The sequence below is a fragment of the Camelus ferus genome, chromosome 35 (assembly GCF_009834535.1).
Source record: "Camelus ferus isolate YT-003-E chromosome 35, BCGSAC_Cfer_1.0, whole genome shotgun sequence".
NCBI lineage: Eukaryota > Metazoa > Chordata > Mammalia > Artiodactyla > Camelidae > Camelus > Camelus ferus.
The window spans coordinates 9,880,994-9,952,672 of record NC_045730.1 but is presented as its reverse complement, the minus strand read 5'-3'; the positions used below and the strand labels follow the sequence as shown (position 1 = coordinate 9,952,672).

The 71,679-nt window shown below is 40.2% G+C and overlaps 3 protein-coding genes and 3 pseudogenes across 4 annotated transcripts; 3 read left to right on the top strand and 3 right to left on the bottom strand.

Moving 5' to 3' along the window:
* Positions 1–1,158, top strand: part of LOC116661440 — a 2,592-nt pseudogene extending 1,434 nt beyond the window's left edge.
* A 16,991-nt stretch (positions 1,159–18,149) lies between these two features.
* Positions 18,150–18,550, bottom strand: LOC116661474 (annotated as a pseudogene).
* A 2,097-nt stretch (positions 18,551–20,647) lies between these two features.
* Positions 20,648–51,081, bottom strand: LOC102503562 (COP9 signalosome complex subunit 9). The gene is made up of 6 exons (XM_032473568.1): positions 51,018–51,081; positions 48,930–48,936; positions 41,983–41,992; positions 41,259–41,275; positions 21,311–21,319; positions 20,648–20,960 (listed from the first exon to the last, which is right to left on the bottom strand). Exons 1-6 carry the CDS (start codon positions 51,079–51,081, stop codon positions 20,798–20,800), a joined length of 270 nt encoding a protein of 89 aa, XP_032329459.1. The 3' UTR covers positions 20,648–20,797.
* LOC102503814 (polyadenylate-binding protein 1-like) lies at positions 29,143–33,973 on the bottom strand. Of its 2 annotated transcripts, XM_032473668.1 has the most exons (3): positions 33,970–33,973; positions 33,543–33,545; positions 29,143–30,276 (listed from the first exon to the last, which is right to left on the bottom strand). In XM_032473668.1, exon 3 carries the CDS (start codon positions 30,270–30,272, stop codon positions 29,292–29,294), a length of 981 nt encoding a protein of 326 aa, XP_032329559.1. In that variant the 5' UTR covers positions 30,273–30,276; positions 33,543–33,545; positions 33,970–33,973; the 3' UTR covers positions 29,143–29,291. The 2 variants fall into 2 exon arrangements, with proteins under 2 accessions (XP_032329559.1, XP_032329558.1); XM_032473667.1 differs by lacking the exons at positions 33,543–33,545; positions 33,970–33,973 and having other exon boundaries at positions 29,143–30,467.
* Positions 51,082–51,342: 261 nt separating the features above from the next.
* LOC102504064 lies at positions 51,343–52,382 on the top strand (annotated as a pseudogene).
* Positions 52,383–68,597: 16,215 nt separating this feature from the next.
* On the top strand, positions 68,598–69,207 carry LOC102522449 (PEST proteolytic signal-containing nuclear protein-like). The gene has a single exon (XM_032473569.1). The coding sequence runs from the start codon at positions 68,701–68,703 to the stop codon at positions 69,190–69,192; it is 492 nt and encodes a 163-aa protein (XP_032329460.1). The 5' UTR covers positions 68,598–68,700; the 3' UTR covers positions 69,193–69,207.
* Positions 69,208–71,679: the final 2,472 nt, after the last annotated feature.

The following is a 71,679-nucleotide window of genomic DNA, read 5'->3' as shown; positions in this document are numbered from 1 at the left end:
GGGAGGCAGGAAGGCAGGCGGTGGAGGTAGGGGAGGGCCCTCGCCTCCCCACGTTTCCTCTCACGGCAGAATGACGGAAGGCTCCCTCCAGCAAACGCCTCACTGAGGCCGCTTCAAAATCCGGGAGGGCTCGGGTTCCTTACCTAACGGCTGCACTCCTTCCTTTCCTCCCCCAGCGTCCCCACCCCCTCCGGGGACCGCGGCCCCGGAGCAGCGAGGTAGGCAACGCGCCGCGGCGCGGGCGGAACCGCGGGGCAGCAGCGCCTCCTGCAGGTGCAGGGCGCCTCCGCAGCCGCCACGCCGTTCTGACTCTTAAGGTGGAACTGGCCTTGTTCCCCACCCACGCGTCTGGCTCTCCCGAGAGCGTGCTTTTTACCCGAGGCAAGTCTCCCTGGAGAAGCGGGCCTAGCCGTCCAAATGGTCGGAGTCTGTGGGTTCCTGCTGCTATTTCTTTGATTCCTTGGCCCCACTACCTGCAGGTCCTCGTCTGCGGATGCCCCAGTATCGATTTCGACAATCACAGTTGATAATTTCCTGCTGGTATAAAAGGATGCGTTAAGTCACTCGTCAGAGCGGAAAAACGAAAACGGCGTTTCTTCAACCTGAAAGCAGACTTTTATTTTCGCTTATTAAAGGCAGAAGCCCAGCAGGAAAGGGTAGCCGAGGGTTGTTGACCTGTCCCATGGGTCTTTCTAAGCGTTCAGATGCTACTGGCCGGTCCGGGAATCTCATTCAACGCCCACACCTGGCAAACTCTCGGGCAGGTGCAGGTGCAAGAGGCCAGGGAGGAGCGGCGGGCCAGCAAGGAAACTCTCCTTCTGTATCTCCGGCGCTCCCGGCTTCAGCTCACTCTCCCGGATGATTTATTTGGTGAAAGCAAGGGGGAAAAATGCTGAGGATCGAAGAGTAGTTTTTCTTTCTTTCCGTTTTCCCTTTTAACTAAGTGTGCATGTGAATTCATCGTTTCTTGGGTGTAAGTGACTCAGCGAACTTGAGATTCTTGGGGAAAACCTACGGGCACTCACTCAGTAGGGCACGAACAAGCCAACTCTGGTTCCAGCGCCATGGGCAGTAAATTCCTTTCCTATGCTCTTCTCTCCTCCGCACCTTGGAGAGGGGGTCCCCTGGGAATTGCCCCAGGATCCAGAGCCTCAGAGAGCTCAGGTCCCGGCGTGGGGGAGGGGAGGGATTGCCTGCCCGGGGCGTGAAGTTTACCTGCAGGGTGGGAACCTGCCTTGCCCGGGGCGCGCAGCCTTGGGTCCGCCCTACCGGGCCCCGCCCCCGGGAAGCCCAGGCTGCCGATTCAGTCTCCGATGGGGAAGCTCGCCCGGGCAGGTGCTGCAGGGTCACGCCTGCCCCAAGGGGTTGCAAACCGCAAGCGAAAGTCGAGAAGGGCTGGCGCTTTCCCTCTAATCCGTTTTACACTGTGAAAACCGCAAAGCTGTCGCCTAGCCGGCCACTTTTTAATTGGGAGGCAAACAGACGAAAAACCAAAACATGCGCGCGTGCTGACTTTCCCTGTGTTTTTCCTTCTCCACAAAAGCCCGCTCCCTGGTGAAGAGGGAAACCGATCCGCGCTCACGTTTGCTCGCTTTAGGGTCTGGACTGGCGCTCCCAGCGCGTGGGGCAGCCTGGACCGTGCCCCCTCACCACCCAATACCCCCAACTCGTGGGTCTCCACTCGCCTCCCACGGGTCACACCGAGGCTGTACGTTCCATCCCGCGCTTTCTCGCTCGGGCTGAAGGGCAGCTGTGGGTGCTTGGGTGTCGGGGGGGCTCCAAGCACATTGAACTGTCCCCAGACCCAGGTTCCCCAGAAACTGGGGGCAGGAGGAGTAAGGATTTGGGCCGCCAGTCCGGGGGTTCGGAGATCCCCCAAGCCGACCACAAGAAACACTTGTAGGCGCACTTCGAGTCTGTTTTCCCTGGGGAAACGCAGAAGTTGGTAGACACACCGCGCGGCGGCAGAGCAAACTCTCAAATTGCTGCGCGCCCTGCAGGGGGTACTCAGTCCCTCGGGGAAGGGGTGCCCCAGAGAAGTAAGGAGAGATGAGGGCTTGGGGTGGGGGTAGACCTCCCGGGTCAGGTGGGCCGAATCCCAGGATAGTGGGTGTTCCCCTCCCCGGACAGGAAGAAGGGTCCTCGTGGAAAATCCTTTTTAGTAAAAGGTGTGGTCATAGAGGTAAAAGGAGGGAAGGAAGGCAAAAGAAAGGAGACAGATCTTATTAAAAAAAAAAATAATAACAGCTGGGGAAAAGAGTGATCACACTGTGGAGGGGGAGGGAGGGAAGGAAGGACGCAGAAGGCTTTCCTTCTTTGTTCTTTAAAAGCCTCAGCACTTTCTTTCAAAATCAACACAGAGAGGCAGTCCTTCCAGGAGCCTGGTTAGGTAATTGAGAAACACTGCTAGTTCACTTTTAAATCATTTATTGGATTGAGCAAAATTTTTAGAAGTTTCTTTCTCACCCAGCCCCTGTGTGACGCTCGACTTATTTTGATTTGAAGCAGATTTGAGATAAAAATTTCAGAAAAGAAAATGTGTGAATATATCTGTACCTAAATGCACAGGCAACAGTTTGTATTCCCTCTAGTCTATTTCTAAGACAAGCAATTCTATAGTAAATTATATATGATAGCTGATTTTTTGCTAGTATTGTATTGCTACCAGAGAGGAGTCCTGAGTTATCTTTCTCTCCCCTCCCCATTAATAAATCTAAGAGAAATAACGCTCATTATATCACTGTGGCTCTTTTCCTTACTCTTTCTGTCTTTCTTTCCCACACATGAACACACACAGAGATTATATATATTATGACTTTTCCCTAATCAGCCTGTAATGTATCATCTATAAATCCATGCCCGCGTCTTAAGCTTCCATTGAAATTTGGAACATGTTAGGGACCTACTTTTGTTCTCGCTGGTTTGTGCAGTTCATCAGGGATCTTCAGTAAACCAAAAAAACAATTATCTTTGCTTTGAATTTATTTCTTTGTGATTAAATGGAAACTAACATTAACAAATGGCTTAAACAGTATTTTTATATCAAATAATAATAAAAATATCAACAAATAATTTAAAAAATGAACTATAGTTTCCAAATATTCAGAATGACGGCTTCCCATTTGCCGTTATATTTTGGCAAAACTACTTCATATTAATTGAAAATGACTAAAACATGCTTTCTGTTGAGAGGCTTACTCACTGAGCTTTAACTCCAACAACTTATACTATCTGGTTCAAATTACTTAAGTAATTCCTACTGAAGGAGGGGTTGGAAAAATTAGGAACTGTGGAATAATTTGTGTTTTTGGCCTTTCCATAAAGCTTTAATTAAATCTGATTTTTGTGAAAACTAAAACTAAAACAATGCAATTATCCCCTAACTGCTCTTGTAGAATAATATGATTGTTATTGAAAAAAAGTGCCCAAAGTATATTTTAATGAAACTAGATGAATACAAAAATAGCTCTTAAGTTGTTTTTTCTCTCTCAAATGTAAGACATGTAGGACTCCAGAACATGCACTTTAATGTGTTCTGATAAGAAAATGACTGCTGCTTTTCTCAGAGGAGCACAGTTATCTAGGGGCAATGCTAAAATCATTAGATAAACATCATCTTTCCTATCACATTATTGTCTACGTGAAATTCCAAGTGAGGAAATATGTGAGAATATTACATTTGTTTCACAAGCTTGGAAATACAATAAAATTTGAAATATTGAATATATGCTTCCTAGTTGACAGTACTGTAGAAGTTGCAGAAGTATCTATCTCTTTTTGAGATAGCTTTAATAATGACTGACCTTAATAATGTTGGAAAGTAAGGAAAGATTTCAATAGCAGGCAAGATGTGATGGATGGACACAAGGAACAATGAAGCTATTGACAAAACATGCTAACTTTAAGAATTCTATCTAAATTATTATTTTTTTCCTCCCAAGGCAGAGGAAGACACCCAAATGTATCAATGTTCATCAGATGTAGCACAATAAAAATGTGGGTGGGTGACAGTCAATGGACTGTGACTGTAATACAGTTGTTACTGTAGGTAAGTGAGTGCACTGAAATACTTGTTCCTATTTTGATAAGTTCTGTAGTCCTCAATGGAAATAGGGGAAGTTTGTAGAAAATTGAGGCCATGAAGGAAAAGAGGGAAGGAAGCCTAAAAAAGTGAATAAAGTGAGGGGGCAGGGTATAGCTCAGGGCTAGAGAGTGTGCCTAGCATGCACAAGGTCCTGGGTTCAATCTCTAGTGCTTCCACTAAAAATAAATAAAACCTAATTACCCCCAACATCCCCCAAGGAAAAAAAAAACAACAAAAAAAGAATAAAGCAAATGCAGTGTTTAAAAAACTATTTGTTTTCTATTTTAGATTAGATTTTAGTCAATTGTTCCTGCTAGCTATTTAGATGAAATAAATGGAATGTCGCCTAATAGGCAGATGCTCTGATACATTTTCTTCTTAAAGGATCTGATTCCTGGCATACAAAGGAAACTAGGATTCAAGTTAGTATTAGAACTTGTTCTGCCAGAGTGAAAATTGGTTCCATTAGGCGTCAGTCACAGAACTCTTACAGAACTGGCTAGAGCTGTGGATATGATGTATCCAACTAGCTGAAATAATAAAGTCTGAGTAATGCTGGATGTGCTTTGGGAAGCCATCCAGGGGGTTTTAATTTTTTTTTTTAATGAAAGTTTCCTAATTTTACAGTTCTCATAAATCTGGAACAAATCTGATTAATGTCATCAAGGCAAATGGAAACTTAATGCCCGACCCTTTGGAGATAGATAACATAATAACTTAAAATGCAAACTATTCAGCTGTGTGCAGACTTTAGCACAGATTCATTCTTGGACATTCTTCTTAGTCTCTTGCCCATACTTCCTTCTCATGGCAGATTTACAGTGCTTTGGGGAAACCCTCGCAAGAAGTGATGTATCAGACAGATACAGCCAAAACCTTAAAAGTTAGTGTCCAACTATATAAATAAGAATCTAAACAATAGCTACTAAAAGGAAAATCAACTGTACCTTATACAAGCAATTATAACCAACATGTTAAGAGGAATGAGAAGAATGTGCATGTTATCTAAAAGTTCATAATTTATTAATTATAGGAGGATTTCAAATAGATTTCATAATATACAGTGGATTTATGTATATAAACATAATGATCATTCTTAAATAAAATTGATTGGAACCTTTGCATGTTCTTTATATGAAAATACTTGATAGCTTTCATTAAATAATTAATTGCACATTATAAAAATGTAAAAATTACTGATGAGAAATAGAATATTAGACTCAACAGAAAAATTAAAATAAATTTAAATTATCCTTAATTTATTATAGAAATCTGTTTTCTGTTACTTTTACTTTTGAGCAGAAAATCTATCAACTTATTATTTTGGCATCAATTTCTCCTTCTATATATTTAATTTACTTGTGAAAAAATGTTATTAACTAAGTTTTAATGCCAAACACCATAGTTATAAACTCTCAGGGGTCATGTTTTGATGTGTATATGAATTCAAATTTAGAAGTATTTTTGGATAACTCAGAGAGCTTACTTACTTTAGTTAACTGTTTTCCTATTCTGGACTCATCGCCACCAGATTTTTACCTCCTTTTGGCTTGAATGGCTGATTTTCAAGATATGTAAAAACAAATGCTATCTTCAACAACTTTTGTAATTTGGGACTTGAACTGAGCCTGCCCAAGTTTTTTAACAAATGGTTAAAAGTAGATGAAGGGAGTAGTTTGCATTTCTTTTGCCAATTAAAGAAAAAAAAATGTGGAATATTCCTCCAGATAAATTTAGTTTTTTGTTTTTTTTTTTGAGTTCTTACAAAATACCTGTTGGCTCCAAAAGTCATTGAGCAACTAAAAAGTTCCCATTGAAAGTTAATGCTCACCCAGCTATTAAAAAGCAGTTCTGAAGACTCTACCAGAAGCTGTATGTCAGTCTGCTCTTCCTGGTTTTTCCTCCCCCTTCTCGATTCAGAGGAGATTGCTTTGCCCATGGGGGAGCCTTGCTCTTCCCCCAAGTGTGGGAAAAAATGCGACAGGCAGTTCCAGGAGTGTTGCTTTTGACAACTTGTCTCAGGGGACTTAATATTCTATGTGGCAACTGGCCAAAAGAAGTAGGAAACTTAGGTAACCGCCAAGCTGCAACACTGATGAAAGTACTGCCACAGCTAGCTGGAAAGCAGAAAGTTTTATTTTATTTTTTTATTTAATTAAAAAAAATTTTTTTTGAGGGGGAGGTAATTAGGTTTACTTGTTTATTTATTTTTAGAGGAGGTACTGGGGATTGAACCCAGGACCTTATATATGCTAAGCATAAACTCTACTACTTGAACTATACCCTCCCCCTCAGAAAGAAAGTTTTCACACTAAAAGGAACTAGGAAGTAAATGGCCGTGGTGAGGGACAGCTGCTCCTTGTGTGTGTATGGGTAGGGGAAGGATAAACATTTGTGAATTTTTATAACAATCCTATTAGAAAAAAAGCTATTTGAGAATTAATTTAAAAAATACTATAACAGAGCTATTTGAGAATAGCTTTCATGGAACGTCGCTTCTATTCGTGCTTTAGAAGTCAGAGGCACATCACTAACAACACTTACCTTTGAGCTATGAAAATGAGACAATGTGGAATCACGAAATTGTTTTAATGGCTGCGAGTTTGTCCCATTCCAGAATGCACAGCCCTTTGCGGTGTGATTTTGCTGCTCCCATCCAGCAGTGGAATCTATCCTTCACCCCCCCAGGAATGTGGGCTAGCCTTGTGACTTACTTTGACTAATTGGACAAGGTGGAGGTAATGCTGTACAAGTTTTGGAATTCAGGCCTTGGAAAACTCTGCAACTTCCACCTTTGTCCTCTTGGAACGCTATGCTACAAAGAAGGCCCGGATCAAAGATTGTGAGGAGAGAGAGGGGCCCCGCTGTATCAGCTGCTCCCGCTGATCCCAGCTCCCAGCACACCCACCAGCTGAATGTCACTACATGAATGAACCCAGGTAAAATCAGCAGAAGAAACACAGCCAACAGAATCATGAAAAATAATAAAACGTGTTGTTTTAAGCCAGTAAGCTTTGAGGTGTTTGGTTACACAGCAATAGGTAATCATACTTGTCTTTTTTTTTTTTTTTTTCAAATTTTTTTGGGTAATCAGGTCTATTTTTATTTATTTATTTATTTATTTATTTATTAGAGAAAGTACTGGGGATTGAACCCAGGACCTCATGCATGCTAAGCATGTGCTCTGCCACTGAGTTATACCCTCCCCCCATCATACTTGTTAGCTGCAATTATTACAATCATATAAAGTTGAGAGGGAATTTGTTGATATAGCAAGGGTCTAAATCGTGAGCAAATTAAAGAGCTCTCAGGATTTTTAAGAGCCTGAGTATGTATATACGTATACGTAAAGCCATCACAGGCCCACAGTTACTATCTGCGTTTGTTATTGTGATAATTAATTTTCATCCCTGAGGCTGGTGAGACTTAAAGAAGTCACATTATTTTTATATCATCTGCACAACAACTGAGTGAAGCAGGCAGGGTGGTTATTATCCACATTTTAAAGATGAATAAACAGGCTCAGGAAGGCGACAGGAGTGTTGAGACCAACATGTGGCTTATAGAAGGGATATCCCTTGGGAAATGTCAATGAACCTTGTTTTTCTTAGTTGGAAAATTAAGGGATTGGATTAGAGGATTTCTGAAGTTCCTCTTCTCATGTCAGAGATCTCAAGCAGGGTCACATTAATCACAGTGGGTGGAGAGGAGTGGGTGTGTCCATCAGGAACAGAAGCTGAGAGACACCAGCCTGCATAAAGATTTAAAGGAAAGCCATTCATTCACTTCATTCATTCCACAATAACTTGCTGAGTGCTTTTTATGTGCCCAGCACTGCTCTAGGCATCAGAGGTATAGTGGTGAATAAATCCCACAAAACCTCTGCTTCTACGGGATTTACATTCTGGTGGGGGGTTTATGACAAGAAAACCGACACACTGATTTCAAATAGAGATAGGTGCTACGAAAAAAAGAATTAACCTAATAAAGAGTGATGGCAGTGGGTGGGGAGGGCACTTTGGAATAGGTGGTCAGGGAAGGCCTCTCTGAGATGACATCTGACCAACTTGGGTTCAAATCCTGGTGCTGCTACTCATTAGCTATGTGACATTAGACAACCAAGTTACCTCTCTGAGTCTCAGTTTTCTCATCTGTTAAGTGGGGTGAATCAGAGGGTTGTGTAGAATCAATGAATTAATGCACATAAAATATCTGGTACAGATAAGCCACTAAATAAATATTAACTTCCTTTAACTCTTCTCTCTTCCAGCCAGGGTGGCAAGCTCAGATGTGGTTGCAGTGTTCTTCAGTGGGGACACTGCTGGCAGTTGGGTGGGATAATCCTTCATTGTGCAGGACTACAGGTGTCCATTGCTGGACATTTAGCAGCCCTGGCCCCTACCAACTAAATGCTAATAGAATTCTCCCCACCCATTTTGACAACCCCAAACCATCCTTTATCTGTTAGCTTTTCTCAGTAACAAATCAGCCAAAGCTTAGTGGCTCAAAACACCCACAAAAATATTATTTCTCATGATACACTGGGTTGGGGTGTGGGTCTTCTACCCTGAGCCAAATTGACAGAGGGCGAATGGTCTAGAATGGCTTCCTTCCCATGTTGGAGCTGGGATGTCTGGGTCTCTCATCTAGGAGGCTAACCTGGGCTTCTTTACAAGGTGCTTGCCATGTTCCCAGCAGCAAGAGAAGGCAAGCCCCCCAATGTAAACATTTTTCAAGTCTCTGCTTACACTACCCATGCTGCTGGCCAAAGTCAGTCGATTTCAGATTCAAAGAGTAGACAGGTTGACTCTCGCTGGGCAGGGAGCTGCAAAGTCACCTAGCAAAGAAACACACATACACAATGAGAAAAATCTGTGGCCATTTTTATTCACAGTTTATCAAAGTCCATACTCTGGCTACAAATAATTCACATTCCTCCCATATGTGAAATATACTTATCCATGTCCCAAGACCCTCAAGACTCATACCAATTGTTGTTGCCTCAGACTTGAAGTAGTGACCTTGTGATCGTCATCAGATATGTGTGTGACTAAGGTTCTTTGGGTATGTGGCTAGTCTTTTTTTTTTTTTAAACTGTGATGAAATATACATTACATAAAATTTACCATTTAACCATTTTTAAAATTGAGGTGTAGTTGATTTATAGCATTATATAAGTTTCAGGTGTACAACATAGTGTTCACAATTTTTAAAGGTTATACTCCACTTACAGTTATTATAAAATATTGGCTATATTCCTTGTGCTATACATTAGATCCTTGTATCTTATTTATTTTATACATAGTAGTACTTCTTAATCCCCTGGCCCTATCTTGCCCCTCCTTTCTTCTTCCCGTTTAACCATTTCTAAGTGTACCACTTCAGTGGTATTAGGTACATTCATTCACATTGTTGTACAACTGTCACTACCATCCATCTCCAGAACTTTTTTCATCCTGCAAAACTAAAACTCTGTACATAATAAACAACAACTCCCTATTTTTCCCATCCCCACAGCCCCTGACAACGACCATTCTGCTTTCTGTCCATATATATTTGACTATTATATGTACCTCCTATGTATGGAATCATAGAGTATGTGTCTTGACTAGCTTATTTCACTTAGCTTAATGTCTTCAAATTTCATCCATGTTGAACCATGTGTTAGAATTTTCTTCCTTTTTGAGGCTGAATAATATTGCAAGATTGATGTACATACCATATTACATTTATCCAGCTGTGTACCTAGCAATCATTGGTTCATGGCAATCCAGAAATCCAGCTGGGCGAGGGTAGGCAGATTCCTCTACTGTGTGGACAGGGAATGTTCCGTGATTAGTTCCGCTCTGTGGAGTGGCTTCTTGGTCCACTGCTCTTTGAGGCCCTTAGTTCCACCCTTGGGGATCTTGACTTTACTTTCTGAGATATCTTATTTTCCATAAAAAAATGGCCTATGTTTGTAATTGATTAGTTTTCTCATCCTGCTTCCTGCCTGCAGAAACTTAGTGGCCAAGGGGTCTACTTGCAATTTGAATAATCTCATTGCTTTTTGGTCTAAGCAGATACAAGTCCCTTAAAAAACTTTGTGGGCTTTCTATGCATCAGATTTATAGTCTACTCCAGTAGATAAAATTGTACCCATAATTCTTTTTGAGACAGGCCCACCCTTTAGACTTTTTCATAGCTCTTTTGGGATTAGGCTTCTTTGGGACCACGTTCTTAAGATTCCTAGAAGCCCTTTTGTCTAACTGAGAGTGTCTGTTAGGCACCAACTTTAATGTTGCTGAAGTTTTAGCAAAGAGTCTTATAGCCAAATCCTTTATTTAACCTTTACCCTGAGGCTGATTCTTACTCAGAGAAAATTTTGCTGCCTGAATCAGTTGGAGATGTGACACAGATTGTTTTCCAAGTCCTGGATTTTTTACTTCTAGATTCTACTTGAAAACCAGAGTTCCTTCTTTTGCCTTCTGCCCCCTCCCCTGCTTGTGGAACTTTGTTACATGCTGCTAGGAGTAACCAACTGATACTTACAAACCTTCTGTTTGGCAATCACTGCAGCTAGATCCAAAAGATCATTTAGGTACATTTTCTATCTTCTAAGGAACCAAAAGTGACAGCATTGCCAATTGTTTTACTGGTATGTTACACAAATCACCCTTCCAATCTGCAAAAACAGTTTTTCACCACTTTTCCAATCTCTACTGATGATCCTTTCCCTTACTTTTTCCAGCCTTTGCTAACAGTTTCCTTGATGCTCTTCTGGCATCTACCCATTGCCCCATCTCCAAACCAAAGCTACATCCTGTAAGTTTTGTTCTGGTTGCACTTCATTCCCAGCACCAATAATTGTGTCAATGAGAATTCAATCAGAGAAGCAGAGCCATCAAGAGCTTTGTGGGGAGGAGGGATTAGGAATTACAGACATTAGACAAATGTAAGAGAAACTAAAGAAGTGGAAGTCTGGGAGGGAACTTGAAGGATCAAAAGAAGAGTCATTATCCAGCCTGCCTGTAGCAATGGAGTGGGTAGACAAGCTGGAGCTGCAGAAAAATTTGAGAGGCCAAGCACTGTCCAAGCCCTGAAGTGGGACCACAAAGAGGGAGCTCATGGGCTGGTCTTGGGGAGGCTCTTTCCTCCGTGGGTCTGCATCCACACATCTGGTGGTTTACCTGGGGTTGCAGTTGGTCTTAGGGCCAACTGTTGGGAAGATGACCTGGATATAGAGTGAAGGAGAATAATGCCCAGCTGGGGACTGCTTAACACCTCTGAGTCTGTCCTTCACTGTTTCTGATTAATGACCTCCTGAAGAGAATGACTGCTGATTCACTTCTGCCTCCAATTTCACTCAAGTTCCTCTTCTGGCCAGGTCTAACTTGGAACACAGAGGAAAGGGGATTGTTGGAATCACAGTTAATTGAGTTGACAATAGCACAATCCTGCACACACCCTATACATTTTCCCATGCCTCCTGGGGAAATGGTACCATTTCACTTCAGGCCCATTGTGAGAGGCATAGAAGTACAGAAATCTAGGCATTTCTGTGTTGGTGGGGAGTGGACTGGAAGGGAGCGAGGGATAGTGCCATTTTGGTTTTGAATGATGGGTCCAACTCTCTTTTCTGCTGGAAAATAGAATACAGCATCACTATTCTTGGTGTTCAAGAATTACCTACAGCTGTGGTTTCCAAAACTTGATTTCACGTTAACCTCCAGGCCCCCTGTCACCTGCCTCCATCCAAACTGATCTTACTAAAGATACTAATGACCTCCTTGATGCTAAATCCAATGGACACGTTTTAGTGTTTATTGTATTTGATTTTTTTGGGGAGGGTGAGTGTTGACCATTTCCTCCTTCACATTCTTTCTTTCTGTGGACCCAACTATGGTTTCTTCTTTTGAGATTTCTTTTGTTCTGCCCATCCCTTAAATATTCATGTTAGGGCTGTAGCCAGGTTCTTTTCTATTCAGTGGTGTGCTGCAGCCGGCTTGCAGGAAATCTCCAGAACCAACTGGGTGCGCTTCTCTGCAAGTCCATTTTCGGTGATGACAAGTTAGTAGTTTGAAATTGACTGCAGTGGGAGTATTTACACCACAGACATCAGCAAATGCTACAAACCAGGACTTCTTTTGCTGGAGAGCTGATTGTTAAACACTTAACAGCACATCAGTGCTTCTCTTCTGGCTCTTCACGCTCTCCCTGGATAAGCTGCAGTTATAGCTTCAAGCACCATCTCTATAATGATCACTATCACATCTTTCATCTCCAGTTAAGATCTGTCTCTAGGCCCAGCTTTTCAAATACCTTCTGGCTTCCCTTGGCTGTTCCACACGCATATCATATTTCCCCCTAAAATAGCTCTTTTTTTTTTAATTGTCTGTCTCAGTGAAAGGCACCATCCCTGCCCTCTTTCTCACGCCTCATCTCAGCACTCCTTATTCAAACAATCTTCAAATATGCTCAATTCCTACTCCAAGTCTGTCTCAAATCCATCTGCTCTTCCTCATACCCATTGCAACAACCCTGCATCAGAGTTTCTCTTCCAGAATACAGCAACAACGTCCTAACTGACTTTCTTGCTTTTGATTTTACCTTCTCCCAATTAGTTCCCTACACTGCAGCCAGAATGAGCTTTCAGAAGCACACATATGATCATGTCACTGCCTTGTTTCAAACACCTCAAAGGCTTTCTATCACTTTCAGGATAAAAGTCCACTTTAATTTACACGGTGCACAGATTCATTTCGATCAGGCCCTCTTACCTGTTCAGCTTTGTGGCTTATCACAACTTCCCCTGAAATTTTTCATTCTAGCCATTTCACACCAAGACCTTTCACTTCTGGGGTTTTTAATGTGCAGGGCCCCCTATCCGAAATGTTCTGCCTCTGCCTCTCCGGTCACCTCCCTCATCCTTTACCTTAGAAATCACTTCTAATGTGTGACAGAGACAATGCTATGTGGTCACCAAGTCATTTCATTTTCTTCCTGGAGCCTAGGAAACGGACATGACCCATCTCTTTTGCATCTAGTTGGAGCCAGGTGGCTAGTCCCGGCTAATGGAATGTAAATGAAAGTTATGTGTGCTACTTCAAGGCCCAGGTGCCTGAGAATCTGATGTGTCTTTCCCCCCACACCTCCATCCCTGCACCCCGACCTGTGCCCTATACGCCAGCTGGATGGTGCTGAGGTGGCCTTGAAGTTGGTGTGATCACAACGCGGAAGCTGCCAGGGTCCCTGAGACACCTTTGGAGGAGAACACCAAGAAATCTGCCTGAGCTGAACAAAACATAAATATTTATTGTGTTAAATCACTGGCATGTAGAGGTGGTTTGTTTTATCAGCTGGCAATAAATGTCCTGATTAATGCAGTTTGTGAATCTGTTCCTACATCCCCTTTGAGGCTTGGTTGAATACTCCTCTATCTGTTCCCATAGTATTCTGTACTTATTCCTAATATGGAACTTCTCTTTAGATAACCTGAATGCCTCTTTTCTTGTTTCTTTCTGGTGGCTGTAAGGGGCTGTATCTTGTTCATGGCTGCCTAGCACAGCACCAGCACAACTGTCACTAGTTTGCCAGCTTGCCACACTAACATTTTTATATATAAAGAAAACTAATATCTTACTATTTTATATTAACTAGACATATTTTCAATCATTTCTAATAGTCTATTGAAGCCTCACATTTGCATGATGTCCAGAGTCTCTCTTTCAAAGTTGTCCTCTCTTCCCAATCAACCAAGGACAGCAGGGGCTTATTTAGTCCATAGGGATAAGTTCTGCTTTCAGACATCAGGCAGAGAAAGAGCTGGAGGATTGTATCAGTTCATCAGTTGGCTCTGGGTTAAGGGTGCTGCTCCTTCGGTCATGGCTCTGTGATTTCACTGCACAAGAGTGGTTCTGCCCAGGTCTAGCCCCCATTGCTGGAAGGGTGCTCCTTCTTGTCCACATCTCTGCAGAGGCCCACATATGGGCTCCCAGTGAACAGCTCTTCTGGTTCACATTTATTTCCAGTCATTACTCCCAAGGCTGAACCACGGGGACAAGGTAGCTGGATCCATCCTCAGGTTCACACTCTATGGGTGCTCTTCCTCCTTGTGGCTTTCCAGGCCCTGCTATGGGGCCAGGGTCACCTGTGCAGAATTCTCCATCATGGTGATCTTCCCTCTGAAGCCTTTGATGATCTTTGTTCCCACCAGTTCTCAAGCCTTCAGAGTGGTTGCATGGACATTGACTCTTCCAGGGAAGGGATCAGGATTGGATCACTCTCCTCCCTGGGTATACCTTGGACCCCTGCAAATTCACAAACAGTGACCACCTCTGTATACCAAGCTTTGAGGGACAGCCTTTTTCAGGCCATAAAAGGTCCCCTTACATTTTCTCCCAGAGTAGCAGGTTCCTATTCATTATATATTTATATATTCAATAAAGGCCACTCGGATTTTTCCCGAACAAAAAGCAAATACAATCTAAAGTGACTTTCTTTGTTCAGTTAAGCCAGCAGTTCTCAAACTGGCCTCAGGATCCCTTTTTACTCTTAAAAATTACTGAAATTTTATTTTGGGGGTTCTGTTTATATTTATTATATTAGAAATTAAAATAGAGAAACTTAAAAAAAGCATATTCATTAGTTCATTTAAAAATAACAATAATAAACCCTATAAAATGTACATTACCCTATATAATGTAAATAAAATATATTTTATGAAAATAGCTATATCTTCCAAAATAAAAAGGATTTGGTGAGAAGAGTCATGTTGTTTAACATTTTTGTAAATCTCCTTACTATCTGGTCTAATAGAGGGCACTGGATTCTCATATTTGCTACTGCATTCAATCTGTTGCAATGTATTGTTTTGGTTGAAGTACTTGGAAAATGAATGAGTATTTTAGTAGCCTTTTTAGATAATCATAGATATTATTCTTTGATACCACATCAAAATGTGACAAATGGTAGTTTCTTAATATTTAGTTGCAGAGAAGAGTCTTAAATTACATCAAACCCATTGATCAGCAGCACTATATACAATAGACAAGACATGGAAACAACCCAAATATCCAGCAACAGATGGCTGGATAAAGAAGATATGGTACATATATATATATACAATGGAACACTACTCAGCCATAAATAAGAATAAAATAATGCCATTTGCAGCAATATGGATGGACCTGGAGATCGTCATTCTAAGTGAAGTAAGCCAGAAAGAGAAAGAAAAATGCCATATGGTATCACTTATATGTGGAATCTAAAAAATAAAAAGGACACAAATGGACTACTTATTATTTATAACTTAGATGATTGATTTCTTGAATGTTTAAGCACATTTGACTGTCTTTTATGATTGGATTACCACATTCTGTTGGTTCTTATTTTGTGGTTGGCTTTGATAACTATGTAAGTTTAAAAATCTAAGGCTCTAATCTGTTCTTAGAAACAATAATCAGGGGGTGGGGATAGCTCAGTGGTAAAGCACATGCTTAGCATGCACGAGGTCCTGAGTTCAATCCCCAGTACCTCCATTAAATAATTAAAAAAAATAAAAAATAAAATAAAAAGAAACAATGATCAGTACATATATGTAAACTAAAAAAAATACGTGCAGGAAAAAAAAGAGACAACAAGCATTTCAATAAAAACAACCAAAAAGCAATAAACAAACAAACAAACAAAAAAAATTGATCTATTTTGCATTTTGAATGGATCTTTGACCCGTACATAATTTTGTCACCTGTTGCATTGGTCCTAGGGGAAATACTGGTCCATTGAATTGTGCAGACCTTCCAGATGTTAACACACTTCTTTAAACAACATTAAAATAATCCTATTGTTATTATCATCCTTGGTCTCATCAGAAAACCCTTACATATTGGGAAACTGTTAAGCTTACAATGGCTGCTAGAAGTTTTCCAAAATTCTAATATTCACTTAAAAGCTCATATTTTATCACTGGCAACAAACACTGTCAGTTGTTTTCCTTCAAGTGACAGGCTCACTTCATTTATGTTTGAGAAAATGTGCCAAATACCCAAGTCAAAATAATCATAGTATGTCTGTCAAGTCTTTCGAGTAAAAACGGTGTTCTATGAAAAAGCTGCTGGTTCAGCTCAGGCCTCAAACAAATCACACAAGTGCTTTCCTCTGAGGAAACCATCCTACTCGGGTATGAAGCAGAAGTGTTTTATTTCCATTTAGTCACATAGAATATTTTAAAATATGTATAGTGAGGGTTGAGATTTAGTATAATGATTTTAAGTAAAAGTGGCTTTATTTTTATCCATTATCTATCTTTTAAAATTTTGTTTTTTGTTTTTACTGTGAGTGCATAATAATAAAGAATACAATGAATACCAGTACAGGTTGGTGCTAAGTGGCCAGCATTTTTATCTACCTTTGCTTTTGTAACATCAATGTAAATGGAAATAGTGGGAAAAAGGCAAATGACATTTTGGTAATATTATGAAAATAGCTTTGACCCTGCAGATCCTCGGGTAGTGAAGGACAAGGACAGGATGCTCACAGAGGTCATATGTAGTTTCAGAGCTTTGGATGACTTGGTGGCTGTGGCTGACTGCTGGTTCCACTGGGATGGAGGCAGCTGGGACTAATACATGAAAGTTTTTGATTGTGCACTAAGCAGTAGAAAAGACTTCTGCATTTATGTTACTAGTTTAAAAAAAGTTAAAAAAATTTGGGGGGGAGGTAATTAGGTTTACTTATTTACTTATTTTTGGAGGAGGTACTGGGGTTTGACCCCAGGACCTTGTGTACGCTAAGCATGTACTCTACCACTTGAGCTATACCCTTTCCCCACCATTTGTGTTACCATTAAAGAAGGTTTTGCAAAGAGCTCTAAGATCAGGACAGGGAACTTTAATGGAAAAAATAGACTGAGTTAGAGCCAGTGACTACTGCTACTGTTTACAGTGATGTGTAGCATATGTAGAAGCAAGACTCAGGGTTGAGCCTAAGAACCAAGCAAAATCATGATTGCAGAATAGGAGGTGACTAGGAGAGATGCTGATCCCTGCTTCCCCTCAAGAATCCTTGGGGATATTGCCAGGGACACTAGATTTCCCCCTGTACACAGGAGGGGACAGGGAGACATTTTAATAAAAATCTTTTTCCTTCATCTCCCTTGTAAATGTCTTCTTGCTTAAAAAAATCTTATGTGATTGCTTATTCTTTATTTTTTGAACCTATACTATGTACACATGGCATAAAATTCAAAAAGGAAAAAAAGGTATACAGTGAAAAATAAGCATTATTCTCTCCTCAATTTCCTAGCTATTCAGGCTTACACAGTTATCAGCTTCTTGTATATCCTTCAGGAGACATTGCAAGCATTTTTATGAACAGGTGAGTTTATACATTATGTTTCTCCTCAATCTTCTGCATAACTTTTTTTTCACATAATGATATGTCGTGTATTTCTTTTAATATCTCCACATAGAGAGGTTTTTTTTTTTCTTTTAAATTTTGGCTGCATAGTACTTTGTGGTCAGAAATAACATCACTTCTAATTATGACACCCTTCTTTTACTTCAGGTGTGTAGAACTTGCCTCAGTCCACAAGTTACTATATTAGTAAACCAGTTAGAAATGATAACCAGATATGATTGTAACTGATATTTCATACTTAAGATCTATTTAATAATAGCTTTTCTCAATAAAGAAGAAAAGAATAAGATCCAGCTATATGAATTATGATCCTTCTACCTTACAGGTTTTTTTTTTTAAATTGAGGTATAGTCGGTTTACAATGTTGTGTTAATTTCTGACTTACAGCATAGTGATTCAGTTATATTTATATTCATTTTCACATTCTTTTTCATTATAGGCTATTATAAGGTATTGGATATAGTTCCCTGTGCTATACAGCAGGACCTTGTTGTTTATCTATTTTATATATAGTAGTTTGTATCTGCTAATTCCAAACTCCTAAATTATCCCTCCCTCTTTTTTCCACTCTGGTAACCAAAAGTTTGTTTTCTTCCTCCTTCTTCCTCTTCTTCTTCCCCTTTGATTGTTGAGATTTACTGAAAATATTAAACCACAGCAGAAAGATTCAAACAACTCCACTTGGTGGTTTGAAATTCACTGTAACTGTAGGCTAAGTGATCTGCAGGTTGGACAGACTGCCAAAGTCCAAAAGCTTCAGCATTTCCTTAGTGTCAGGATCTACTTCAATTGATCTCCCGATCCAGGGCTGAGACCTCAGGAACATGATTATCCCTCTCTCTCTCTCCCTGCAGCTTGATGGGGTACCTCTCGCTGGGTCTCTCTGAATCAGCTTCACAGATGTGTGACACAGCCTGCTATCTTGTTGTGGAACTTCTTGCTGGGAATAACGGCGATCTCCTTGCACACACGTGTGCTGATGTGGAATTTGTTGCACAGGAATGTTTAGCACGTCTCAGTGATGGCCTGGGCCACCTTCCCTATGGTTTTGGTGTGAACATGGCCCATGTTGGCAGGTCCTTGGTAAAAGACGAAACATAAGTTTGTTTTCTATGTCTGTGAGTCTTTTTCTGTTTTGTAAAGAAGTTCATTTGTGCCATTTTTTTTTAAATTCCATATATAAGTGATATTGCATGGTATTTTTATTTCTCTTCCTGGCTTACTTCACTTAGTATGACAATCTCCAGGTCCATCCATGTTGCTGCAGATGGCATTATTTTGTTCTTTTTTCATGGCTGAGCAGTATTCCATTGTACATATCACAACGTCTTTATCCAATCACCTGTCAGTGGACATTTAGGTTACTCTCATGTGTTGGCTATTGTAAATAGTGCTGCTGTGAACATTGGGGTGCATGTATCTTTTCAAATTTAGAGTTTCCTCTTGATATATCACCAGAAGTGAGACTGCTGGATCATATAGTCTACTTTTAGTTTTTTTAAAAAAAATCTCCATACTGTTTTTCATAACGACTACACCAAACTACATTCTCATCAACAGGGTAGGAGGGTTCCCTTTTCTTCACATCCTCTCCAGCATTTATTGTTTATGGACTTTTTAATGATGGCCATTCTGACTGGTGTGAGATGACATCTCACTGTAGTTTTGATTCGCATCTCTCTGATAATTAGTGCTACTGAGCATTTTTTCATGTGCCTATTGGCCATTGTATGTCTTCATTGAAGAAATGCTTGTATCAGTCTTCTGCCCATTTTTTTGATTAGGTTATTTGTTTGTTTGTTTGTTTGTTATTGAGTTGTATGAGCTGTTTGTATATTCTGGAAATTAAGCCCTTGTCAGTTGCATCATTTGCAAATATTTTCTCCCATTCTGTAGGTTGTCTTTTCATTTTCTTTATAGTTTCCTTTGCTGTGCAAAAGCTTGTAAGTTTAATTAGGTCCCATTTATTCATTTTTGCTTTTATTTCTATTGCCTGGGTAGACTGCTCTAGGAGAACGTTGCTAAGATTTACGCCAGAGAATTTTTTGCCTGTGTTTTCTTCTAGGAGGTTTATAGTATCTTGTCTTATGTTTAGGCCTTTAAGTCATTTTGAGTTTATTTTTGTGTATGGTGTGAGGGAGTATTCTAACTACATTGATTTACATGAGGCTGTCCAGCTTTCCCAATACCACTTGGCAAAGAGGCTGTCTTTTCTCCATTGTATATTCTTGCCTCCTTTTTGAAGATTAATTAACGATAGGTGTGTGGGTTTATTTCTGGGCTCTCTATTCTGTTCCATTGATCCATATGTCTGTTTTTGTGCCAATATCATGCTATTTTGATTACTGTAGCTCTGTAGTAGTGTCTGAAGTCTGAAGTCTGAAGTCTGAAGTCTGTTATTCCTCCAGCTTCACTCTTTTTCTTCAGTATTGCTTTGGAAATTCTGGGTCTTTTGTGATTCTATATAAATTTTATGATTATTTGTTCTAGTTCTGTGAAAAATGTCCTGGATATTTTGATAGGAATTGTATTAAATCTGCAGATTGCTTAGGGTAGTATGGCCATACAGGCTACTTTGAAGGGACAAACTAGTAAGGCTAACTATGCATGGGAGCTGAGAGAGGGGGCTGGAGGGGAGGAGCACACACACTGTGACCCACTGTGCCATAGAGGTTATCTCTAGGCTCACACTGTTCTTTACTGCTGTTCTTAAAGAAAATGTTCATTCTGCTGCAGCTAACTAGCCTCCATCTTCTATACCAAATACTATTCCACGCCACGGAAGTGCTGTGCAGTAACTCCCCAGTAGCACCTTATACCACATAGAAGCCTTTAAATCTCTAATCTGAAGGTGTCACAGTAAAGAAATGTAAACACCTAGGAAAAGAAAAATGTAATTACCTGATGAAGTCATCTATGTCCATGGAATGGGCCTGCTTGTCACTAAAATCTGTGCTGGTTAGGATTTGCTGTGTTTTATCTGGTAGGCTGAAATCTTCTGGTATTATCTAGCAATATAAGATTCAAAATAAATAAACAATATGTCTTTTAAAAAAGAAGTACCATCATTTATTTAATCCTTTTTTTTGATGACATCACTTTTTTAAATTGAAGTTAAGGACAGAGGCCGGTCACATTCAGAGAGCAACAGGCCCCATCCAGATGTTAAAATCACCCTTCTCTTTCTTGATCAGCCATCTCCTAATTTCAGGTGATTTCCACAAGTTCTCTGGAACCATCTGAAACTGTCCTTTGAGGAGATCCACAACACCACCAGGTGACAAGAGCTTGACCAGATGCACAGCTGGACACATGTCACTCGATGTCATCATCATCAAACTCATTACAAAAGTCTGCATGAACTGCCTTTTCATTGGCTGTCAAGTCCATCAGGAACCTGGTGCTGCCTCCTGCCTCGTCCAGGTCCACATAGGGCCCGGTGCCCTCTGGGAACATCTCGTCCACTGCTGGCTTCAGCCTATTTAATTCTTTTTTAAAGGAAACTTATATTTTCTAATATTTTACTTATAAATAAAGCTATAATAAATATCCTTGTACTTGTATAATTTTGCAAATGTGCTGTTTTTTAATTAAAAATTATCAGTTTATTTTTTATTGAGATATAGTTAACTTACAATATTTTAAAATTAAAAAAACCTATTTTTGTGCTAATATGTTTATAGGATAAATCCCTAAGAGTTGAATTGCTAGGACAAATATAGGTGTGGTTAAAATTTCAGTCACTACTGTCAAGTTACCCTCTAGACAGGCTGTACCAGCCAATGTACACGTCTACAAGCTAATTTTAATCTTGAAGTACAGACTGACTCTGCATGACTGAAGGATTTAGGGGTAGCCAGGCAGCTGAATTTTGGGTTACATATAGGTAACCTGTCTGTTAGGTATATCTTTGGAAACTTTCACACCTATGGCTACTCTTATGAATCATACCAGGTGGGCGTCGGATATCTTGGAATGCTCTTCATTAATTTCTTTTGCTAGTTTCATGTACTCGGTCCACTCTTTAAGCTTCTTCCCTTCTTGGTTGTGTATTTCCCTGGGTGATTTGATTCTTTCTATGGCTTCACGCTTCACAGATGCCTTGGAGATCTATACATTCAGATGCAAACCCATGTACTCTTTGTTCCCCTATATCTACCTTTCTATACATGCTAGGAAAGTCCAAGATGAAGACAGGAGTGAATTTTGATGTATTTGAGGGAAAAAAAGAAATATTCTATCCTGTATGAGGATGGACTGGTGTATAAGCCTTAAGAGAAGCCAATGACTGATCAAGATTGAACAGCCACAATAAGTTGCCTCAGTTTGATATCTCAGCTTTACATAGAAGGGTAAAAAAATCATAACCTCAAGGACCTAGCTGGAAAGGAAAATAAAATTAGTGACTTGACCACTGCCAGAGCTTTGTGATGGGCCTCCTGGGCTCCAGTTTATTCCTTTATAATCCATCCTCCAGCCCACTGTGAGTGAGAGTTATCTTTCTAAAATACAACTCCTATCCCTGGCTTCAATGTCTTGCTTTTCTGGCTTCCAGAATAAAACCTACATGATTTAGGACAAAGTCATTAGACATCTGGAATCCTGCCTTCCCTCCGAGCTGCATTTTTTTTCTATCATTTCCTCCCACCCATCCCAGATGCCCTCATCCTGAGTGCAACAGCGACACTGAACTTTTGCTGTTTGATGCCTCCTTTTCCTTCCTGGTTCACCCAGTGAATGGAAATCTGGTTGAATGGTAACCTCTATGAATTCTCTTCTTCTCTTCTCATAAAGATTCCTGGAGACAGAGCTCATCACTCTCTGCATGGCCAGGGATGTGAGTGCACACTTGTATTACTGCACTCATCACACAGCTCAATGGTCATCCAACTAGGTCTGTTACCCTGCTTGACATGCACTCCCATGAGACCTGGGGCCACAGGCGCTAGTCATCCTCATAGTCCCAACAATGCACAACGCCTGGCACATATTAGGCACTAAATACACATTTACTGACTCAGTGACTGAGACCCCCCGGCTTAGAGTTACATATGTGATTCAGGGAAAATCCTTTATTCTCACCTGGGATCAGTATTCTTTATTTGTAAAAATGGTCCCTTCCTTTCTTAAAATTTGTTATCCTAGGGTAATAGATATGTCTCAACTCTTGAAATTAAAAATTAGCAAGTATTCCTTTTCCTCTTTCAGTGACTATATTACTATGAATTACACACTTCATTACTATGAAATCTGATGGGTGGCCTGCTTTCTTTTCTTATAGTCACTGGCCATTTCAGGTTTGCTGTTTTGCTGAGTGTGAGATATACAGATCTGCCACACCATAATCAAAGAGCTGGATGCAGCCGCATTAGTTATTCAAGGCAGTACCAGAACTCCTTTAATGTATGTGAACGTCTGTCTCATATTTTCCTGGTATTTCCCCTTTGAATTTCACCCCCCAGCTTTATTAAAGTATGGTTGACAAATAAAACACACACATACACATAGACATGTGTGTATGTCTCTCTCTCTCTCTATATATATATATATTTAAGTTGTATACCACAGTGTTTTTGTTGAACATTTTTACTGTGGTAAAATATACATAACATAAAATTGATCATTTTAGCCATTTTTAAGTGTTCCCCCTTAAATTTTACTGGCAAATAATTTCTTTTTTAAAAAAATTTTTATTTATTTATTATTGTAACATTTAAGTATTTTGGCAGGGGGTTGCATAATTAGGTTTATTTATTTTTATAGGAGGTACTGGGGATTGAACCTTGGACCTCATGCATGCTAACCATGCACTCTACCACTTGAGCTATATACCCTCCCCCTACTGGCAAATAATTTCAAGGACATCATTCCAATTCTCTCCCTCCACCATCATTAAATAATACATTGAATACCTATCTATATCAATATACAGATTTCTCTACAGCCAGTGAAAATCTGTATATTGTCTGAGAAGTCCATTACTTGGAATGAACAAGTATACGATGTTTCAGACCATTTTGTTTATGAGAATGCAACGACAACACACAGCTAAACGTTTATATAGACTTGAGCACTTTAAAAGGAGATTGCTACCCAAAGCCAAGATAAATGTTTTGATGAGGAATGAAAGATTAATCTTAAAATGTGTGAGAACAGTTTGAACTTTGATTGGGTTTTGAAAATAGTCTTTCAGCTTCTTTCTTTACATTTTACTCCTAGTTTCTGTAGATACATATAGGCTGGTCGGAAAAGTAAATGCAATAATTAAAACATGATGTTTTGAGTTTCTGTTTTCTCTCTTACCTGGTATACCCTAAATTTCAGAAAAAAATTATTTTCTTAAATCACTTTTACTTATCATGAGAAGTCACATTCTTCAGAGTGAAAACAACTTTAAAAGATAACCATCAATGATCAAATCTGAGAAGGCATTCCAATGGAAAAATGTTCCTGCTCTCTTTCTGAACTATTGTCATGCTGTTCAGGTTTAAGCAAGGCAGGTTTCTTCCCATTTCATAGCTGGGGGATGTTAGAGTAAACCAGTCCAGCTGTTTTTGTATAAAATGATTTTAAAAAATCCTGGTGACCTTTTTCTGCCCTCAAATAACTTTAAGAACAGTTGGACATAAAAACTTCAAACTTTACATATTCATGGCCCTCTGAGGAATACAATCATTGTTAGTTTGAGAAAAAGCTGAGTATTTTTTTGAGTTGGAAAGCTCTAATATTACATGTTTGCACATGCTTGGTACGTTACTCTTAGTCTGCTGATGAAAATTGATATGAGACTTTTATAGCATATGTGTAGATGCTGGTTTTTTACTTTATTTACCATGTCACAGAACTTACAAAGGCATATGGAATTTATGCTGTAACCTTTATATTGAAGTTAAAACTTTACATCTGTTCAGCAATATAAAAACAGAGATCCTACTAGGACACTGCAGAATTCATATAGAAAACCTTACAGTGGTGCCTCCAAGAACTGATCTCAGCTATGTTCATTCCCCATCAAAGGCGGCCTGAGTGTTCTGGCACTCCATGGGAAAGGGTTTTTTTTTTGGAAGGCTCCATAAAAGATTTTCACACACATTCCAGATAAAGCCTTAAGCAAAGACTATTGATTGCTAGTGTGGTCAGGCTTCTGACACCTGGGGTTTAAAAATAACTTTCATCAGTGTTCCATTTAGTACATGGAAGGTATTTAATTCTTCATTGCCTCATATATAACCCCCTGAATGTTTGGATACCACCCAAAATCCAAGCTCTTTGTATCATCCTCTCTTCTGGCTTGAGTTCCATGTTATTATACATTCTCTTTCCCCCATTCATCTTCCAGCTGTTGTACTCTGATCTCTGGAATCTCTTCCATCATAAGCAAAGCCTCCTATACCCTAAGCCTCTTTCCAGAAGTCTTCCCCCATTTACTCAAAGAGATGCTGCTCCTTCGTTCTACATCCCTTAGAGTTGCCAGCAGTGTTATTTTCCTGGTAATCTCCATCCCTCTAAAAAACATTGTAATACCAAAGTAATAAAAGAAAATAAAAATAAAAACTCTCCTTAACCCCCAAACAGTCGATAATGTATTTTTGAGTATATCCTTCAGAATATGGGTATGATTACACTATATGTATTTTTTCCCCTGATAACAATATACTGTAAGTTTCCTTTAAAAATTTTACTGTGAATTATTTCAAATATAGAGAAAAAACATAAGGAACTCTTTCATATCCACTAGCTGGTTTTATGAATTTGAATAGACAATCTACTGAATATCTTCTGCTTACCCCTGCAGGTTCATTCTTTACCTCTCTGCACCCTGCAGAGGGCCCTAGGAGGATGGCTAGTCTGCACTGGTCCACTGCCTCACTCTGGCTCCCAACTGGTTTAGTCCATGGGAGGAACCTGCAGGAGGGGATCAGATTGAAGGGTGGGAGGTCAGTGAGGTCACGGCATTTATTCCTTCTACCCTCCAGCTCCAGCCTGGCTTGTTGCTGTCTGTTGGCTGAATCCTTTTACTGAAAGCCCTGGTTCATATAGGATGGTTGTCTCCACCTAGTTCCTCTCTCTCTGGGTTCTCATATCCTTTCATGCCTATGGTTGAAACAGCTCTCTGCTGTGATCTGCTGCCCTTATCAGTTTCCTCAAATGCTGTCTACAGCTGTTATGGGTTCAGTGGTGTCCCTTCCAAATTCGTACGTTGAAGTCCTAACCCCCAGTACCTCAGAAAGTGATCTTATTTGGAGGTAGGATCTTTATAGCGAGAATCAAATTAAAGTGAGGTCATCAAGGCTGGGCCCTGATCCAAGATGACCGGTGTCCTTCTAGAAAGGAGAAATGTGCACCCAGAGACAGAGACACAGAGGGAAGATGGGAAGGCACAGGGACAAGAGGGCCATAGACAAGCCAAGGAGAGAGGCCTGGAACAGATCCTCCCCTCACAGTCCTCAGAAGAAATCAACCTTGCTGACACCTTGATTTTGGACTTCCAGCCTCCAAAACTGTATGACAATAAAATCCTGCTGTTTAAGCCACCCTGCCTGTGGTATTTTATAACAGCAGCACCAAGTACAACACATTTATAAATAGTCCCTTCACATGTCAACATTTAATTATCCAGCATGAGTGTGATGTCTGCTTCCTGTTAGAAGCCAACTGGTCTAGGCCCATAATCTATCAATCTATGCTTTATTTGCTTCAGATATTTTTTTTCTGTTAAGAAATTGAACACTGCGGATTCCTGAACCGCTTTCATGTCGGTACATATGTTTGCACAACACTCTGAACACACTTAAGCAGCTTGGTCTGGAGAACTCCTCTGCCCATGTCTAGACCGTTTCCACCCACATGGAGGTAGGACTCCTCTGGAGCTGTCTGTCCCTCCAGGGTGCTGCGATTCATCGGCTACTTTGACCAAAATCACCCATGGAATCATTTGGTAACAGTGCTGTATCTGTGCATATGCATGTTTTAAATACCCTCAAATTAGACCAGTAAGCAATTGCTGGCTTACTGACAACCATCACATCTGTTTTGTGGAAATCACTTTTATTGTAAAGAGGCAATATGTTTGTCTTAGCATTTCACCTCAGGCCTTCACTTTCTAAATTGCTATTTCCTTATTTGTTTCCAGTAATTCATTAAATCCAATTTTTTAAAATAAAAGAACATGACCAAAGAAGAGGAAACTTTTGGTGTTCCTGACTTTTATAGAGGAAACAAAACTGCAAAAAGCTTTCCACTGGAAATACTCTATAAAAACAAATAAAACTCTTCGCCAAATTAAATTTTAGCAATGTTGAAGGTAGTGAAATCAAGTTTCACGCTCACTTCCTTACTTTGGATAATTAGCAAAGCACGTCCTTTGAACAGAGTTAACTGAAGAAGAATGAGCAGTTTAGAAAAAAAGAAATTTAACAGCCTTGGGGAAAATATAGCTGGAAATTGCAAATTCAATCCATATTACATTTTGAGCTACTGAATGTGATCTGACTGCATGGAAGAGTGGCCTGGTAAATCCCTCCAACCATCGTCCATCTTTAAAACATGGCACTGAAAGCAATACTTGTCACTTAGGTTAGTATTTCACTGTGGCTTTCAAGATAATATGCTGTCCACTTTTTAATAACATTTAACATGTTCATCTCCCTTTGACTGAGCACTTATAGCAAAATTATTAGTGTTTATGGCTTACTGCAGACTGTATTTATGCTGTTTCCAGAAGCCATTTTATCTGTTGGGGAAAAAAAAAATCCCACCGTAGGATTTCTAACCTTTTAGGCTAACGTCTGACTCTATTAGCTCCTAAAGAGAAGAACCATAAATAATCTTCCCATTTTACATTCTATGCTTTTAGCTAAAGCATTAATCACAGAGGTTTTTTTTTTTCCTTTGCCTCATGAGAAAAACCAGTCTTACAGTTTGAAAATTTGGTTTACAAAGTATGATTTTTAGGGAAGGCAGAGTGGGGGTTGGACAGAGAAAGAAGGGGTCTTTGGTGGGCTTTATGAGTAAAAAAGAAATTTTGGGAACAAATGGATCTTTTTCTTTCCAGGACCAAATAGTATCTCAGAGAGCTCCCAATAAATTGGGGGGAGGGGAATAAGGGTAACTCTTTCGGGTCATAAGGGTGTTATTTATTCATCACAGTAACAATGAACTTGAGTCATCCTGTGGCCATGAGCCGCTAATGTGGGTCTGGAAGAGCTTAGTGTTTTAATCTGCTGCATAGGATAACGTTAGAACAAGATCAAGGCTGATTAACTGTGTTTCTCTGAAATTCATGCACATACGTGAATTTAGTTATTGTTATCATTGTTTTTCTTGTCATTGAAATGACAGGTGTTCTTGGATGTATTTTATTCAGTAAATAGGCATTTCCTTTTTCTTACAAGGTATCATGGGGGAGCAGTTTTTAACAATTCCTGATTTCTCTCTTTTTTCAAAAGGCACCTACATCTTCCTTAGGAGTTAGCCTGGCAGGGCTTGATGGCACTCGTTCTGGTTCAGCCATTAGTTCCCTACACAATTTGCTTCTTCAGCTAGGTTTATGCCAGGTCAGAAACTCCTTTCTGAGCCTTGAAAGTTGCTTGTTTGATTCGCTTTTACCTGCTGACAAAATTTACCTTTTGACTTTGTTAATGCTTTTATACCACTTCTGATATGACTTAGGTTAGCTCAGACTTTGAAGGAACAATTTCAGTTGACTTGGATTAATAGCAGTAATAATTTACTAAATGGCAGTGTTATTCATCCTTAAATATATATTTATTCTTAAAGCCTACAATTTCTGTAATAGCTGTAAGTTGGAATAAAATGACTAAACTACCACATACTAATTTTTTCCTATGCTTCTCAAAATTGCTTTAAAAAAACCCCAAACAACACATTATATTTTCTTTCTACTTTTCATGAATCTTGAAGAATTTTATCACACTGTTTTAACTTCAGTAACTCTTTAATCTCATTCTGTTCACCATTAAGCTGCTGGTCTCTCATCACTTAAATATTTTTGTCCCCAAGAGACTCAGCTTAATTGATAAGCGAAGTAAAGCATTCTTTCCATCAAGAAATAGTGCATTTTTTTCTTTTCTGTTAATGTGAACTACAGATTCCCAATTTTCCTCCTTGCCTTGGCTATTTGGGTGCTCAGAACAAAAGGCTGTTCTCAATTTTTTTTAATGAGTTCACTTGCTTCAAAAAAATTTTTTTTCTTTTTTAAATGGAGGTAGTGGGGATTGAACCCAGGACCTGGTGCATGCAAAGCATGTGCTCTACCACTGAGCTATTACCCTCCCTCCCCTTCTAATTTTTAAAAACACTTTTCCTCTTTATTCCCCCGTCTTGATTCTGATTTTCTTTCTTTTGTGTTTCAAAACGTTACTGTAATGTCTTTGTTACTCTATAATCATTTAAAAAAAATGTGGTGGGCTACATATGAACATCTTTCTTTTTTTTTCACTGTTTAAGGAATTTTTATTTAAGCAAGAATTTTATAATCCAAATTATGCTTCCTTGCTCAGTTATCAATTCTGTTATTTAAAACAGAAGTGACATTAGGAGCTATTCCACAGTAAAGAATTACAAAATTAAAGAAAGGAATGCTTTAAATTTTTGTACTTTGCTGAAAATTCTTTTTTCCAGGATCTATAAAACATTAATTTGTTTTTATATTTTACTATTTTTTTTGTAGTTTTTTTTTTGTTGTTGTTGTTTTTAAACCAATATGTAATCTAGGACTAGCATTATGTTTGCTAGATCTGGCATTTGCTCGGTACCTAAGGTTCAAAGTTCCCTTTCCTTTTTAAACTTATTTTACATTAGCTAAAGCTACATACAATGGGTTGGTGGCCACAATTCTACCATTCATTTCTGTAACTGCTTTAGTGGCTTCTTCTGGGGAGGAGAAACATACAAAACCAAAACCTTTGCTGCGACCGCCCTCCATAATAACCTTTGCACTAGTGATTGTACCAAACAGAGAAAACTCTTTCCGGAGACGTTCATCATCAATACCATCATCAAGATTTTTCACATAAAGGTTAACACCCTGGTATCTGGTGATCCTATCTTGCTTCATCTGTTCAAATTTGCGCTTAAGTTCCATCTGCCGTTCCACTTTTTTCTGGGCTTGACCAACGTAAATTTGTTTCCCATTGAGCTCCTTTCCATTCATCTCATCCACAGCTTTCTGTGCATCTTCATGCCTTTCAAAACTTACAAATCCAAAACCTTTGGATTTTCCACTCTCATCAGTCATTACTTTCACACTCAAGGCAGGTCCAAACTTGCCAAAGAGATCCTTAAGGTGCTCATCATCCATGTCTTCTCCAAAATTCTTGATGTAAACATTGGTGAACTCTTTTGCCCTAGCTCCAAGTTCTGCTTCTCGTTCTTTACGAGACTTAAATCGTCCAACAAACACTTTGCGATCATTCAGAAGCATCCCATTCATTTTTTCAATAGCTCTTTCAGCTGCTTCTTGTGTCTCAAAATGCACAAATCCATAACCCTTGGAACCATTTTCATCACAAGCCACCTTACATGAAAGGATGTTACCTAAAGCAGAAAATGTATCATACAGTGCTTTGTTATCAATAGATTTGTCCAAATTTTTAATGAATATGTTGCCCACTCCACTTTTGCGAAGTGATGGATCACGCTGAGACCACATGATGCGTACTGGCTTGCCCTTTATAACATGAAAATTCATGGTGTCCAAAGCACGCTCCGCGTCCACCGGCTGCTGGAAGTTCACATAGGCGTAGCCCAAGGAGCGGCGGGTGATCATGTCCCTGCAGACCCGGATGGAGAGGATGGGCCCGGCTGGGCTGAACTTCTCGTAGAGCATCGCCTCGGTCACGTCGGGGTGTAGGTCCCCCACGTAGAGCGAGGCCATGGGGTAGCTGTGGGCGCTGGGGTTCATGTCTGCACGGCTGCCCGCAGGGCCGCAGGCCGCGACCTTTCCGTGAGAGGAGGAGAGCGAGTGCTGGGGCCGGGGCCGGAGGCAGGGGAGCGGGGGCAAGCGCAGAGGGACAAAAATCACCCGGAATCGAAAACTACCCAACGGCCGCAGAACGGGGGCGATGCGCTGCCGCTGGTGTCGGCTGCCGGCTGGGGAGCGGGGGTTGCGATGTCGGGTCTGGGCAGCGGGAAGGCCTCGGTCTCTTGGTTCCTTCTGGGAGCTGCTGCGGGTGGGTCGGTCTTGGCAGCTTCACCGGGTTATTTTATAAAAGAGGAAGGAAAAAAATAAAAGTCTCCAGCGGGGGAGATGCGGATTTTTTGTAAATTTTTTTGTAATTTTTTTTGTAATTTTTTTTTGTTTTTTAAAAGATTTTTTAAGATTTTTTTTTGGATTTTTTAAAATAATAAATGTGTGTTCCGAGCCCAGAGCATACACTCCGCACTCTCAGCACTAACCGCCGGGGAGAAGGGCTGAACATCTTTTTTTATAAGTAATTATGTGTTTTTCCTAAATCAGTGGATCAACAAGTATTTATTGAGCAAATGGCATGTTATAAAGTCTATATCAAGTGATCTGAGGAATGACTTGCTTCTCTGCTTTGGCAGAAAGTTTCCTGCCATCTTGACATGACAGGGAAGGGAATGGGAAATTCTGAAAAGTCAATGTTGCTTGTCAAATTAATGGAATTGAGGACTCAGAATAAAAACTAAGGTGCAGAAGATAAAGTTATATTTATTAATTGCCTGAGACTGTTGATTAAGACTGGTGCCACTGTACACAGAATCTAACAGAGTTGGCTCTCCATACCCCCGAGGGGATAGGTTCCAGGGCCCTCTCAGATACCCAAATCTGTGAATTTGAAAGTTCCCTATACACAATGGCCTAGTACTGTTGGCCCTCTAAATCCCTGGATTCCACAACCCAGATTCAACCTTCCTTTGATTTTGTTCTATATTGATCTGGGGTTGATTGAATCCGCTGATGTGGAATCTGCAGATGGAAGGTGAGGTTGAGGGACTACAATATTGGTGCTTAAAGAGGAAACCAAAAAGGTCAAATAGTCCCATTTCCTCATTTTGTACTGATTCCCTGTGAGAAGGTTCAGGGCATGCTATCCCTCAAACATGGTCATCTTGGCATATGGAATATTTTAAGCTGAAGAAATCTGAGAAACAGAAGATGCAGGAAGACTTCTCTGACCTTGTCCATCTCCCCTGAAACACCCCGTGAGACCCTCAGGGGAGAGACTTCTTGTACCTAGAGGAAAGGAGCGTCCTTGTCTCTGAAGACCCAGCGACTCTAAGAGGAATTTGCCATTTCCACAGTTTTGTACCATTAACTCCCATCCTTTTGTGCTATCAATTTTTCTAGAGGTTTCCACTTTTCATCAAACTTAGTATAAAAAGTTTCAAGGTTTATCCACTTCTTTGGATCTTCATTTCCTTTTGAAGGCTCCCGTGTCATGTAAAACTTATATATTAAATAAATGTGTATGGTTTGCTCTTGTGAATCTGTCTTTTGTCCGTCCAACTTATGCAGCCCCAGCCGGAGAACCTATTATAGACAGAGGAAGAGATTTTTCTTCCCCTTCACTATCTCTCCAAACATTTTAAATGCACTTTTAAATTCTTTTTAAAGCAGTTTTACTGAAACCAGTTCTTGAGTATAAATGATCGCCTTTGTCCTATCTGCTGACTTTCTCTCAGTGGATGATTTCCTGGTGTGGTTTCTGGTTTTTACTGTAAGGTAAGGTATCGGTAGGGGTTGCTCTGTTCTCTGTGAAAGTCTCTTGCCTGTCAGGTTGTTGGAGGGTTTCTGCAGAATGGTTTCACTTTTCCCCTTGACTGGGGACCTGTGGGTTCCGTAGTGTCAAACCAGTTTATATGTTAATTTTTCAGCCTTGAGGTCCCTGTATCATGCACAGGGTGTGAATTCCAGCCTCAGTTCTGCACATGGCAAAGTCCTGGGTTTCGGATTTCTCTCCAGTTGACTGTTTTTGCATTCATGGGAGCAAGTTTCCTTGCTGCTTCCTCGGATGGGTGGGCCAAGTTTTTCTAGGCTCCATTTCACAAGGGCCAGCCCTGTGTGAGCCCTGGCTTGACCTGGAGTCCTACACTCCTGTCCTTACGTAGGTGTTAATGTCACAAACTCCAACTGTTAAGGCCTGTGTTCAACTCTGATTCCCCTGTGAGCGTTTTGACTTCAGCTCCCAATTACCATCCTAAATTTTGCTGCATTCCTAAGAGTTTCACTTCCTGATTTCAAGCTCATTTAGGCCTTAACATTAAAAAAAAAATTTTTTTAAGATACCGAATTCCTAAGAGGTTGAAGTGGAAGGATTTCTTACATTGGCTCAGTCCGCCAAGTTGACTGGAAAAGCAAATTTATTAATAAGGAAAACAACACCTAAAAAGACAGAAATGTCTTGGTGGTGAGGACTACAGTGTTATGAAGGTAACGTAAGCATCATGCCATCAATGCTCAGATTCTACTTTTATCAAAAGCTAGAATACCTAGATTTTTGCCTTGTATCCTTGGACTACATCTGTATCTATATCTATATATATCTTCCTTTTTATTGGTTTTACTTTCAAAATTTCATATGTCATTACTTTACTATTTTGTTTGAATTGAAGGCCAGAGGTGGTAGCAACACAGAGATGCCTTGGGAAATTACTTGCTGATACTGTTTAATTGGGATCCTGGATGAGTTGGAGGAGAATTTAGAACAGGTGCCATGATAAGGAATTTTAGCAATAAAACATTTCTCATAATAAGAAGAACAAATGCATGCAGCAGCATCAAAGTGACCCGGAGGTTTGAGAGGAAAGCCTGAAAGAGCAAAACAAGAGCTTGGTGAGATGATCACACAAGCTAGGCCACTAAGTGATAAGGATAAAACAAAATTTAAGTTCTGTGGGTGTGGATATGGAAGTCCCAGCTGCTTGGTGGGGGCAGGAAATCCTCATCAATATGGTAGGCAAGGACTGACAATATGCAGCCACCTGGCCTGATAAACTTGGCTCAAGTTAGGATCATCCAAAGCACCGTCAGGTCCCAAGATTTGGCCAGAGATTCGGGCTTCGGCTGCAGAACCAGCTGGTCTCAAATGGTGACTTTGCTCCACTACAAACTTAAATGGAAGTATAACCTGAGAACAAATTCAATCTCACTGTAAAGAAAAATCAAGGGCTCTCCATATTGAATATTCCTGGTCATGTGTTTTAGGAAGAATAGAGAAGAGCTGACTCTTGGAATTGGAACTGGAACTTATTTGCAACAGCTCTTTTTACTAGAATGAACACATAATTTGGAATTAATCAGGATTTGGTTCTGACTTCAGGTTTTCCACTTCTGGTTCTATATATTTGGGTTAATTGTTTGACCTTCTTGAACCTCACGTATTTCATAGGTGTTTCATTAGCAAAACGGGGATTATGCAGAATTGTTTCTGTGAGAATTAAATAAAGTACTTGGCATCAGTAGAGTCTCAATAAATGGTACTTATTATTGGGATAAATACATCGTAAGAGGAGAGTGTCAATATTGAGCAAAGTTAAGAATGTGATATTCTTAAAGACATCATCCTTGATTCTCAGTCTAAACTAGTTCCCCTCTTACATTCTCCCATAAAGCGTCTATTTTTCCCTTTATAACATTCACTGCTATTGGTAACTGTACGTTTATTATTTCTGTGACAGTTTAACATAGTAGTTGCAAACTCAGTGCTGAGTGAGGGAGGTTGCGTGAGGACTGGGAAGAACCAGGGCAGTTCTCACTTGGATCTGTTAGTTGTTCTTTTGAGGGAGCAACGTGCTCAATGTACTGGATTTTCCATTTTTCATATAACCCAGAATGACTTTTTTTACTGGAAATGTCCTGGTCTTAAAATGTAGGGAAGTAATTCAATTTAAAAAAGACATAGTGAGGGCCAAACAAAATTCACTTGTAGGACATGACAGATCTGAAAGCTGCCAGTTTACATCTCTGATTTATATCTGTCTCTATGACTAGAGCTATGACTGTATTATGTTCACTAGTATTTGTGTAGCTCCTGGTACAGAAGGGGCATATAGTGGGCATCAAATGTTTTTTAAAAGGAAGAGAAAGAAGGAAGGAAAAAAGGAAGGAAGGGAGAGGGAAGAAAGAGAAAGAAAGAAAGGGCAAGAAAGGAAGTAAGGAAGGAAAGAAAGGAAGAAAGAAAGAAAGGGATTGCAACTGGGTTTTTTTGTTTGTTTGTTTCTGTAAAGAATTATATTGAAAAAAATTGCTGTTATTGAGAATAGTAGACACTGGGCAAGTTGCTAGATTTCATATTTAGGAGTTCTAAGTTAGTTAATATAAACTATAAGAGATTTGCAGATACTGACTGGTATATATAAAATACACAAGTTTATACTGTATAGCACAGGGAAATATTTTCAATATCTTATAGTAGCTTATGGTGAAAAAGAATATGAAAATGAATATACGTATATTCATGTATGACTGAAGCATTGTGCTGTACACCAGAAATTGACACAATATTGTAAACTGACTATATCTCAATAAAAACAAAAAAGAAAAAAATTCACTGCTTCTTTGTATTATTGTTTTAAATTAATTTAATTAAAATTTTTTTGTGGGTGAGGAGGAGGTAATTAAGTTTACTTATTTATTTTTAGAAGAGGTACTGGGGATTGAATCCAGGACTTTGTGTATTCTAAGCATGCACTCTTCCACTTGAACTATACCCTTTCCCCCTTCTCTGTATTATTTTTAGGCAAAAAATAGAATTGTGATTTTTTTGCTTTATAGCCAAATATTAATAAAAATGAAAACGTTTTGGCTACCTCAGAAGCAAACTTTGCTATATGTAAGTACTGTATTGAACAAAATGTTGGTTGCATATTGTCAAACCAATTTTTGTCTGCTGGGAAATAGACTTTAATCTCTGACCTCAAGTTTTATTGTGTAATGAGCTCAACAAATACACTGAACTGTGGATTTCCATGGTAGTATGATTTGTGTACTGACTTGAACTCTGGAAGTCATTGCAGCTGTCATTTGATGAAAAAGAGGAAAAAAAGGGGCTTTGGGAAGCTTAGATTTCTAGAGCCAATGGAAGGGGGGAAAACCTCAAATGCTGGATTATTTAGAGACTGTCTAAATTGAAGTGGCTATCTTTGACATGTTTGTAAATTTAAGGATTCCTAGAGATTTGTCTATGGGGACAGAAAATATGCATCAGTAACTAGAGTGGTCTGCTGGCCAGATTACTGAATTGCAAAATTGAAGATCAACAAATGTTCCTAATAGATACTGTGAATCCTGCACTATGTTAGGCACTATATCTCAAAAAAGTAAGTATTAGGAGCGGTGGTGGAGGGGGCCATCTCTGTACCCAAGGAGTTTACAGTCTAGTTGGGGAGCCAAGACAAATAATTGAGGAAGGATAAAAGACTCTATGATTAAGGGCTAAGCCATGTGTTAGACTGTAAGTGTAACAGGAAATCACAGGGTAAAAATCACAGCAGGCTTCATAGATTAGGAAGACACCAGCTAGTGCTTCAAGAAAGTATCTTTTTGACTGAGAGAAGGAAAGAAAATATAGTGCTATCCTGATTTTCTGTGCTTTTGAAAGTACGTTAGTTCCTGTCTTGGGCTTTTCAAAAGAAAAAATTGTTTCTTTGTCTACTATCCATTTACATATCTAAAATATATTTTTCTGTTATGGGGAAGGTAGAGCTCAGTGTTCTAGGTTCAATCCCCTGTGCCTCCATTAAAAAAACAATTAACAATTGATTAAAAAAATCAATAAACTTAATCACCTCCCCCAAAGAAATAGGTAGAAAATAAATAAATGAATGAAATAAAATATTTTTTCTGTAACTCCCATATTTAACCACTCAATAAGTCTTATGGTTTCTTTATTCAAATTGTGTTTCTTACCAGTAAGACCCTGGTTGAGGACTTTTCAACATATGCATAGATTTTGATTTGTCTAAGTTCACCCAGCAAGTGGGAAGGTCAAGATTAGAGCCAGAGTCCTGTGCTTTGTCTCTGACCCCATCCTCAACAACCTTAAAATGGTCTCTACTGATTGGTTAAATAAACCATAGCACACCCTGATGATCAAGTACTATGCAGCCATCACAAATTATGATTTATACTTATATTTATTGTTGTGGAAGTCATTTACAGTGTATTGTTAAATAAAATATTAGTAAATATGATCTCTTCTTTACAAATACATACATCTACATGAGAAAGATCTGGAGGTTTTATTCTAAATCATTAAAAGTCCTTGTTCTCATGGGAAGGGATAAATTGGGAGTTCTAGATTTGCAGATACTAACTAGTATACATAAAATAGATAAACAAAAATTTATACCGTACAGCACAGGGAACTATATTCAATATCTTGTGGTAACCTATGGTGAAAAAGAATATGAAAACAAATATATGTATGTTCCTATATGACTGAAGCATTGTGCTGTACACCAGAGATTGACACAACATTGTAAACTGACTAAAGTTCAATAAAACAAAAAGTAGTTCTTAGTAGTGGGATTTTACATAATTTCTATTTTTCTTTGTGACTTATCATTTTTTGACACTGATTACTTATTATTTGTGTAACTAATAAATAATATGTTCACATGCCCTCCTCCAGAAACCGTGAAGGGCTCCTCTTGATTGCTTACATCAATAATTAGAAAGATTAAAAACCCTGGTTACATATTTTAATCATCTGGGTTATTTAAAAAAAAACAAACAAAAAAATAGTGCTCAGGTCCTACTTCAGACCAATTACATTAGAATCTCTGAGGGGTAGGGCCTTGGCTTTTTTTTTGATAGGGAGGTTTATTTATTTTACATACTTTAATAGAGTTAGTAGGTATTGAACCCAGGACCTCCTGAATGTTAAGCATGCATTCTACCACTGAGCTATACCCTCCTCTCTAGTTTTTGAAGAGCTTTTTAGGTGGTTTTAATGTGCATCCAGCATTACCTGAGAATTTATTAGAATTGCAACATCTCAGGTCCTACTCCAGATCTGCTGAGACAGAAACTCTGAGACTGGGGCCCAGCAAGCTGTGTAAATGTCTGCCAAAGTATGAGGACTACAGAGTGTAGGCTTGGCTTGACACTCACACTTCATCATCGAGCCATAATTGCCCCAAATTCGCTCTGTTTTCCAACCCGCAACTTGCACTCCAACCAAGTGAGTTTATCGCATGTCTCCTGAGCTTAGGTGGCGTCTCCTCCCACGTTATCTGCTCTTCCTGGCATGCCTGCTTGCCCTGTCTTGGAGCCACCCCAATTTTAGCCATCCTTGAAGGTCCAGCTCAGGTCTTATCACCTCCAGGAAGCTTTTCTGCACTCTCCAGTCCCCCCCCCCCACCTCATCTCCCTCTTCTCTAGTTTCTTCAATAAGTATTTATTTCATCCCCATTACTTGTGAAGCATTGAGTGAAATGCAAAAGAACCATGTCAGGGTCCCTTGAAAGGGCTTTAACTTGTTTACATATGGGATTAAAGGAGAAAAATCAGATGCTGAAGGAGATGAGATGAAAACTGATAGGATGTGAAGTTAGGAGATATGAGCAGGGTGGTTAGAAGAGCTGTGAGGCAGTGGGGTTGTTCACCAGAATGTGGAGTGTCTGCTTCAGGAGATGACAACTGAAGAGGGGAAAGGAATAAGCTCTCCCATGTACCGTATTTTTTAAAGGAAAGCTTTTTTATTCCTATTTATAAAATTAAAGGATTCATTGTAGAAAGTTTGGAAAATACAGGAAAACAAAAGCTAAAAACCACTTACGTTCCTACTACTTGAAGATAAACACTATTGTTGGTTCTTTGTTGTATATCCTTTGTCTTTAAAAAATGCCTAAATGTGCACCGTCACAGATAGTAATACAATAATAAAATCATATTAAACATAGTACCTTGTAACCTGAATTTTTTTATTACTTAAATTTTAAGTAAATACAATTTCATACATTTTCATGTCAATTTTTAAAAAATGGAGGTATGGGGGATTGAATCTAGGACCTTGTGCATTCTAAGCATGTGCCCTACCATTGAGCTATATCCACCCACCTCATGTCAATTTTTAATGATCATAATAATTTTCAGTGGTCATAGAGTACTTTACAATTTAACCAATCCTTCTATCCTTGGATTCCCCACCCCCTTCCATTTGTTCATTTTTCTATTTTGCGGTTTCATTTTGTTGTCTTAAAACTCTCAAGCCAATATTAATTTATCATAAAACATTTTCCTTAGCACACTGTAAGCTAACACTGGTAGAGTTGTTTGGGAATTGAACTCTTCTATTACCCTTCTACAGCTTTTGCTCATCTTTCTGGGAAATTTCCTGAATGTTAGTTATCAACTGTTCCATGGAGTTTTTAGTTTCTGATAATATATTTAAAACTTTTAAAATTTTCTTTTTCCTGACATTTCATCTTTTTTAGAATATTCTATTTCTTGTTTTGTGGTGCAATATCTTATCTCTCTGGGGGTTTTAATTTGTTTTCTTTTCTTTTTTTAAAAAAACTTTCTTCTCCCTACATATTTTCTTTTTCCTCCAAGTTGCTATTTTCTGTTTGTTGCTTTGGTGTCTGTGAAGTTAGAGGGACTAGTGCACAAGACTACCACTTCTGATACCAATTGCAAATTTGAGGGCTCCTAAGGCCACATTAAGTTTGATAATTCACTCAAAGAATTCACAGAATCCACTGAAAGCTATCGTTTGGTAAGAGGAAGGATGAGAGGGTGTGGAATGATGAAGCTTTGATCCCTGGATGACTACAGGGTCACCTATGGTGTCAGTTACTGGAGGTAAAAAGTTAACAATGAAATTTAGAAATGCTGACTCCGTCTCTGAGGAGCTGGCTCACTGGATGCATACGGAAATGCAAAAGGACAAGGAACAAGCTATGTGGAGGGCAGTGCCCTTGGTTCTTGTTATCTAAAATAAAAGTAAAGGAGGATGCTGGGGCAGATTGTGACATGGGGCCAAGCTTGAGTTCTGAGCTACAGCTGCCAGCCTCTGGGACATTACCAAAGGGAAAATTCATATTTAAACAACAGACAGTGAGGAAGATTAGAGTAATTCATAAGAGAATGGGGAAAGAGAGAAGAGAGAGCTGAAGAACTCTTCCCTGCAGGATAGAACTCTTTAAATGGTGATTAGGAAATGGGATGAATAAAGTAGACATTGATAGAGTCAAAACAAAGGTCTTAATGCAGCACTCTCGGAACTTGGGTGGGTTGATGAGCGTCCCTGCAGGTCCCCCAACCTAAACAAGTCTGCTCTGTATATCCTAGTTCTGAGAAATTTAAAAGCCTGAAGACACAGATGACAAACAGAAATCTGATCTCTGAACATGCAGGCCGACAATCAAGATAAGAATTGACAGGGGGCCCTGGGTGTCTTTGAGGACTCAAAGCAATGTGCACATGAGGGGGGAGAATGGTCAGAGGGTGGAGAAGAGACTTTTCTAGGATTCCTTGACATGGGAGCCCAATGCACCATGATTTCAAAATCTGTTGGTAAAGTCCTAACAAGGCTACCCTGAGATTGGGAGGATATGGGAAAGCATTGGTTGATCGGATCAAGGTGAAAATTTGGATAAAAATTGGAATGATAGAGTAGAGTTCATAAGGAATGTTTGTGTCTCCTTTACCTGCATATATTATGGGGATAGATACTGTGTACTGAGGAACACTTCTACCTAGTATTGTGAAGCAAAAGGCATGTAAATTTGCCCTTCAGACAATATTGATTTGACATGCTCAGTGGAGACCAACAAGATTGCCCAAGTCTACACAAGTTGTTAATTTGAAATAATATAGATGACCTGGTGAATGAAAGTTCTTACTTTAATTAATACCCTGTTAGCTCAAGTGCTGGCACAGACAGTTTCTGTACAATAGCCCTGTGCCAAGTGCAAACTGAGGATTATGGTAAAAGCCAGTGAGCGCCACCCCAGCAGTGATCACTGGGGTTTTGGACCATAAGACTCCCACTTGAGAGATTCCTAGCTTGCTATCAGACTTTAATTAAAACTGCCTCTACAACTGAAGGACATAATTTTATGTTCTTGAAATCTGAAATATCCCAAATGTTTTGGGTGATGTTGAAGAAACATTCTAACGGAGAGGGCAGTGTCCAGGAGTATTTCATAATAAAATGGAAAGGAATTGTGCAGGGATATGTTATGGGAATGCGAGGTACTCATTGTTTTGCTGTAAGAAAGCCTTAGCAAAAAACAAAACAAAACAAAACAAAACCAAGCACTGGTCTGTATAGTAAATAATTCAGTTTTGCCCTAAAAAATGTTCTGGCCTTTGCCTTAGGCTTCTGGGAGGTAATCCCTGAGCCCTTGGAATGTCATGCTGATAGAGGGTTTTTGTTTGCCTGGGGGCTCGGAGCCACACCAGCAACATGATTTAGAGTGGGTGCTTTGGGTCATGCCCAAACTCTGGACATCAGGGTGAACTTCCCTGGTTGGCAATACTCTGTGTACTGTCACACATCAGCCCTGGATGCCATGGGGAGAGGACAACTAGAAAACTCTATGTTTTAGACTCTGCTCTAAGCACTTTCTCTCCTGGCTGAGCAGGCATGGCGACGAACTCCAAGTTCAGGTCTCTGATCAGTTTTCTAGCAAGCCAGAGGAAGGGCTTTTCAAAGTTTCAGTAAGTTCTGTGAGTCCTTCAAGCAAATTTAAAAAAAACCTAACGGTTCAAACCCCAGGACCTCTATTATGAATAAATAAACTGAATTTACCCCTCCTCCTTAAAAATTAAAAAAAAGACTTGAAATAGCGTCGTGTCTCTTAAATACATTGTTATGTCTTAAGAAACACAATGTTTACATAGAATGTGTGGGCCACGTTTGGATCGTAGCTTGAGCAAACCAACTATAAAATGCCATTTTTGAGCCAATCAGGATATTTGATTTTGGTCTGGGGATTAGATGACATTAATTTTGTTAGCTGAACTGATAATATTGTGGATATACATACACAGAAATGCTGCAAGTTACATAGGTAGACAAAGACATGATGTATGAGATTTGCTTGAAAACATTAAAATATAAGTGCAACCATAATCAAGGAAAAGAATGCAAAAAGGAGTAGGTGAAACCAGTCAAAGGAATAGTCAAAATGACACTTCAAGGATAGCACTTGAATTTGGGGAGATCACTATATTACTCTGTGTGCAACCCTTCATGATAAAGAGTTTAAAATGATATTTAGAGTTCTGCAAGTTAACTATGGCTGCCACCTCTGAAAAGATTTGACTGTTCGTGTCATAAATGAAAACCCAAAAGCATAAAAAAAAAAAAGAAAGAAAATTTTTAGGCAAAACAGCAAAGGAGTTCATGGATATAGACTCCACTTGGGAAAGGAAGCTCTGGAACACATTGCTTGTATGTAGAAACAAAATGAGAATAATATTAACAATAAAAATCATAGCTAACACTCACCCTAAATAAGACTTAGCAATCTTGCCGCTATGATCAATAATATAGAATAACACTGCAAGAGCTTAATTCTCTTTAAAGACCTACTATAAAGTTTTTAAAAAGATGATTTTTAAAAAATTTATACTCACTGCTATATCTCAGTCACCATCTTTATCTCACTTACATGATCTCAGACATGTAAACATGTCTCGGTTGCTAAACAGTGTTAATAGCATCTTTTTATGTATGTGGAAACTGATGTACAGAACTCTTAAGTGACTTGCCCAAGGTCCCATGGCTGGGAAATGGCCAGCCAGGATTCCTTCCTGCCTGGAGACCACAGTCTTTATCTTTTTTTTTTTTTCCTCAAGATTTTTATTAGTGAAAAAAAAAAGATAAAATAGTGAAAGATAGCACTCCTGAGAATTGGGAGTGGGCCAGCCCAAGACAGGAAAAATGGCCCCATAGTCTTTACCTTTAAAAACCTGGCAAAGAGAAAAATAAATTTTGGGGGGGAGGGGGGAGAAATTAGGTTTATTTATTTATTTATTTATTTTCCTCAAATTTTTTTTGGAGGGGGGCAGTCATTAGGTTTATTTATCTTTAGAGGAGGTACTGGTACTGGGGATTGAACCCTGGACCTCTTGCATGCTAAGCATGCACTCTACCACTGAGCTATACCCTTCCTATCCTTTTATTCATTTATTTTTTAATGGAGGTACTGGGGACTGAATCCAGGACCTCATGCATGCTAGGCATGCACTCTACCACTGAGGTATACCACCCTCCCCCAACAGCAGAAATTATTTTTGAATGAACAAAACCATGGGTATTTTGATGAAGGAGCTTTTCCAATGTTTTATAGATAAATTTATGGTACATTTAAAAAAGTAAAAATGCACCTGCAGCCCCACTGCTGTGCACGAAGTTTCTGGAAATCTGTAGGATAAGTGTGTTCAGAGTCACCTCTAGCAGTTGTGATTTGATTTCTCCGAGGTGGAAAATATGTCCTTTCTCACCCAGTAGTGAGTGCCAGGTAAACTCAGTGTCCCTGTGCCACCCAAAGGGGACTCCTGGGAGAAGAGGAGGCACTGGCTGGAACTGGAGCATTTAACAACAGCTGGCTCCCCTAAACTTAGGGCTTCTGCTACATACAAACACCTTTTTTTTTTTTTTTTCACCCATGGCAACAGAACCATTACAGAAATTAGCTGCTACAGATTAAAGCAGCAGTGGGTGAGACAATTGGAAAGTGAAATCTATTTGGAGAAGTAGAAGCGACCTATAAATGAGCTTTTCTGTTCATCCTGAAGTGTTCTATCCACTGCACTTGTGTGGGCCCAAAGTTAACAAAGCTCATCTCACATAAAAAAGCAGCAAATGCTTTTTTGGAAAAAAAAAATTAGTGATTTTTAAAAATGCTTGAATCCTAGGTGTAGATGGCTTAAAAATGACTCAGGTACGAACCCCATGCCTGTGTTTTCAATTCTGTAACTTTTGCATGAGAAGAGGAAGAACGCATCTTGGTGATATAAGATAAAAGATGTCCTCACACATGGTTAATGTCATAGGCTTCACGAGGCGGCATCTGAATTGGGTATATTGCAGTCGTAGAAAGGGAAGAATGAAAATAAAAACAAGGAATGAGGAAGATGGAGGAAGATTATAGGTTGTGCTTATGCAGCTTATGGCAAAGGGAAGCAGTGGTGTCTAGTTCAGGACAGGGGTATGTGCAGGGTATAGCTGCAGGTAGTAATTGAAATTTATATAGACTTTGGCTAAACTGTGACCACCACCCACATTATCCCCATAGTCTCCCAAGTCAGACATGCCATTAAGTGTGATACAATCACTCTCACAACAGGGGCTACTAGTTAGAGAGAACTCCAAGATGGTTACTGAAACACTTGATAGAAACAAAGGACAAAAAGAACACCTCATAGCACAGAAAGGAGAAACAGAACTGGTTTGTGGAGGGCCTCTGGACGCGCCATGGGACAATGGAAGGGGCGTTTCCCCTCACAGGCCCTCCAGGTCGGGATCTCCGTGGTGCAGAATAGAGAGCATTGATGAGAATATGTGGTAATGACTATGTTTATCATGATATTACAGATTTTCTTTCTTTTGCAGACACAGGTATGTCCTGTACCACAACTAATGTAATAATAATCAGTAAAATTGATCCTTTACTGAGTGATTACTATGAGCTGACACGTAACTTGGTGAAGACATGAATCCCCAAAGGAATGGATGCTGCTCAGACTAAAATAACAGAGGCCCACTATAACATTACCATTCCCATTCAATAGGAAGAAAATCTGAGGCTCAGAGGGGTTAGGTAACTTACCCAAGGTCACACAGCTGGTATGTGAGGAAGCCCTGGTCTTGACACCTCATAGTTTGTGGACTAAGAGTGAACATACCCAGCAGGCACATTTCTGGGAACCATGTCCTCTGAACATATTTGTGTAGGATATTATAATTTTAATACATTTAAACATAAACATAAAGGCACTCTGAACTTTCATTTTCATTGCTCCTATCAGGGTGTTTCTGGTTCCCAGCCTCTGGTGCATTTTTAATTTCAGTTGTATTCCTCATCTCAGTTTGGTTTTCTTTGTAGTTTCTGACTCTTTGTTAAAAACTTCTAACTTCTCTCTCTCTGCATCCGTTCTCCTCCCAAGTTCTTTGATCATCTTTACAATCACTACCCTGAACTCCTTCTTGGGTAGATTGCCTAGCTCCACCTCACTTAATTCTTCTGGGGCTTTCTCTGGCTCCTTCATCTGGAACATGTCCCTCTGTCACTTCATTTTGCCTTAACTGCTGTTTGTATTTTTATGTATCTGGTAGGTTGGTTAGGTTTCTTCCCTTGGAGAAGTGGCCTTTTATAGATGTCCTATGTGTCCCAGCAGAGCACCCCCTTCTCGTCACCTGAGTCATATGCTCTAGTAGGGGTTCCCCCCAAGAGGACAGTGAGAGTCAATCTGTTGCGGGGGATGGGTGCTATTTACCATGTGAGTGGTCTAGTCGGCTTGGTTGCTAGGCCCTGCCTCGTGAGGAGGCCGCCCGGGCTGGTTGGTGGGACACAACCGAGGCCCCGGGACTAGTGCTGCCTCGCAGGAGGGGGGCAGAGTCAGGGTCCAGAAGACTCGGGGCTATTGTGGGAAGCAGGTCCTGAGGGTCCTGATGGCTTACTGACAGGCAGAGCCGGGCCCTGGAGTCTGGCTGCAAGGCCTAAGGGGTCCCAGAACTGGTGACGGGAGGCCGGTTCCTGTCACAGTTGGGTACGATGTCCAGGGTGTCTCAAATCTTGTTTTGGCCTGCTAGTGGGCAGCAATGGAGCCCTGCTGGTCCCAGGGCAGGCACAGGCTATGGGGCTGTAGTTTTATTACCTCTGGCATCTGCCTCCCAGGACGGATAGGGGAAGCCGGTCTGGAGGCTGGAGCAGGCTCCCAGGAGGGTGGGCTGGTGTGCAGGGCATTCAGGGACTGGTCCTGGCCCCTGACAGGTGGAACTGCATCCCGGCCTCTCTGGTAGTCTGCGACACAGGCTCGGGGGTCTTAAGGCAGCCTGACTGCTGTTGAGTGTGGCCGTGTCCCACTCAGTTGCATGGTCTGAGGGGTCCTAGTACTGATCCCTACAGGAGGCTCGGCCAGGGCAGGACTCTCGGTCCTGAGGCTAACAAGCTAGAGTGAGGCTTCTGCAATGGCGGGCTTGCCAGCACCAGTGTCCCTGAAGACTGCTGCCAGTGTCCGTGCCACCAGCGTGAGCTGTAGTTGCCCTTTGCCTTTCCAGGAGACTCTCTAAGACCAGCAGGTAGATCTGACCTGGACTCTTATCAAATTACCACTTGTGCCCTGGGTCTAAGAGTATCCGAGATTTTATATGCGTCTGTTAAAAGTGGAGTCTCTATTTCCCACAGCCCTCAGGGTCTCCTGAAAGTAAGGCCCCTGGCTTTTAGAGCCAAATGCTCTGGGGTTTCATCTTCATGGTGCAGGATCCCTGGGTTTGGGAGCCCAACATGGGGCTCAGACCTCTCATTCCTCTGGGAGAAACTCTGCAATGTAATTAGTCCCTAGTTTGTGGGTTGCCCACCTGGGCGTATGGGACTGGACTGTATCTCGAGCCCACCCCTCCTACTGTTACTGAATTGGTCCCCTGAACTCATGCCCAGGTCCTAGCTTGGGCCCAGGTCCCTTGTCCTGGCCGGGGAGGTTCCTTTTCCACTTGAATTCACACAGCCAGTCATGAAACTGACACTGAGGCTGGAACAACACAAGCCCCTTTCAGTGGCCAAAGAATGGAGAAGCGGGAGCTTAGTTCACAGATCAACTCTTCAGCGTGACTCAGGCTGAGAGGCCATATGTATATATAAGTAGGAGGGTCGAGGTAAAAGGGAGGGAATTGAGCAAAGAGAGGGAAGGATATTCAAGACTTAAGTGAGAACAGAGGTGCAGTTTGGACCCAAAACTGAGGCAACTCTCTTTTTCAGTCCTTCCTTGGGCTCTTCCGGTTGCTGTCATGGCAGTTGTTGGCTGTCAGGGTGCTGGTGGGTGTGCCATTTAGCATGCTAACGCATGACAGTTAGTGTATAATGAGGCTCAAGGTCCACTGGAGGGCAGGTCTTCTGCCGTCTTGGGCCTAGTTAGTTCTAACCAGTCTTGTTTTTCTCTTTGCACATTCCTCCTTTTGTAACTGGGTCTGAGACTCAGATAAGGGCAGTTAGTTTCCATTCGAGGTGGGGGCAGGGATATGATTCTGGGGCAACAACCTTGATAACACTACCCATCTCCATGTGGTTCTCTCTGTCTTTAGTTGTAGGAGATCTTTTCTGGTAGGTTCTGGTCTTTTTTTTTTTTTTTTTTTTTTAACCAATGGCTGTTTTGCAAATAGTTGTGATTTTGCTGTGCCCGTGAGAGGAGGTGAGCTCAGGGTCTGTCTACTCCACCATTGTGGCCAATCTTTCCTCTGGGCTCCTGGGCTCTGAATCCTTCCTCTTCCCACACATGAGGCAAATAACCTCTCCCCTCACTCCATTGTAGGCAGAACCTTTTAATTCAGGTCTTAGCCAGTGAATTTAAGGAATCTTGGCCTAACAAACCAGGGCTAAGCACCAGTCACACTCAGCCTCTGTGTCTATTCTTTGTTTTGATGACCTGGTCTTGTTTCTCATCTAGTTCTTGTACTTGGATTTTTGCATCTTGTGTCCAAGTTTCTGCCTTCATCTCTTGCTTACATCCCAGGCCTTCAGGATCTTGCTCTTTCCAGTTCCTTCCTGGAGCTTACACCCACATACTGAGCCCCTAGGCCAGGTCAGGTCTGGGATTCCTGCTGCCTGACTATGCCCTCTGCCTTCCAGGGCCTGTCAAGGTACATGGTCCTAGATTCCTGTCCTCCTGTTTGGCCTGTCCATGGGTCTCCCTGTGAAGGAAAAGCTGGGCTGGTCTAACAAGATAACTCACAGGTCTAGGAATATGAAGGAGAGGCTGGGCTGGGCTAACAAGATAACTCACAAGTCTAAGTATTGGAATACTGATCTGAGTTCTGCTGGACTAACGTGTAAATCTAAGTTTATCAGTGTTGGTTTGCTGTTTATGTTTTTTGCTAGCCAGCTGGATTTTCAAAGATACATATCTGGCTTTGGAATGTTTGTTTGCTGCCTCCCTGCCTCCACTTTTGTGATGATAATGCTGCTAAAGCTGTTCCATGCCTATTGGCCTAATACCCCAAGCTTGTACTTTACCCTATAAAACCTCATGTGCACATCTTGAAGGTGCTCAGAGCTTTGGAGCAGAAGCCCCTCTGAGCCCGCCGGCGTAATACATCTGAGTACTCCAACCCTCCAAGTGGTGCTTGTTTCTTGACTGGCCTGTCGTTTCCGTAACATCCCCATTATCCAAACTTGACTTTTCTAATGCTGGCTACTTGATTAGATCACCACACTTTATTGACATGTGCTGGGACTATCAATTTCTTCATGTTGGGGTGATTTTCTCTAGGTCCCAGAAATTTTTTGTCCCTCAGATGTCATCTCCACCAGATGGACAAATCTAGTTTTGAGTCCTGTGGCCTCTCCCTGGCACCAGTTTATTTATTTACTTATTTTTAATGGAGGTACTGGGGTTTGAACCCAGGACCTTGTGCATGCTAAGCACGCACTCTGCCACTGAACGATACACCCCCCTCCAGCAGCAGTTAACCAGAATCTTCATAGCTGGACCCCAAGTTGTGAAGTTTTCTCTACATAGAATGTTCTTTCTCTGTCTCCTCTGTTTCTGCACATGCAAATCCAAATGACAAGTTAAGGCCCAGTGCAAAAGTCGTATCTCCTTGATGTCTTAACTGATTCCACAGTTGGCAATAATATTTCCTTTCTTGGTCATCCCATAGCATTTTATTTTTATCTCTTTGATGGTACCCCTTACAAGCTCATGTGTATTTATCTGGATTTAATTCAACTGTAAGCTTCTTGAGGTCAGTTAGCACTCCATAAACATCTAAAAATGAGCCGGCACAATGGCTGGCTAAAAAAGTAATCTATGTTTGTCAAATGAATATATAACTTGTATAGACACTTTTCTCTTTTTTTTTTTTTTTAGTTTAAAGCTGTGGTGGAAGCACAAGTCATGAGGCTCAGATTCTAGCCTTAGTTTGGCTATTGACTCAATCCACCAACTTGAGCAAGCCATTGCAAATTACTTTATCTCAGTTTTTCCATTTTAGAAGTAGTAATAAAAATGCTTCTAATGGATCAGGGATGTGTGTGTACAAGAATATAGTGTCCTATCTCAAGCTTTGAAACAGGATAAGTTTTCTACGAGTTGCCTTTACCGAGACTGGAAATAAAATGAGGTTGGATACAGAAGCACAATGGAGTGAAGTCTAATCTCCAGTCTATGATGTAAAAGAGTCGGGTTGGGTGCCCAGATACCATTCTGTGTAGGGAAAAGGCTATAATCAGGTTTTATGTGCTAACTAAAGTGAGACATGTAGAGAATGCAGAGTGGGTAGGGCACTGTGGATCTCCATTAATTCATGTGGACAGGGTCTTATTGAAAAGAACGCTTCTTAAAAACCCCTAAACTACTTTTTGTCCCCTCCTTGAATGGTGAGGTTGTGTTATTGTGATTTATAATAAGAAATACAAATTTGGTCTTCATTTGTTTATGGCACAGAGTTCCTAAAACCCCTGGAATTTCCTAAGCTAGAAGAGTGGCAAGGTGTCTTTTGTTATGCTAATGAAATGAGTTTTGGAATGCACCTGAGGGTGGGGGCTGATTGTCAGGGGAAACAACTAGATGATTAGAGTTTTGGGACTTTCTGTCTCATGACCTCTGGGGAAGGGAGGGGGCTGGAGGTCCAATCAATTACCAATGATCAGTGCTTTAATCAATCAGGCCTATGGGATGAGGCCTCCATAAAAAAAACAAAGGACGGGGTTTGGACATCTTCAGGGTTTCTGAACACATGGAGATCTGGGGTAGAGTGGGGTGCTCAGAGACAGCATGGTAGCTCCCCACCCCTTCCCCGTAGTTTTCCCTATTCATCCTTCCTTTGGCTCTTCCTGAGTTACATCCTTTTATAATAAACTGGTAGTCTGGAAGGGAATATGTTTCTGTGAGCTCTGTGAGCCACTTCAGCAAATTAATTGAACCCCAGGGGGAAAGAGGTCATGGAAAGCTCTGTCTTTAGCCAGTTGGTCAGAAGCACAGGTGACACAGCCTGGGCTTGTGATTGGCAGCTGAAGTCAGGGCAGGGGGTGTGGCTAGTCTTGAACCCTTAACCTGTGATGTCTGACTCCATCTCTCAGTAGATAGTGTCAGAACTGAGCTGAATTGTAGGACACCCAGCTGGTGTCTGAGAATTCCTTGGTGTGGAGAAATCCGCCCCCACAACCACGGGTCAGAATTGGGTTAGAACACGTTAGAGATCCTCTTAACACGCCCTCTAACAGGGGTGATAACTCAACTAGTATCAAAATAAGTGAGTTCTAACCAGCTGTGTGTCCATGGCCAAGTAACTTTGCCTTTCTGAACGTTTATATTCTCATCTTTAAAAGGCCAATAAACACATCTGTCCCTTAAAGGTTGTCATATTGACCAAATAAGAAAATATTTGCAGATAAAAAGCATCTTGCAGAAAAGTGTGGTAGAGTTAGAAAATAATTAGATTTTAGTTCTTTTGAAATGAGTGCCAATTAGGCAAAAAATAGTCAAGTAACACTTCATATGTTTGGCATCATTGGGGATTCATAAAAGTGAATTTTCTGGATTGGCTGACCCCTTGAAATGTCAACATAAGAGAATTAAACTCTACCCAACTGACTATATACTAAGTGAAAATGTCCCAAATGATCATGGGGGTCACTTTATCCCTCTCGTCCTACCCCTTGGAGCCGATCACCAATTAAGTTATATTTGAAATTGCAACTTTGCATTATTGTGAGGTTTTATTATACATGCGCTTCTGTGTTCTTTACTTGAAGATGCTGAAAATAATTTAAAATGTCTGGGGTCTTGATTATCATAAATACAGTTGGGATATGATACAGGAGGTTCTGTCCCTCTAGACTGTTAAGATTTGTTGAATTATTGAATTTGCTTTTCGTAGCTTTTCTGTCTGTTTCTTTCTGCCAGGCTTTCTATGGTCATTTTTGCTGAGGAAGAGGATGGAGAAATGAGAACAGTAGTTCTTTTGCTTGCCGTCTAGATGCTCCTTTTAATCTACTACAGGTTAGAAAGCCAGTAAATCAAGCGTATTAGAATTACATGTACTTCCCAGGCCATGCGCCAATAGGAAAAAAAGATTATTTAAAAAGATTGTAAAACAAACAAAAAAGAAAATAGAAGCAACCTAGTAACAAAATATTTTGATGTCTCTGTCCTTCCCTGCATAATTGTGGGAACCCTAGCTTCATTCAGATTCTTCCCTTTGAGCTCAAAAGAGCAAAGAAAATTTCAACTACCATACAAACTTCCTTCTTTATTCACTAGGCCATGAACGCGTGCCTTGTGTGTGGCTGATGTGATGTCCTGGCCTTCCCAGAGGTACTGGAATGTCTGATGCCTGGCTGTGGCTGCCCTAGGGTTTATACCCCATTCTACCTGTCAGACTGACCCCAACTCCTGGAGTGGACTCCAAGGCAGTGTGGTGGATTATTACAATCATGACCTCAGTGAGCCATGCCTCTAGAGCCCACACTCCCTTTGCAATATGACTTTGCTTCTCCCTTCATCAAGAGTAGAGTCTAGCCCCACTGGCTGCTCTGAAAAGCCATCTTTGCGTTGTTCCCTTGTCCGCCTCCTGGTTGGCCGCCGCTCCCGCCGCCGCCGCTCCGGCCTCCGCGGACTCCGGCAGCTTTATCGCCAGTGTCTTCCAACTTTCGGTTTCTTTTTAATCTGCTGCCATCAGATCACCGATGTGCCCATCATGTCAGACGCGGCCGTGGACACCAGCTCAGAGATCACCACCGAGGACTTAGAAGAAGGAAGTTGTGGAGGAGGCGGAAAATGGGAGAGAAGCACCTGCTAATGGGAATGCTAACGAGGAACATGGGGAGCAGGAGGCCGATATTGAGGCAGATGAAGAAGAAGAAGAAGGTGGGGAGGAAGAGGAGCAGGAAGAGGAAGGTGATGGTGAGGAAGAGGATGGAGATGAAGACGAGGAGGCAGAGGCAGCTACAGGCAAACGGGCAGCTGAAGATGATGAGGATGACGATGTTGACACCATGAAGCAGAAGACTGATGAGGATGACTAGACAGCAAACAAGGAGAAGTTAAACTTAAAAAAAAAAAAAAAGGCCACCATGACCTATTCACCCTCCACTTCCCGTCTCAGAATCTAAACGTGGCCCCCTTCGAGTAGAGAGGCCCGCCCGCCCGCCCGCCTGCCTCGGGCAGCGCCACCTGCAGATGACACGCTCTCCACCACCCAACCAAAACCACGAGGTGAATTAGCAACAGGGGAAGAAAAAAGAACCAAAACGTCCAAGGCCCTGCCTTTTTTCTTAAACTACTTTAAAAAGGAAAATTTGTTTGTATTTTTTATTTACATTTTATATTTTTGTACATATTGTTAGGGGTCAGCCATTTTTCATGATCTCGGATGACCAAACCAATCTTCTGTCCTGCTTCTGACTTGACTTGTGATGTGACTATGCTCATTATAATCTCAAAGGAGAAAAAAAACCTTGTAAAAAAAGCAAAAACAACAACAACAAAAAATCTTATTCCGAGCATTCCAGTAACTGTTTTTTGTGTATGTACTTAGCTGTACTGTAAGTAGTTGGTTTGTATGAGGTGGTTAAAAAGGCCAAAGATAAAAGGTTTCTTTTTCTCTTTTTTTGTCTATGAAGTTGCTGTTTATTTTTTTTTTGCCTGTTTAATGTATGTGTGAAACAATGTTGTCCAACAATAAACTGGGATTTTATTTTGCTGAGTTGTTCTAACAAAAAAAAAAAAAAAAAAAAATAGAGTCTACTACCCTGTCTCTTTTTTTAAAAAAGATTGAAGTATAGTTGATTTATTATATTATATATATAACATATATATTTACATATAAATATATAAAATATGTTTTTTATAAAATAGGTAACATAGATCTATTTTCAGATTACTTTCCATTATAGGTTGTTAAAAGATATTGAATATTATTTCCTGTGTTATACAATAAATCCTTGTTGCTTATCTATTTTATATATATGGTAATGTGTATCTGTTAATCCCATACTCGTAATTTATCTCTCCCCTCAGTAATCATAAGTTTGTTTTCTATGTCTGTGAGTCTGTTTCTGATTTGTAAATAAGTTCATTTGTATTATTTTTTAGATTCTACATATAAAAGATGTCATATAATATTTGTCTTTTCTGTCTGACTTACTTCACTTAGTATGATAATCTCTAGGTCTATCCATGTTGCTGCAAATGGCATTATTTCATTCCTTTTTTGTGGCTGAGTAGTATTCCATTGTATAAATATACCAGAATTTCTTTATTCAATCATTGTTGATGGATACTTAGGTTACTTCCAGGTCTTGACTGTTGTAAATATCACTGCTGTGAACATAGAGGTTCATGAATCTTTTTAAATTAGAGTTTCCTCCAGATATATACCCAGGAATGGAATTGCTGAATCATAGGGTAACTCTATTTTTAGTTTTTCAGGAACCTCCATACTGTTTCCCATAGTGGCTTCACCAATTTACATTCCCACCAACAGTTACTACTCCATCTCTTGTATCCAGGCTACTTTGTGATCTGCTTTGACCAACAAAATGTGGTGGAAGTGACATTTTGTGACTTCTGAGGCCAGGCCTTATGGGGTCTGGCAGCTTTGGTCTTCCTTTCTTGAAACATGGCTGCCTTGTGAACAAGCCTGGGCTGGCCTCTTGGAGGACAAGAGACAACTCAGACAGAGGCAGTGCCATCCCAGCTGAAGCCCCAGATGTGTGAGTGATCAGCCAGTGGCAGCGAGCTCTCAGCTAAGCCATCAACTGATTGCAGCTTCATGGGTAGCCCTACCCAAGACCTGGAGAAGAACTGTGCAGCTGATCCCAGCCCAAATCACAGAATTGTGAACAAATAGTGTTGTTTGAAGTCACTAAGTTTGGGGATGATTTGTTATGGAGCAAAGGATAACTCAAAGAGGAAGATAAGAAAATACTTTATTCCCATGAGCCTCGAGGGTGTTTGTATTATGTCCTAGAACACTGCCTGGACTCATCTTGGTTTCACACAGAATAAGTGATAAAGATTTTGTTTTACTTGTTCTGTTTTACTCTGTTGTCCATCGGGCACTGGCTCTTCTTATCAGGAGTGCCACCCGCTGTCACCCAACCCTCATGCTCATTGGCGCCTACATATGACCTTCCCCACCTGGCTGCTAACGGGAGTGGGGTCTTACTTTGATGACTGTGGAGAAATCTCAAAGGGTGGACCAGTGTAGCCACCTCAAAATACCCTTCAGAGTGGGGAGGGTACAGCTCAGTGGTACAGTGCGTGCTGAGCATGCAGGAGGTCCTGGGTTCAAGCCCCAGTACCTCTATTAAAAACAAAACAAAAAACAAAATACCCTCCAGACACTGGTGAATTAGTCAAATAGACCAAATTTCTGTCTGTATTCCGGGGCTCTGTTCCATTTACCTAAAGTGAGAAAAAACTGACAAAATGTAAAGCCCAAAGGGTTTTATTTTGAGCAAGATGTTTTCTCTTTTTTTGACTGTTCAGAGGCCTTTTGGATTGTCAGGACACTTGGCTATTCTCTGATTGGCTAAGGTTGCTCAATAAATGACGACATCCAGATAAATAGTTTTCTGTGTAGGAAGGGTCTGTTTTAAAACTAGAATGTCTTGTATCCTTGCCACTCCATGTTGGAGAGTTCAGTTGAATGAGATTTTATCCCTAGCATAACTGTATGGAAAATGGATTCCTCAGAGAAACCTTGTATCCCCTGGTTTCAGAGTGGGATTAAAGGTATACCTCTTCAAATAAAAATGATATGAATTTTAATCTCTTATTTCCTGTCCTAACTGTAAATTTGCCACCAAAATATTTGTCAAAGAATGACATCATTGTAGCAAATAATAACATAAAAAGTTTTTTTTATTATTGAGATGGTAATAAAAGATTATGAAGAACATTTTGAAAATATAAATAAACACTTTTAAAAAGGAAATAAAAATCACAATTTCACTCCCAGAGATAGCCATTGTTCATGTTTATTTAATGTGTCTTTCTAGACTCACCGATGAGAGTGTCCTCAGAAGATAGAATGCAAGTTTGTTTTTTCTTTTGCTCCCACCAACTTCTATTTTACTCCAGTCATTAGGTTAGATGAGAGTGTCCTCAGAAGATAGAATGAGAGTGTCCTCAGAAGATAGAATGCAAGTTTGTTTTTTCTTTTGCTCCCACCAACTTCTATTTTACTCCAGTCATTAGGTTAAAAGCTCACCAAAGCAAGAACTGTCTATTTCATTTTAGACAATTAGGTAATTTTTATGGTGGTTGACTCGTCATGCTTTGGGGAGGAGGATAAAATATGATCCGTGAAAACAGAGAATTTAGCTGTCTGGGTTCCATCATTCTGTGATAATGCTGGCATGCCAAAAAACACTTGTCCATTCCTGTAAGCCAAGGTGACATAAGAAGGCAGACCTGTTGGTAGCCATCATGGCAACAAAACAGCCCGTCAGTTGGCTGTACTTCTCCTCTTCCAACTGCAGACCGTGTGGATGTTGGTGAGTGTTCCCAAAGAGGTGAATATTACTCCCAGAGAACTGCATTTACTCTGCCTGGCTCGAGTGTGCTTCAAGGCACTCACAATTTATTGAAATCTGAAATGAAATGAAGAAAGCAAGCAAGCTGTTATAACAAACAGGTGGTTTTCATTCTCTATAACCATTAATCTTGTCCTGATTATTTACTGGGCTGTGTTAGATTGCAGTGTTTCCTCAATCTATTGATGGTCTATCAACACAAAATATGTCACTGAAGTAAAATAATTGTCGATATGTTAATGAAAACCATCAGAGAGACCAGAGCCTCACCTCTGCAGGATGAGGGCAATGAAGACTCTACGAAGAAAGGAGTTGTTGGAATATCAGATTGAACTACCTCTTTGTAGCCATTTTTAGGATAATGAAACAAAGACACAAAGCTGCGTAAAGATCTGATGAATTACGGAGTACTTCTAAGTAAGCACTTCATAACGAAAATCTAATCTTTACAAAAAGCAATTTTAAAGGAATGATTCTTTATTTTACAAATATGAAGAATGTAGTTAACAATTCTGTATTGTATGCTAGGAGGGACGATCTTACATTAAGTGTTCTTATCACGGCTAACGACAATAATAAAAATAATAAGAGGGCAGGAGGCAATTTTCAGAAGTAATGGGTAGGGTTATGACATAAACCTTTGTGAAGTGATCATGGCTCCATTGAGTGTAAGCTTACCTCCAAAATCACCAAGTTGTGCACATTAAATCAGTATAGTTTTTTTAAAACATGTGAATCAGACCTCAATAAAGTGGTTTAACAATAATAAAATAAAATTTAAGAACAACATACACAAAAAAGATTCACAATAGAATTTTTTAAAAGGTTAATCATCCAATAAATTTAACATAGCATTTAGGTTTAAAAATTGTCTGTAACATACTGCAACTATATCTAAAGTGTAAATTAAAATAAACTAATATGATACACAAGTTTACAATGGGGGAAACAGGTGGGCGTATGAAACCCCTCAGTTTCATCTTTTGGGTTCAGAGCACCTTGTACATACTTATTAACAAATGAGAAATTACACTTCTGTGTTTCTTCTCTCATTTCTGTTTTATATGTGTATATATGGGATTGGAAGGGGCTTAGTGAAACTTTTTTCCTAAACAATCAAGGAAACTAACCCAGAGAAACTAGATTGCCTAAATCAGTCAACCAGTGAATGGCAGTTTCTTGCAGTGTATGTGGTCAGAAACACAAGTTCTGGCATTTGACTGCCAAGTTCAAGTCCTGGCTTCTCAATCCCATTAGCTATGTATTTTGGGGCAACTTATTTCTCTGGGTCTAGGGTTTCTTACCAGTAAAGCAGAAGCTAAGCTTATCTATTGCTGAGTGTGGCTGTGAAGATTAAGTGATTCTCTATGTGGCACACTTAGCAAGGTGCCTTACTCAGAAGAAGCACTCAGTAAGTGTTAGCCATGATGGCTGCAGTTTCCTTAATAATAAAAACCAGAACTAGAACTCAACTTTCAGGGGAGGGGCATTATAGCTCAGTGGTAGAGCCCATGCTTAGCATGCACGAGGCCCCGGGTTCAATCTGCAGTACATCCATTAACGGAAAACCAAAATGAATAAAATTATTAAAAAAAAAAAAAAAAAGAACTTTCCTGACCCTCATCCTAGGTCTTTTCCTTAACACATATAATCACAGTTGATATTAAAGTTTTTTATCATGGCCTTGTCACCAACTGGTCAGAATGAGCCTACACAACCAAGATGGCAGTCTTTGTGTCCCCTGCCCAGCAGGGGATCTCACAGTAACACAGTACAATGGATATCTCCTCGGTTCTTGGATGTGTGGATACACTTTGTGTTATTTTAGGGAGGCACTAATGACTGGTAGGATAGGAATTACTTGTAGTGGGGCTGTCGCAGACTGTGACACCTCAAATAAACCACACCACCTCTCTGGAGCTCACACTTAATACTCAAACACTGTACAAAGTTGTTACGGGGATCAATGAGGATCAGCAAAGTAAAAGCCCTCAGAGAGAGTGGAGACCATTACACAAGTGCGGGAGATTTGTGAGATACCAAAACCCTCGAGGAAACAGGTTCCAGGGGGAAATCAGGTAAGAGCTACGTTTCTCCTCCACTTTGTGTCATTTAACACTAAGCCTGTCTATGAGATTTAAAATGTCACATGGCATTTCTTCATCTTCGCATTGGCCAAGTCAATCAAAATGAAAGATTTCCTGTCCTTTCTCTTCAGAAAGTGGAATTAGCTTCTTCCTATGAACCAGAAATGATAAGTTGGTAATCATTTCTCTGAGATTTTGCTTCTTTCTGCAAGGTAACACACTATTGTATAATAGCTTAGGTTAATGAAAATATCACAAATTATGTCTATAAACTAGAAACTATGTTCTTCAGTAAGTTTTTTCTTGAGCTTGACCCAACCTTTCACATGTGAATGACAGACCTCTAAACCCACTCAAGGTTGGTAAACACTGTTTTAAACCATATTATGGAGCTGATAATTTTTAAACATCACAGCAGCATGGCAAAGAGTTATAACTGGTGCTAAACATCTATTTTCAATTTATAGTATTTGTGCCTCTTCAGTAAGATGTTGGCCTCTTCCCTCTTCTGACTCAGCTTCCTTTCTGTTTCTTATTCTCTTTATAGATTATTTCAATCTGTCTCCCTCTGAGCCAACATTTCTGAGATTAAGATACCATTTGAGATCCTTTGCTTACCCATGTCTTGCGTACAAATGCTTCTACAGATGTTTACGTGAACACACATGCACACATGGATTCAGCGCCAATTCAATCACATGTGTGCTCGCAAATATAGCTCTGTTAGAAATAAGGAGACGGTTTTCAAAGCTCCTCACAACAATCTGTTTCTTTACTTTATAGTGACATCTCTGCCCTCCTTGGCATGTTCTTTATTTAGGTTTCCAGTGGTGCAAAAATGGTTTCTGTGAGTGTGTATGATCATAGAGTGGATTGAGACCTTTGGAGGTCCTGACCTTGGAGAGATGATATCTCACATATGTTACCACAATAAAATAAGGATAATTTACGTTTCACAAAGAAGGCCCAATTCTGAAATTCTCTCTCCTCTTTAGTGCCACTGCTTTGCTGGTGCCCAAGGTGCATACTCAGTCCTCCTGTGGATTCATCTGTAGTGCTTCATGCCAACCTTCTCCCAGGCACCAGGCCTCAGAGCTTTCTAATGGTCTTTATTAGTTTCTGGGAGATGTCTCTTCTGCTACCCTTTCTATGCCTCCTTTTCTTCTTCTCAACACTCAAGGCTCTTAGCTCCAATACTTCTTCACATTGTGGTTCCATCTCCTTGCTGCTAGGAGTTAGGGTGGATGGGCTTTAACACCTGCTGCCTCACAATATGGTGCCTTGACATATTGGATATTTTGGGTTGAAGGAATTTGGGATATAAAGTGCAGAAAGGACTCTGACCTCCCCCTTCCCATTCCTATGAGAGGTGCACTCTTTACAGCCAGAAAAAAGGACCATCCATATCTTCATAGATGGAGTGATGCCAAGAGGAATCTGGATGAACAGGCCTTGCTAAGTTTCCCCCTGTTTACTACCCTCCCTTATCTCATATCCCTTTGCCCTATCACATTTTCCCATGACATTCTACTCTTCATCAAATTTAGTGCAAAAATACTCAGGCTTAACTAGTGTAAAAGTTGTTCTGGTCTTTATTTCCTTATGAATTCTCCTGTGTCACATAAGACTTACATTAAATAAGTTTGTATGTTTTTCTCTTGTAAGTCTGTCTTTTGGGAGTCCAATTTACTGGACCCCAGCCGGAGAACATAAGATGAGTAGAGGAAGGTAATTTTTTCCTCGCCTTCAAGGCCGTCAGATTTGTGCAGGTCTGCACTGGTGCACAGCAAGGAGAGAGACCCTTGCAGGCTGTCATTTCATCTGTGCTGCTTACCCCTGCCCTCTGATGGTGGAATGGGCTGAAGTTCACTCATGCTTTTGTTTGTTCATTCATACACTTATTTGTCTTATCCATCATTCAATAAATGCAGTTTTTGAGTGAAAACAATATTCCAGGTACTGTGCTGTTATCAAAGAAACCAGGCCCTGACTATAGCGGAAGCTGTAAAAACAGATTTTATTCAGGAACGATTGCAATTGGGAGAAAGAGACCTCGGCATAGATCTGGCTTCAGTTCTGAATACAACAAAGAGAAGTGGGGACTTACAGCCAAGGAGCGGGGACAGCATCAGTGGATGGAAATTACTAAGAGGAAACACCTTACTAGTTGGGATTCTGGTTAAACAAGTTGAACAGAATTGTTGCTGAGGGCAGGCCACAGTGAGCAGATATCACCCAGGGGATAATGGTGGGTGAGAAACATGATAAATATGGAGGTTGGGGTTCTCTTTAAACTGAGCTTAGCAAGATTCTTGCAAAAACTGGGCAATGCAGTCCCAACATGGGTGCACACTGAAGCCCAGGGCTGAGGTCCAGTTGAAAAAGGACTTAAAGGAGCTTGTTTAGAGATTGGTCAAGGACAGCCCCTTTGTCAGTGGGTGCTGGGGAATGAATGAGGGGAAAAGGAGTCTAGGACACTCTCCCTTCCTCCAAGGAGCAAACAGAAATCATCACATCTTAAGATGTGGGTGGTATAAGTGAGGGGTGACTGATGGAGGAGGCAAATAACCTTGCTTAGAAGATTGGATACCGTCTTTTCCTTCATCCAAGAGGAGCAGTTTTAAAGGCTGTTCCCTGGAACCCTGAGAAGTTCTTATTCTTATTCTTTTTTTTTTTTTTTTTGCAATAAATCAGTATCTTTTATTTATTAGTATTTTTTAAAACAAACCAGTGAAGGAAAGGACAAATACCACAAATGACAAATGCTGGAGAGGCTGTGGAGAAAAGGGGACCCTCCTTCACTGCTGGTGGGAATGCAGTTTGGTGCAGCCACTGTGGAAAACAGTATGGAGATTCCTCAAAAGACTAGGAATAGACTTATCATATGACCCAGGAATCCCACTCCTGGGCATATATCCAGAAGGTATCCTACTGCAGGATAACACCTGCACCCCAATGTTCGTAGCAGCATTATTTACAATAGCCAAGACATGGAAACAGCCTAAATATCCACCAACAGATGACTGGATAAAGAAGAAGTGGTATATTTATACGATGGAATACTACTCAGCCATAAAAACCGACAACATAACACCATTTGCAGCAACATGGATGTCCCTGGAGAATGTCATTCTAAGTGAAGTAAGCCAGAAAGAGAAAGAAAAATACCATATGAGATCGCTTATGTGTGGAATCTAAAAACAAACAAACAAACAAAGCATAAATACAAAACAGAAATAGACTCACAGACATAGAATACAAACTTGTGGTTGCCAAGGGGGCGGGAAGTGGGAACAGATAGACTGGGATTTCAAAATGTAGAATAGATAAACAAGATTATACTGTATAGCACAGGGAAATATATACAAGATCTTACGGTAGCTCACAGAGAAAAAAATGTGACAATGAATATATATATGTTCATGTATAACTGAAAAATTGTGCTCTACACTGGAATTTGACACAACATTGTAAAATGATTATAAATCAATAAAAAATGTTAAAAAAATAAAATAAAGACAGTGCCCATTTGGAAGAATATTTTTTTTTCACAGATATATGTAGAATCATGCCATTTTTACAGTAAAAGGAACAGCAGTCAGTATAACTCAGTTTTATTCTTCATCGTGCTGTTGAGAAGCTAACTCTGAAAAGGCATTTGTCCCTTTCTTTTGGGACTGACTCACCCTCTACTTGAGAAAACTAACCCTGAAAACAGGTTCAAGTAATTCTTAGTAGTTATTCTGATTTTGTTGAGCTAAAACTCGAGGAAAATACCTTCTAATTAGAGCTAAGTAAACACACACATTCTTTCCCTGTAGAAAACAGTCCCACACACACACACACACAAAAAAATCAAACAAAGACAGTCTTGAAAAGATGAGCTATTACATGAAATTTCTCATAGGTTTACCATTTTTTTCCTTCCTTCTCCCTTTTTTGGGCTTTGTTTTAGGGCTAAATGACAGATCTTTATCATATGTAACCATCCAGTGCTTGTTTTCTTGGGTGCAATTTCATTGCCTAAAATGGCCTTGTGTACAGATACATCCCTCTTCTTTAATAGAAACCTGATGCACTTCAGAATTTATTTGAAATATGAATTCAATATAAACCACTGTTCATTTTTCACAAAAGCAGAGCAGCACAGCAGCCTTCATTTGTTTTCAAAAACTTTTTTTTCTATTCTCTCATTTCATTCCTCACAACAGCCCTGTTCAGGCTGAATGGAGATATTGATAAACATGAAAACATACTCAACTTCCCTAATAATCAAAGAAATGCATATTAAAATGAGATAGTGTTGTTTCCTCTATCACTGGGACAGAAATGAAGGATATTAATCATATCCACCGTGGTGAGGACTGTGGGGCAAAGAGAACTCAGCAAGAACCCTGCCTCCTGCCCACAGCGGTCCCATTCCAGCCTCTTCTCAGGCCCCTGCTCTACTCCTTCCTGCCCCAGGGGTCTGCAAATCACCCCCTATTCTTACAATAATTCCCTTCTCCTCCTCTCCTTTTTCTACTTTTGTTTTTAACCTTCTTTTTGTGTGTGTGCAAGAAAAGGGTATTCATATAATGAATACTTTTGCTTTCGTTTCAAGCTGGTGAGTGCTCTCCACAAGTCAAAGGTTTTTGTGCCCCTTGGTGGGGTCACAGGTTACAGTGCCCCTGAGTGGAGTCGCAGGTGGACGCTCCCTCAGTGGGCCTATGGGTCTCTGGTCTAAGAGGCATTGTGGCTAGGGCATTCCTTTTTCATTCTAGATTTCCACCTTTCGATGCTATTTGTTTCTCTTTCACAAAACGTCATTTGCTTAGTTGACTCAGGACCTAGGTCTCCTCCTTCCCTCTAAAGGATTTAGACCCTGGGACTCTAGTCACCTTTTCTCCCTCTGGCCCGTGCTCCTTTCCTTAACTAGTCCAAGGGAGCCACAGGGGCTCCATTGAGACCTGGGACACAGACCTCCCCACACCCCACATCTGTTTTCCTGCATCAAAATGAGAGAGGGAGTTCTATTCACAGTTGATGTTTGCTCTCAGACCTGTAACTGCTGTTGATTGTTTTTGGCTCTACTCCTGTTCTTAGATCCAGAGCTAGAGGCAGATTGATACCCTCAGCCTTCTGCCTGTGTCCCCAGAGAAATCCATCTAGTGGGGCTCAAGAATGATGCCTTCCTACCCCTTCATGATTTGTCCTTTAATTCTTTGAATCATTGCAACACGGGAACAACCATAATCCCCAGGGTGGACTGCAGTCCCCAGGATGGACCGCGCCCTTCAGGATAGATTACATTCCCCATGAACCAGATTCTTCTCTGATTCAACCTATAGAATTTGATTGTGGGATTATGCATCCCAGGATGCAATGCACCACTGCTATCAACTTTTCTCTGTTGCCCTGAGTTTTCAGGCAGAGAGACAGGGTGCACAGAGACATCTTACCCTGCCTGACTTACAGCTCATTATTTGGTTTTCTGGCAGCCACAGACACACAAAGTAGAATCTCAGAGAGGTATAACATGTCTTACTCCTTTTTTCAGTCTGGCCATGGTTAGATTTTTCTCAGCCCAGCTCCATTGGCAGTAACAGTGGATGGAAATATCCAACCGGTTTTGGCATTAGATTGTCTCTCAGTGTGAGTTTTCACTAGAGAGGAAGGAAGCTGATGGAGAATCCAGTTATCCTTTGCACAGGGCCTAGCGATATCTTCCTACTGCCCTCCACAGGAAGTTTACCCCACTCTCCCTGGGTTTCAATAGTCTGCACAATCTGGCCTAATCCTGTAATCCATAACCTCTGCTCCAAGCAGCTGGCCTCCTTTGCCTGTGTCTTCATGTCTCTTTTCTTCCTGGCATGGTCCCTTTTTATGTTCAGCTAAATCCTTCCATGTAATGCTGAGATCAAGTTTTATCTCCTTCATGAAGCCTTTTGACGATTTCAGCCTACACTGAAGTCCCCCATTTTCCTTCCTTCCTTCCTTCCTTCCTTCCTTCCTTCCTTCCTTCCTTCCTTCCTTCCTTCCTTCCTTCTTTCCTTCCTTCCTCCCTCCCTCCCTCCCTTCCTTCCTTCCCTCTCTCACTGAACGTTTGTTAGATGTTCATGCTAGGCCAATCACCATGCTGGAAATGGGAATCCCACAGTAAGTAAGGCAGGTTTGTTCCCTGCCTTCATGGGGCTGAGAGTTTAGGCATTATACAGACAAAAATCACACAGTAATAGATCCTTTCAGCTCTCTTTATAATCCTTATTTATTAATCATGGTAATTATTCTTTTCTTTTCTTTTCTTTTTTTCTTGAGAGGCCCTGAGGTACCTCAGAGAACCAAAGGAGAGCTGGAACCCCGGCTTCTGGGCAGCAGGAGGAGAGACTGTCCCGGGGTCTCAGCAGCAGAGATGTTTTGACTATGTAGGGCACAGCCTGGGCTTCCATAACTGCTCCTTTGGCGTTGCTGCCAAGTTTCAAGTCCCAGGAAAAACCGGCCTGTATAAGCTTGAGTCCGGTGATTTAGGTCCTTCAGCCAGGTGGAGGTGGGTGAGGAGGCTGGGGCCACCGGGACCTCCCATTTTGAGGGGCAACCTTTCTCAGAGCAGGGGGAATTGGGACCTGGAGCCACCCTCCCATGGATGCTGTGCTGCCCAGATGGCCCCTTTAAGGTTGAAGAACCCACTCCCCAGCTGCTGGGAGTACTGCAGGCCAGGTGGGGAGCCCCCGGCTGTCAGCACACCCTGAGAAAGTCCATCCCACCTGGCTTCCCACCGCAGTGACTGGTGGGCTGTGTGGGGCTGGCTGAAGGCCCGGCACGGACCATTCCAAAGGGACATCTCAGTGTCAGAGCTTCCCACAGCCCAGTTTCTCCGTCTGCCCAGGCAGAGTCCTTCCTTCCCCCAGTAGCCAGGGTCCCCAGGAGCATTCCCTGAGATCTTCCTGCACCCTGATGTCTACCTCAGATTCTGCTTTGTGAATAGCCTGATCTGCAACACACCCGTGGAATTCATGATGCCGGTGGTGGCTGCACCCTTCCACACCTTATTACATATTGTCTGGCAGCTCATTAATTTCACATCTCATGCCTTCCACACCAGACTGCAGGCGTCCTGTGCGCTGCAACCTTCCCTTCCCTGACATCCAGCCTTCAACCCCGTTACTAAACCCATTCACTGACAGAGTGTCCCCAGGTGAGGGACAAAGTCACTCTAAATCTCACGTGTCAAAATGTTGTTTTAGGTGGATGGAAGATCTAATGCATCAAAAAGAGCTCTTTTAAAAGGGTTTCAAGCTGTAGTCAAGAGGTTTTGTTTTGTTTTGCCTTTTTGATTGTTTTCATTTGATGAGTGGCCAACGCACTGATTTTCTTGTGTGTGTGTGTTTGTGTTTGTGTGTGTGTGTGTGTAGAGGGGAGGTAATTAGGGTTATTTACTTATTTATTTTCTAATGGAGGTACTGGGGATTGAAACCAGGAGCTGGTGCATGCTAGGCACATGCTCTGCCACTGAGCTATATACCCTGCCCTGGATTACAAAAATTTTTTTTAATTGAAGTATAGTCAATTTACAGTGTTGTGTCAATTTCTGGTGTACAGCACAATGCTTCAGTCATACATGAACATACATATATTCATTTTCATATTCCTTTTTCACCATAAGTTACTCCCCCTGACTTCTGAGAGCAGAAAGTTCTGATTAAGGAGAATGAATCCCTCTGTGATAACGTGTTTTTTTTTCTCTCTGCTGTATGGGTTTTCCTTTTCTTTTGTCTCTGGGGAGTGCAGCCACATTACCTTACCAAACATGGTTAAGTACATGATTTTAAGAGCAGTTTCATTGCTTTATGAGAGAGAGAGAGAGAGAGAGAGTGTGTGTGTGTGTGTGTGTGTGTGTTGTAGGGGGAGCAGGGACAGAAATGAGCCTTCTAGACTGTGACATCATATATCCCAATGACTGGATTTGGGAGCTGGCTGGGTCCACAGTAGCCATGTGCCAAGAAGAACGAATGGAAAGTTGGTGAGGGGACCCAGGCTCGGAGCTTTAAAATAAGTATTTTTTCATGAAGAGGGGATTTAGGAATAAGCCATCTCCACAAGCACTTTTGTAATCACCCCAATTCCAAGGCCAGAAAAGTGAGATTCCTTTTACCTAGAAAATGTTCAGTTTTAAAAATGGAATAAAACCTTGACTTTCTCATCCTTTTCCCAGTCTCTTAAACACTCCCACCCCTACCCCTATTTGGACACTTGCAAAGGGAAGTTATTATCTCCCTCCCATCAGTCCCTGTCTGATTCTGATAATGTAAGAAAATTTCATATAGCTACCCCATGATGCTGGCATTTTCTACACTCAGGACACACGTGCAGTTTTCTTTCACTTTAGAAAAACTGCCGTGAGCATAGCGAGAAGAATAACTCGTGTTTTTTCTCTTATAAGAAATGTGCTTTTATGATAAAATTTTTAATTGATTAAAAGATGTGGGTAATAAATGTATATCTGATCCAAGTTTCAGCAAAGGATCCTTTATTGAGGTACAGGCTCTAAAAAGTTGTTTTAGGCAAGTTCCCAGAAGCAGTTTTTAAAACATAAGGCTGGATGAGGATTCTGTGATGCTAATGAATTCCGCCACTCCTTAGAAATAAATTAAGAGTTTCCTTCCAAGTGGAGTGGCTAGTGGGCTGAGAGGTAATATTTTAAAATAGTTGAGTCCAAGCATAAGCTGGATTTGCATTTTTTTTTAAAGCCTATGGTTTGCTTTTCACATTTTCTCTCTTCCCCAGTGACTCTGCCATTGCATGGTCCAAGTTGCTTTCTTGCAGAAGTACCGTGGGCTCATTTTATGAGGTGTGGAATAGAGAGCCAGACTGGTGCTTTGACTGGCTGAACTTTCCATCCTGCCTTAAACAACCTGGGAAAATCAGTGTGATTTATGACAGTAGTTACCTCTACTTTTACTTTGCCAGAAATATCTTCTCATGCTATCAAAAGACCCAAACCTCCCAAACCGGCACATTTTGAGCCACTGTCATTTCTACCTCTTGGCTGGTGATCTGAGTGATTCATTAATTAAATAAGTTTATCTAAGGAACTTTCCTTGTAAGTGAGGGTACAATGAAAATTGGTGGAGAGATCTTCTAGGTACAGTCAATACAATCTTAAAGACAGGAGTGTCTACTGGCCAGATACATGTTAGGTGACTGCATTGTTATTCTCATGAATTATTCCCATGTGTTGGGCATAAAAGCCCAAGCTCATGTAGCTGGTGCTGGCTTCTCTAACATTTGTTAGAGAACATTTGTCTTGTTGTGCTAGCATTTTAGGTTATGTAAATCTATGTAGTAGAGATGAAATTTAGACATCCCCCCAATGCATCAACTACTCAAAAAGCACTTCCCACCACCAATGTTCCTGGAAGTTCAGGATGCCGGGCACATGTTTGCAAAAAGTTGCTTAGAGATGATCACTAGTACTAATATCTTTTAAACTGTATAGTGTCTTTTGCTTTCAGTAGCTTACATACCTTCCTTTATAACTACTATGCGTTTGGAAATGGAAAACTCCCATTTTGCATGGAGGTTAAAGCCACATGCATACAGGGGTTCCCTCCTCTTTAATTTTTTGGAAAAGTTTGAGAAGGATTGTTATTTGTTATTCTTTGAATGTTTGGTAGATGTCACCATTGGAACCACTAGGTCCACGGACTTTATTTTGGCAAGATTTTTAATTACTCTTCAATCTTTTTACTTATCGTAGTTCTGTTCAGATCTTCTATTTTTTCAGGATTTAGTCTTGATAGGTTCTGTATCTATAAATTTGTCCATTTCATCTAGGTTATCCAATTTGTGGGTGTACAATTGTTCAAAGTATCCTCTTGTAATCTTTTTTGTTTCTGTGGAATCTGTAGTAACATCTCCAGTTTTATTTCTGATTTTAGTAGTTTGAGACTTCTCTTTTTTCCATTGTCCTTCTAGCTAAAGGTTTGTCCATTTTTTTTTTTTGATTCTTTCAAAAACAAACTTTTGGTTTCATTGATTATCTCTATTGCTTTTCTGTTTTCTGTTTCATTTATCTGTGCTTTAACCTTTATTATTTCCTTCCTTCTGCTAGCTTTCGGTTTCGTTTGTTCTTATTTTTCTGGTTCCTTAATTCATAGAGTTAGGCTGTTGATTTGAGATCTTTCTTGCTTTTTAATGTAAGCATTTATAGCTGTAAATATTCCCCTTAGCACTGCTTTTACTGTGTCCCATAAGTTTTGGTATGCTGTTTACATTTTCATTCATTTCTAAGTATTTTTAAAAAATCTTTTTTTTGTGTGTGTGTGGGGTAGGTAATTGAGTTTATTTATTTATTTTGGAGGTACTGGGGATTGAACCTAGTATCTTGTGCAAACTAGGCACACACTCTACCACCCTCCCCACCATTTCTAAGTATTTTCTAATTTCCTTTCTGATTTTTTCTTTGATCCAATGGTTGCTTAAAAGTGTTTTAATTTTCAGAAATTTATGAATTTTTCAGTTTTGCTTCTGTTATTGATTTCTAACTTCATCCTGCTGTGGTCAGAGAAGATATTTTGCATAATATCTATCTTTTAAAATCTATTGAGACTTAATTTGTGGCCTGAGGTATGGTCTATCCTGGAAAATGTCTTATGTGCACTTTAGAAGAATGCATATGCTCTCATTTAGTCACATGTTCTGTATATATCTATTGGATATAGTTGGTTTATTGTGTTACATTTTTGGTTTCTCATCTCTCTGGTTATTCTACTCACTACTGAGAGTGGGGTATTGAAGTTTCCATCTCTTATTGTATAATTGTCTATTTCTGTCTTCAATTCTGTCAGTTTTTGCTTCTTATATTTTGATAGTCTCTCATTAGGTGCATAAATGTTTATAATTGTTATAACTTGTTGTATTAAAATTTTATTAACATATAGTATCCTTCTTTGTTTCTTATAAACTTTACTGATGTAAAGTCTATTTTGTCTGAAATAACTGAGAGCCACTCCTGCTCTCTTCTGGTTACTACTTACATGGAATGTCTTTTTCCAGCCTTTTACATTCAATGTATTTTTTTGTCTTTGGATCTAAAACGAGTCTCTTGTAGACAGCTTATTTAGTCAGATCATGTGTTTTTATCTACCCTGCCAATCTCTGTCTTTTCACTGAAGAGTTTAAAATCCATTTACACTTAAAGCAATTACTGCCAAGAAGGGACTTACCCCTGTCATTTTGCTAGTTTTTCCCTGTGCACCTTAGAGCTTTTCTGTCCCTCATTTCCTGCTTTACTGTCTTCTTTTGCATCTAGTTGATGTTTTGTAGTGAAATATTTCAATTCCTTTCGTGTATATTCTATAGCTATTTTCTTTGTGGTTACCATGGGGATTACATTTAACATTCTAAATTTATAACACTCTAGCTGCAGGGGAGGTCGTGGCAGGGAAAATGGTGGACAGGAAGGCAGGAGAGCAGAAGCCTGAGAAACCGCAGCTAGCGGGAGCCGCCGGAGGACCTGAAGAAGAAGCAGAAAAACCTGTGAAAACTAAGACTGTTTCTTCCAGTAATGGAGAGGAAAGTTCCGGTCGCAGTGCTGAGAAGCGATCAGCTGAAGAAGAACTTGCAGACCTCCCAACAAAGCCTACAAAGATCTCCAAGTTTGGATTTGCCATAGGTAGTCAGACAACAAAGAAATCCTCAGCCATCTCCATCAAACTTGGCTCAAGTAAGCCTAAAGGAACCGTTCCAACTCTTGCTCCAAAAACCCTTTCAGTAGCAGCAGCTTTTAATGAAGATGAAGATAGTGAACCAGAAGAAATGCCTCCAGAAGCAAAGATGAGGATGAAGAATATTGGAAGGGATACACCCACATCAGCAGAAGCAAGTTCCTTCAATAAAGGAAAATATGGGTTTTCTGATAACCAGAAGCTCTGGGAGTGAATTATATAATCTCATCTTGGAAATGTCCATGACCAAGACAATTAAATGATGTGCTTTGAAATTAGAGTGTAGGGTGGGTGTAAAGTTAAAAGGAACAGTTTCCTTTTTTAAAGAATGGTATAAGACTATCTTTGGAGCCTCCTCTTTTTTTTTTTTTCCTTTTCTTTTCTTTTTTCTTAAGATTGAGTGGTATACTAATAAATGAGAATTTGAGATTAGAGGTAATTTTATGTTTTATATACAGATTTCAACATGTTTACTAATTTTGTAGTTTCATGTGCTTAGTTTCCAAAGGTTACAGATAATAAAAACATCAGAAATGGTACCTTTTTAAGAATTGCATATTTTTTTAGACACAACTATTAGCGCATTAAGAGAGAAGCAAATAGTTATTGTCTATTTAAACTGTAGGCAATTACTCTCTAATTTAACTCCCGTAGTAACCTAAACTGTCTGGCTCCGAGGAACAGCCTTATAGAGAAGGGAGTTATTGTATTGGGAGGAAAAAGTCTGGATTATTGACTGAAAAGTAAATTAGATAAAATACAGCTTTTTTTCCTAATGGGCATTTGTTTTGTTTCAAGTCATCATAAACTAGGTATTGCATTGCTGTCAGTGGATACAGATGCTTAGCTCTTTAAAAAGAACATTTTAAAGTTTTATGTAAACTGTTGAGTATTTGAAATAGCCCACTTCACTTTAAAGGTCTTGTCTACCTTCATGTGTCTTCAAAGAACAACCATTTGCTACCAAAGTAAATCAGTATTTTGAATGTGCTTCTCTTGGTTTTTGTTATTAGCTAGTTCCAGTAAGCATTTCCACCAGATCTTGAGGTAAATCATAAGGAAGCTGTTTCTTTTAAAATAACAAACCACCACCAAAAATTTAAATGTACATAATACTTAAATATCTGGCTGTTCTTATCTTTTAAAAGGTATAAACACACACAAAAAGGGCAATATTGTATAAAGATGGAAAACGAGAAAGATGCACTTTCTGTAACTGTATCAAAGCAAAGCATTTAAGTTACCAACTTGTGAAATCTGATTTGAACTTACTGCAGGAGTTCTTATTTAGCACAATAATATTGGTTTATTTTAACTCTATACATACTAACCAGTAGCCTCTCAAAAGCACATTTTAGGTACTGAAAATAAAAGGAAAGAAAATGCATCTTTAAACATTCTGTGGAATCTTTGACCACACATACTTTGTTAGATCTGTGTGTTGTAGGATTGTGTTTTTATTTCGTATTCTTGTATTGTATATGAGTTCCTTTTTAATGTGACGGTTAAACACATCTTTAGAAGCACAGTCACAGATAAAAGTGTGTGTGTGTGTGTATGTGTTTAATCACTTTCAATATATGGGCCCATTGCCTTCTGGCCTCCAAAGTTTCTGAAGAGAAATCTGCTGATAATTGATTAAGGATCCCTTGTGTGTGATGAGTCACTTGTGTCATTGCTTTCAAGATTCTTTCTTTGTCTTTTGAAAACTTGATTATCATGCATGTTGGTGTGAATCTCTTTGAGTTTATTTTACTTGGAGTTTGTTGAGCTTCTTTGATGTTTATATTCATATCTTTCATCAAATTTGGAACTTTTTGGCCATTATTTCTTCAAGTATTCTCTCCACCCCATTCTTTGTCTCCTTTGAGGATTGCCACACTGCATATGCTGGTCTGCTTGATTATGTTCTAAAGGTTCCTTAGGCTGTGTTCACTTTTCTTCAATCTTTTTTATTTCTGTTCCTCAGACTTGATTATTTCCATTGTCCAGACTCCGGTTCACTGATTCTTCTGCCTGCTCAAATCTGCTTTTCAATTCCTGTAGTGAAATTGCATCATAGTGATTGTACTTTTCAACTCTAGAATTTCTTTTTGGTTCCTTTTAGTTTTTCTAACTCTTTATTGATATTTCCATTTTGTTCATAGATCACTTTCTTGACTTTCTCTGCATCTTCCTTTTGTTCTTGGAGCATCTTTAATATGGTTATTTTTGTCTTTGGCTAGTATATCTGCCACCAGGTCTTTTCTGGGGACAGTTTCTGTTGATTTATTTTTCCCTTTAAATGGACTGTAGTTTCCTGTTAGTTTGTATGCCTTGTGATTTTTGTGTTGAAAACTTGGACATTTGAGTCTAATAATGTGGTAACTCCGGAGATAAGATTCTTCTTCTTTTCCTGGGTTTACTTTTTTTGTTATTGTTTTTGTTTATTGGATTGTTGTAGGCTGTCTCTGTGCTGAGGATCAGCCTGAGGTATAAAGTTAAGGCCCTTCTCAGATCTTTTCTGAGCCTTTTCCTGTGTATGTATGATCATTTTCTAATTGCTTCCATTTATGCAGTTGTTTTTGAATGTCCTAATCCTTGATGTCTGGCTCCTAAGAAGGGAAAAAGAGAGAAATGAAGGGTGAGGGAGGGGAACTGGCCCTTTACCTTCCCTGGAAGTCTCTTCAGCCAAAGGAGGAGGGATATGCAACAATGGGGG

Bases quoted from the DNA above. Each gene is read 5' to 3' on its own strand.
- LOC102522449 (XM_032473569.1), top strand. From the start codon at position 68,701: ATGGTGGACAGGAAGGCAGGAGAGCAGAAGCCTGAGAAACCGCAGCTA.
- LOC102503562 (XM_032473568.1), bottom strand. From the start codon at position 51,081: ATGATTGTAATAATCCACCACACTGCCTTGGAGTCCACTCCAGGAGTT.
- LOC102503814 (XM_032473667.1), bottom strand. From the start codon at position 30,407: ATGAACCCCAGCGCCCACAGCTACCCCATGGCCTCGCTCTACGTGGGG.